The 72,089-nt window shown below is 44.1% G+C and overlaps 2 protein-coding genes and 1 pseudogene across 2 annotated transcripts; 2 read left to right on the top strand and 1 right to left on the bottom strand.

Moving 5' to 3' along the window:
* The first annotated feature begins 3,265 nt into the window (after positions 1 to 3,265).
* On the top strand, positions 3,266 to 4,882 carry LOC148136902 (putative G protein-coupled receptor 139). Its single transcript, XM_087982938.1, has 2 exons — positions 3,266 to 3,362; positions 3,987 to 4,882. Exons 1-2 carry the CDS (start codon positions 3,266 to 3,268, stop codon positions 4,880 to 4,882), a joined length of 993 nt encoding a protein of 330 aa, XP_087839064.1.
* An 11,121-nt stretch (positions 4,883 to 16,003) lies between these two features.
* Positions 16,004 to 25,460, top strand: LOC148136901 (putative G protein-coupled receptor 139). The gene is made up of 2 exons (XM_087982849.1): positions 16,004 to 16,103; positions 24,556 to 25,460. The coding sequence occupies exons 1-2, from the start codon at positions 16,004 to 16,006 to the stop codon at positions 25,458 to 25,460; spliced, it is 1,005 nt and encodes a 334-aa protein (XP_087838975.1).
* A 6,453-nt stretch (positions 25,461 to 31,913) lies between these two features.
* LOC122544430 (cytoplasmic 60S subunit biogenesis factor ZNF622-like) lies at positions 31,914 to 48,014 on the bottom strand (annotated as a pseudogene).
* Positions 48,015 to 72,089: the final 24,075 nt, after the last annotated feature.

The raw sequence follows: 72,089 nt of genomic DNA, 5'->3' as shown, positions 1-72,089 counted from the left end.
GGCAAAAGAAATTTCTGCGTTTGTATCGCCAAATGGGCTATCAGTTTAAAGTGATGCCTTTTGGAATGAAAAATGCACCCGCCACATGCATGGACAGAGTTGTGGCTGGGTTAACAAACTGTGCAGTCTATTTGGACGATGTAGTAAGTCCTGGAAAGATCACATGGTACAGTTGGCAGAGCTCTTTGAATAACTACAAGAAGCAAAACTGTTAATAAACTGAAATAAAACTGAATTCGCAAAAGCAGAGGTGATGTTCTTGGTGCATAACATCGATCATGGAAGGTTGACCCTACAGAACACAAAAACGAAGGCCTTTTAGGAATTTCCATGACAACCTCGAAGGAAGAGGTGCTTTGATTCTTAGGACTCAGCAGATTCATTCAGAAGTTTTTTCCAAACATCATGATTCCTGATGCAGGGCTTATGCCTGAAACATCGATTTTCCTGCTCCTCGGATGCTGCCTGACCTGCTGTGCTTTTCTAGCACCACACTCTAGACTCTGATCTCCAGCATCTGCAGTCCTCACTTTCTCCTCCTGATATTTGAGACAAGCCAAGTGGCAATGAGTACAAGATGTAGGGATGTCTTACTTGATTTATACAGGGCCTTTGTCAGACTGTACCTTGAGTATTGTATGCAGATTTGCACTCTGTAACTGAGAGATGATATACTTGCCACAGAGGGAGAGACACAAAGGGTCACTGGGCTAATACTAAGGATTGCAGCATGATAAGAAATTGGCCCAACTCGGCCTGTATTCACTCAAGTTTAACAAATGAGAGGTGATCTGATTAGATTAGATTCTCTACAGTGTGGAAAAAGGCCCTTTAGCCCAACAAGTCCACATCGACCCTCCAAAGAGTAACCCACCCAGACACATTCCCCGACTTCATATTTACCCCGGCTAATACACCTAACACTATGGGCAATTTAGCCAATTCACCTGACCTGCACATCTTTGGATTGTGGGAGGAAACCAGAGTACCCAGAGGAAACCCACGCAGACACGGGGAGAACGTGCAAACTCCACACAGACAGTCACCCGAGGCTGGAATCGAGCCCGGGTCCCTGGCACTGTGAGGCAGCAGTGCTAACCACTGAACCACTGTGCAGGGCCGGACAGACGAGATGCGGGGAAGATGTTTCCCCCGGTTGGAGAGTCCAGAACTAGAGGTCACTGTCTCAGGATATGGGGTAGACCATTTAGAATTGAGATGAGGAAACATATCTTCAGTCAAGAGAGTTGATAACCTGTTGAATTGTCTCCCAGCGAACACTATAGAAACCAGGCAGTGAGTGTATTGAAGAAACATGGCATGATTCAATGGCATCAAGTTGCATGAGGAGAAAGTGGGAATATTTTATGCTTCTTGATCCCAACAACAACAATGAAATAGTGTTGTCAGACCAGGGTTTACTTATAAATAGAACTGTTTCAGTCTTATTGGATTACACTTCTGTAAAAGTTTGGTTAACTCATCCATATCAATCAAATCTAGCCTTTTCCTACAATTAATTCCAGTACTGTTTGCCTGTGGCTACCTTTATTTATGATACACTTCTGTCAAAAATACATTTTCAAGAGTCAGGTCACAGGAATGAATTAGGATCTAGGTCTTTTCAGGCTCAAGGCCCACTTGAATGAGACAAACAACATGAGGCGCACCTCCTTTTATCCCATTCCCAAGCACAGATCGGAATCACGCTTGTGAACAACTTTGTTTTGATCCATTGATGGGAATGTGAGCGTTTCTGGACATTCCCAACCCGAATTACCCAGAAGGCACCTGAGAATCAACCACATTGCTGTGGGTCTGGAGTCACATCCAGGCCAGACCGGGTTAGAATGGCAGTTCCCATCCCTTAAGGACATTGGTGAAGCAGATGGACCTTTCTGATAATCGACAATGGCTTCATGGTCATCATTCAACTCCTACTTCCAATTTTTTTTTTCCATTGACTTCAAATTCCATCATCTGCTGTGGCAGGATTTGAACCCAGCTCCCCAGAATACTCCCTGGGTCTCTGGATTAACAATCCACTGATAATGCCACTAGGCCATTGCCTCCCCTTGACACAGATATGTCAAGCTTCTTGAGTGGAGTATCAAAGACAGTATAGCAGCTAATAAAAATCATAAGGGTCATCGATAGGGGTGAATAGCCAAAGTCCTTTTCCTGGGGTAGAGGAGTCCAAAACGAGAAGACATGGTTTAAAGAGAGAGGGTTAAGATTTGGAAAGGACCTGAGAGGTAAGGATTACAACAGAAGTATGTGGAATGAGCTGCAGAGGAAGTGGCGGAGGCTGGTACAATTGCAACATTAAAAAGTCATCTGGATGGGTATATGAGTAGGAAGGGTTTAAGAGGGATATGGGCCAAATGTTGGCAAATGGGACTAAGTCAGATACTTGGTCAGCGTGGACTAGTTGGACTGTAGGGCCTGTTTCCGTGCTGAATGACCATGTTTATGAAGCTGCACTCGTCCAGGTGAGTGGTGAGTATGTCATCACACTCCTGACTTGTGGCTTGTTGATGGGATACAGGTTTTGGGGAGTCAAGAGTTGAGTTACTTCCTGCAGTATTCCTAGCCTCTAACTTGCTCCTTGGGGGCTCCAGGATGAATCTACCAACAGCATGTGGACTGCAGTGGGTCAAGAAGGCAGCTCACCCCCGATTTCTCAAGGGTAACTAGGGATGGGTAATAAATGCTGCCACACTCAGCGACTCCCATGTCCCATGTGATGCTACATTAGCCATAGTAGTATTGTGGTGAGTTCAGTTCAGTTTCAGGTCCGGGGAAACCTCCAAGATATTGCTCATGGGGAATTCAGTGATAGTTGTCCTCTTTGAATTATGCCAACTCTGTCTGAGTTGATATACTGACAATTAATTGCCTTCATTATGATTACTTTGCAATGTTTGTTCTTGTCCCCCCTATCGATCTTTTTCTGAAGCTACTTTTGTTAGAATTCTTGAAAATGGGTCATTCCATTAATGTAGATTTTGGGACTGGGGAGAAGGGAAAGGGGTAACTGGTCAAGAACTGCATTGTTCATGTATCAATTCCCCCAATATACTTGTTGATTTCATTACTTCATTTGATGGGTTTAATGAGGCTCCATCAACATGGGAACTGATTTTCTGGTCTGATGCATTCTCCCTGCTATAAATAAGGGATGTTTTCTCAATCTCTTAAAGGGAGAACAGACCAAACCTTCACAACAATCCTTGAAACATTTGTTGTCTTCAAAAGGGACATCATGTCTCTTGGTTTTTTGATCAAACTGAAGATTCTGTGGGCGATTAATGACATTCAGAAGATTTACTACCCGGTCTTAGCTGCGTTTGGTGTCCCAGGTGAGTTACACCCTAGCAATGCTTAATTAAGAAGTGGAATTTAGTTATATGCAGCATCTTAAAATTTGTGCCTTTTTAAAGATAATACTTCTTACATTTACAGCAGTTTCTAGAATACAAGAATTTCTTTGTTCTATGGTCTTAAATGCAGTCAACCATCTGGAAAGCATAAAGAACCAATGCTCTATTAATATATCTGTCCATCTTTCTTTCTTTCTTTCTCTCTTTCTTTCTCTCTCTTTCTTTCTCTCTTTCTGTCTCCCTCTCTTTCTCTCTTTCTTTTTCTTTCTCTCCCTCTTTCTTTCTTTCGCTCTTTCACTCTTTTTCTCTCTCTTTCTCTTTCTTTCTCTCTCTCTTTATTTCTTTCTCTCTTTTTTCTTTCTTTCTTTCTCTCTTTCTTTCTTCCTTTCTTTCTCATAGTTTTGTGGCCACGTAGTTATCTGGCAAGTAAACATTTTCAACACTATCTCAATGGAATATTTGCTGTTACCTTGCAGTTTCTCGCAAAAACATTGGGTTCCTATTTAATAATTTAGTTTCATTGTTTTACTGGAAATACAATGAGCAATCATTTCTGCATTACATCTGGTCAATAAATGATCCTATTTATTCTCTTCTTTCAAGTTAACTTGATTGCAATTACAATCCTGGTCCGAGGCAAGTGTGGCCTTTCCAAATGTGTCACTCATTACCTGGTGGCAATGGCAGCGGCGGATCTACTGGTCATTATCTTCGATCTGATACTACGACAAATTCCTATCACATATCGGGAAGAGTTTCGCTTTGTGCTTTCTATCCCCTTGTGTAACATCCATGCTGTTCTGCTTTATGCTGCCACAGACTGCTCTGTCTGGTTCACGGTCACATTCACCTTTGATCGGTTTGTGGCCATCTGTTGCCAAAAGCTGAGAAGTAAACATTGCACTAAGAAAACAGCGGGTGTGGTTTTAGGGACAGTGACTGTGCTGAGTTGTCTGAAGAATATTTTCTGGTATTTCATGTATTATAATCTATATTGGCTTTCTAATAGTCCATGGTTTTGTAGAGTACCTCCAAACATAAGCACTTCAATTGTCTGGGCCTTCGTTGAATTAATACATTACATAATAACGCCATTTATTCCATTTATTTTGATTCTCCTATTAAACACTTTGACAGTCAGAAACATTATATTAGCCAACAGAGCTCGCAGGCGACTCCGGGCTCAGATGACTGGGGACAGTGTCAGTGACCCAGAGATGGGGAGTCGGAGGAAATCCATGATTATGTTATTTGTTATATCTGGCAATTTCATCGTGTTATGGGTGGTGTTCATCGTTTATTCCATACTGAAACGATTCGATTACTTGGGATATCCAGTTCCTCTCCCCACATTTGTAAGTGAGATCGGCTTCATGTTTCAGCTCCTGAGCTGCTGCACAAACACCTTTATTTATGCAGTTACCCAGAGGAAGTTCAGAGAAGAGTTGAAGGATGGAATGATGTATCCCTTCACAAAGTTGATCAAAGTAATTCGATAATTTTTTTTTAACCTATGTTTGGAACAGTAAATATATATTTTCTCAAGAGTAAACATCGGATTTGAGATACTAGGTTTTATGTATGCTTGATTCTTGCTGAAGACCGCTGAGTGTCTTCATTCAATGCAGTGTCAGCGTTCAGTTCAAGGATAGTGTGGGAGTAAGCTGTGGTTATGAAAACTTCCATAGCAACACAGCATGGCTTCACATTGTCTGTCCTCCCATTGGGTGTTTATTACAGAATGACTGAATTGTTACAACACAGATACAGACGCTGGCTCTGAGAAGGAACAGTCCACTCAGTGTCACTGTATGATATTCTCTCTGTAGTCCTGCACACTTTCGTAAGCTATCTTCAGTTTGACTGCATAGTAAGAGATCTCACACAGATTCGAGCACTGAAACAATTATTTAGCAATGAAAGTAAGACCCTTCCCATCAGCACGTAACGCCTCATAACCCAATTTGGCTATTACTCGATTACTTTGGAATTTAGCTCCGATTCTAACCAAAAGTATCTGTCTCTGCATCTCCGTGGTCGACACTTGTGCGGTTTTCCAGATTTCTGCCCACAAAGAATTCTGGGGTTGAATTTTTATACAATTTTCTGCTTATATTGTTATTGATGATCTGTTAAATTCTACAATATTGACTAATCCTCTGGAAGAATTAAGTCTGCAGCTTGTCTTCCTTGTTCCCTGTTCCATTTGGCATTGACTTTGTCTGTTTGCAGACATAGCTTTCCTGTGATGAACTCCTGAAATTCTTGTCCAACCATTTGTCCTTGTGGAATAAGGCATCCAATTATCAAGCGGATGTTAAACAGCTTTGTTTATGTAACTTTCCAGGTTTTGAATTGAATTGAATTTATTGTCACGTGTACCGAGGCACAGTGACAAGCTTTGCCTTGCAAGCAATACAGGCAGATCACAGAGTTAAGTAACATAGATAAGTAAGTAATAGATAAACAGCAGCAAAACCCAAAACATGGGTACAGGTGAATGCTAACAGTGTGTGAGTCCATTCAGTATTCTAACAACAGTAGGGTAGAAACTGTTGTGAAACCGGCTGGTGCGTGTGTTCAGGTTTCTGTACCTTCTCCCTGATGGTAGAGGTTGTAGAAAAGCATTGCCAGGGTGGGATGGATCTTTGAGAATGCTGGCGGCCTTTCCTTGACAGTGGGCCTGGGAGATGGATTCTATAGATGGGATTTGGCCTTTGTGATTGTCCAGGTTCCTGTATAACAGTCTGTCCTTGCCCCTTCACAGTTTATTCCACACAGAGATATTGTCGCTTCTTTCAATGTATGAACAGCTACTGAAGTCCTGAAGCTTACAACAATTAACTTTTACAGCTGATAGAAAAAAAAGTGTGGTGCTGGAAAAGCCGAGCCGGTCAGGCAGCATCTGAGGAGCAGGACAGTTGACATTTCGAGCATAAGCTCTTCATCAGGAATGGGGGTGGGGTGCCCAAGGGGGCTGAGAGATAAATGGGAGGGGGTTTGGGACTCGGGGGAAGGTAGCCAGGAATGCAATGACTGCATCGGTGCAGCTTTCTGCACCCAGGCTGAACTGGAGGAGTTCATCGACTTCGCCCACAACTTTGAATCTGCCCTCAAATTCACTTGGTCCATCGCAGACATCTCCCTCCCCTTTCTTAACCTCTCCATTTCCATTTCGGACACCTCCCTCCCATTTCTTGACCTCTCCATTTCCATCTCTGGTGATTATCTCTAGTCGACTGCAAACCCACAGACTCCCATAACTACCTGGACTACATCTCCTCCTCCCCAGTATCCCGCAAGAGCTCCATCCCATTCTCCCAATTCCTTTACCTCTGCAGCATCTGCTCAGAGGAGGAGACATTCCAATCCCAAGCATCCCAGATGTCCACCTATTTCAAGCAACATGCTTTTCCTCCTTCTGTCATGCAGACAGCCCTCTACCACCTCCATTCCCCGTTCCATTGCTTTAAACCATCCCTCCCAGTGCAATAAAGACAGAATCCCCCTTGTCCTCACCCAACACCCCAACAGTCTCTGCATCCAACACATCTTCCTTAAATACTACCGTCAACTAGGCCCCACAACCAAGGACATCTTCCCCTTCCCACCCCTCCCTGCCTTCCGCACAGAGCATTCCCTTTGACAGTCCTTGGTTTGCACACTCTGCCCACCACCCCCCGAACCCCCAGGTACCTTCTCCTGCGCCCGGAAAAGATGCAAATCTTGCCGGTACCCCATCCCCCCTCACCTCCACCTAGGGCCCCCAAACAGTCCTTCCAGGTGAGACAGAGGTTCACCTGCCTCTCCTGCAAATATAGCTTACTGCTCCTGATGTGGTCTTCTCTACATCAGGGAGACTGAGCGTAAACGTAGGGAATGGCTCACCGAGCATCTCAGCCGGGCCTGCATGGACCAACCAGACCTTCCAATCACTGCCCATTTTAATTCCCCTTCTCATTCTCTTTCCAACATGACTATCCTTGGCCTCCTCCATTGGTCCAGTGAACCAAACCGTAAATTGAGGAACAACACCTCATCTTCCACCAGGGCATCCTACAGCCCAGAGAACTCAACATTGAGTTCTCCAATTTCCAATAACCTTCCTTCCCATCCCTGACTCCTTTCCCAGCCCCTCTCCCTCCCCCTCCCTTCCACTGCTCCTGCCACCAACTGGTTTCATTCTTCCTGAAGAAGTGTTACACCTGAAATGCTGACTTCTCTACCTCCTGATGCTGCCTGGATTGTGTTTAAGAGCACCGATCCAAATCCTGTCTCCATCTTGTGGAACACTGCTCTCTGTGGAACACTGAGGGTAGCTCCAAAACCCACTGACAACAAACTTTATACTCCCTGCCAGGATTTCAATCTGTCCATCCCAAATTAAAATCCCATTTGGACAAGAGAAATTTGAGGCTCTACCAAGATTCAAACGTAATCACTGGATTGAAAACCTAGAGTGCTGACCATTACACCAGGGAATTAGCTCTGTCCAGTTAACTGAGAAATGAATTACCTCCTAGAATTTCTACTATTATTTGCTTCTGGTCATTCTTGCTAATCTATCTCCCCAGTTCACCTTGTTAAGTATCCTCGTTTCACTGTAATTCCCTTTTTTTAAGCGTAACATGGTTGTTCCTGACCCACATTTCTCACACTCAAACTGAACATTAAATTCTATCGCGTTACGATGACTACTTCCTTGGAGACTTTTTACTCTTTGGTCATTTATTAAACCTGCCTAATTACCCAGTATACCCGTTGGTTCCATGACATATTGATCTCAATAACTATCCCCGATGCACTTGTCATAGCTACCCCTTCCAACTTGGTAACCAAATCAATATGAAGATTAAAAGTTGCACATTATGGTTGCTCTATCCTTTTTATATGATTCTATCGTTTGTTGATTTACAACCTTTGGGATGTGTACACTATTCCTACCACTGCATTTTTGACTTGCTATTGTTTACCACTGCCCAAATGGACACTCTGTTACCTGAGCTTAGATCATCTCTCGCAACTGTCCTCAGTTCATCGCTTGTTAACAGTACTTCCCCCATCACCTATTCCATCCCTCCTGTCTTTCCAGAAGAATAAACAATCCTGAATGTTCTTGCCAGTCTGATCTCCCAGGACTCTGTCCGTGCAATGGTTATGATGTGGAGGTGCAAGTGTTGGAACGGAGCAGACAAAGTCAGAAGTCACATGACACCAGGTCAGAGTCCAACAGGTTGATGTGAAATCACAAGCTTTTGGAGCGCTGTTCCTTATCAGCTGACGAAGGTGCTCAAAGAGCTTGTGATTTCAAATCAACCTGTTGGACTCTAACCTGGTGCTGTGTAACTGCTGAGTTAATGACTATGAGATTATATCCATTTGCTCCATCAGTGAATCTACCTTATTCTGAATGCTTTGTACATTCAGATACAAAGTCTTTAGACTTGCCTTTTTACCATGTTTAATCATCCTGAGATTTCTTGATAGTGTGGCTCTGTCACCTTTGTTTATCCTGTTGACCACGATTACACTTTACTGTTCTTTCTTCCATTACCTTGTTTCTCTTACCCTTGTCACCCTGTTTAGGTCCCCAGGCCCCTCCCATTGTAATTTAAACTTGCCCCAGTCACATGGGGAAATACCCCACCAAGAGCATTAGTCCAGGCCCTGCACAGGTGTAACCGATCCAGCCCCACTTCCCCGAGAATCAGTCCCAGTGTCCCAGGAATCTGAAACCGGCCCCCTCACACATATCTTCAGCCACTTGTTCATCCAATGGCTCCTGCTATTTCTACTGTGATTAGCACATAGTATTGGCTGTTATCCTGAGATCATGGCGTTTGAGGTCCCACGTTTGTAACTTGCTCCCTAATGCTGCTTTCCTGACACCATCCCCCTGGTTTATACCCCATGTTGTTTGTACGATGTGCACCACGACCCACCGGCTGTTCACTCTCCCCCCCCTCCAGGATATCCTGTAGCTGCTCTGATACATCCTTAACCCAGCACCGGGGAGGAGGGTCATAAACACAGCCCAGCCCATCGCGCAAACCAGCCTTCCATCCATAGACGCCATCTATATTTCGCATTGTCATGGAAGAGCATGACATAACCAATATAACCAAAGTTAAAAATCCCACAACACCAGGTTATAGTCCAACAGGCTTATTTGGAGGCACTAGCTTTCTTCTTCATCAGGTGGTTGTTGAGCAGAAGCATAAGATACAGAATTTCTAGCAACAGGATTGCAGCGTGAGGTGAATTTGTTCTTGCAGAATTATATTGTATTTTAGCGAGTTTTGAGAAGATTTGTAGCTCAGGTTGAGGTTCTGGGTGTAGGTTTACTCGCTAATCTGGTAGGTTCATTTCCAGACATTTTGTCATCCTACCAGGTAACATCTTCAGTGGGCCTCAGGCGAAGCCCTACTCATAGTTCCTGCTTTCTATTTATATATTTCGGTTTCTTTGGGATGGTGATATCATTTCCTGTGGTGATGTCATTTCCTGTGGCGAGGTCACTTCCTGTTCTTTTTTTTCAGGGGTGGTAGATGGGGTCTAACTAGATGTGTTTGTTGATAGAGTTCTGGTTGGAATGCCATTAGATTATTTACAGTGTGGAAACAAGCCCTTAGGCCGAACAAGTCCACACCGACCCGCCGAAGCGCACCCACCCAGACCCATTCCCCTACATTTACCGCTGCACCTAACACTATGGACAATTTAGTGTGGTCAATTCACCTAACCTGCACATTTTTGGACTGTGGGAGGAAACCGGAGCACCCGGAGGAAACCCACGCAGACACGGGGAGAATGTGCAAACTCCACACAGTCAGTCGCCTGAGGCGGGAATGGAACCCGGGGTCTCCGGCGCTGTGAGGCAGCAGTGCTAACCACTGTGCCACCGTGCCGCCATGTTTCTAGGAATTCTCGTGCGTGTCTTTGTTTGGCTTGTCCTATATTGTAGTTTGCTCAGAAACTGCATAAATCCATTCTGTAAATCTCTCACTTTAGAAATAGAATCAGTCTGACCTAACGTTGGGACATAGACTTTAACTTCACACCTTCAATGCATTATCTGAGCTGAGACTGATAGCTTTTGTTAAAAGCTATCTTGAGAGTGTACCTTCAAAAAATGTTCTGGGATTTACATATGAACGAATTGAAACTAACATAATTGATCTAAAAGATGAAAGGCTTAAGCTAAATTTGTTGAATATTACATTCCATAACACTGTAATCCTGTTGCTATAAAGTCTGGGAGAAAGTGGGGACTGCAGATGCTGGAACTCAGGGTGGAGAGTGTGGTGCTGGAAAAGCACAGCAGGTCAGGCAGCATCCAAGGAGCAGAAGAATCGACTTTTTGGGCATTGGCTCTTCATTAGGAATGAGGCTTGTGGGTTGGGGCTGAAAGATAAGTGGGAGGGGGTTGGGGTTGGGGTGAGGTAGCTGGGAAAGCGATAGGTGCACGAAGGTGAGGGAGAAGGTGATAGATTGGGGGGGGGGGGGTGTGTGATGGACTGGTCCGGAGGGTGGTGCTGAGTTGGAGGCTTGGGACTGGGATAATGCTGGGGGGTGGGGGCGGGGGGGGGGGGGGGTGGAAATGAGGAAGCTGCTGAAATCCACGTTGATCCCGTGTGGTTGCAGGGTCCCACGGAGGGATATGAAGTGTTCCTCCTCCAGGCGTCTGGCGGTAACGTTTTGGCAGTGGAGGACACCCAGGACCTGCATGTCCTTGACGGAGTGGGAGGGGGAGTTGAACTCTTCAGCCATGGGGTGGTGAGGTTGGTGGGTGCGGGTGTCCCAGAGAGGTTCCCTGAAACGATTCACACGAATGTGTCCAATCTCCCCGATGTGGAGGAGACCACACTGGGTACAGCAGATGTAGTAGGTGACACAAAGTGTGTCTTATGATTCTGCTCCACAACCACCTGATGAAGGAGCAGTGCTCCGAAAGCTAGAGCTTCCAAATAAACTTGTTGGACTATAACCTTGTGTTTGTGTGATTTTTAACCTTGTCCACCCCAGTCCAACACCAGCACCTCCAAAACATAATCAAAGACTCACTCCCACCCAAGTTATACTCTCTTCCATCCTCTTCCATCAGGCAGAAGATATCAAAGTTTGACCAGGTGTACAAACAGATTCAAGAACAGCTTCGTCCCTGCTGTCATCAGATTCTTGAACGTCGATTCAAAGTGTTAGTTCTGGTCTCCATCTCTGCACCTTCTCTGCGGCTGTAACACTGTATTCTGCACTCTGTCCTGCTACCCTGATGCACTTTGATCTGTCTGTAGAGCAGGCAAAACAACGTTTTTCACTGTATCTCAGTCCATGTGACAACAATCAATCAAACTCAGACTCAAATCAAACTCAGACATACCATCCTGGGCTCTCATCGATAGCCACAGAAACACCAATCAATTCTCCTTACGATTGAATCCAGTAAAACTATTGCATTTCCACCACTTCCTCCCTCCTCTCCTGTGCACCAGAGCCAACCATGATGCCACAAATTTGGCTGTCACTGCTTTCCCCTGGGAGTCTACTCCCCCAACAGTATCTAAAGTGCAGTTTCTGTTTTACAGGGCAATAACCACATGGTGTTGTCGCGCTGCCTGCCTAGTCCTCTTACTGTGCCTGGTGGGCACTCAATCGCTTTCTGCCTATGGACTCTCAGCCTGCAGTGTGCCCACCTCCCTGTACATGCTACCCACGACTCCCTCAGCTTTGCTCCACAGTGTGCCCAGCCGCCGCTCCAGCTCTGAATCCCGGGATTCCAGGAGCTATGGCTGGAGAAGCATTCTGCACACATGTTGATCCCAGGCACCGGAACTGAGTCCGACTTCCCACAGAGAGCAGAAGGGGCACAGTACAGCTTTGAGCTCTCCTGCCATGGCTCATCCCTTTGAATTAAAGGGCTTTGAAAATCAAATTAAATCAAATTAAATTTGGGACCCTTCTTCCCTTGGCCACATTTAAACAGAATGTAATCCTTAAAATATAAATTATGAGAAAAGGACATTGCAAATTATAAATAAGAATGGTAGCCCAAATGCTTATTGCCTGTAGTCATCCAAGCAGCAGCTTCTTTTTGCCCTGTGGCTGTGTTATTCCTGACGCCACCTCAGGATCTCTCCCTCTGGATTGAGCGATGGCTACTCCATTCATAGTTTCCCACTCACTCTCTCTCGCTCTCTCTCTCTCTCTGAACTCTGGAGCCCCTTAAGGTCTCTCTTTCTCCCCATGCCCCAAATTCTCTGAGGACCTCAGTGTGACGTTAAAGAGCATAAGTGAGAGAAAATGAGGGACTGGCCACCTCCTTCCCTCTTCATCTAACTCCGAGTTTCACCAAATCCCAGCGACACTCTAATACAACAAGGCAGCAGCCCCTTGCTCACCACTGCCTCCTGCCTAGCACATGTTGTACAAGTCTCGTGAATATTCAAGCAATGGAGAGAGGAACCTTGTTTGGTGAAGTCACAGAAACGCAGCACAACACAGAAAAAAACCCTTCATCTGATCGAGTGGGCTCCAGTCAAAAACAACCACTGAACTATCCTAATCCCATTTTCCAGGACTTGAGCCTTGTAAGTCTTGGCATCACTAACACACATGAAAATATCTCTTCAATGCTATTTGAGTCCCTACATCGCCCATCCTTAAAAACAGTAAGTTCCCTTTCACCCTCTGAGTGAAAATGTTTTTTCTCACATCAACCTTCTGCGTCTTATTATAAATCTGTATGAGTTATTGATTCAAGGGGAAAGGTTCCTTCCTGTCTACACTGTCTATACCCTTCATGATGTGACACATCTGAAACATGTCCCCCTCAATCTGCTCCATTCTATGGAAACCAACCTCCATCTGTCCAATCTCTCTTCATCACTGAAACTCTCCAGCCCAGGCAATATTCTGGTAAATCACCTCTGCAAATCCCCCTCCTACAATGTGGATTCTAGAACTGCACACTACACTCCAGATGTGGTCTACCCAATGTTATACACAATTCCAGAATTATCTGCTTGCTCTTAATCTCTTTGCCTTGACTATTAAAGACAAATGTCCCATATGCCTCCTTAACCTTTCCTGATACCTTAAGATAACCAGAATACCCGCACACCATTGTCCCTGAGGTCCTTCCCAGGGTCCTATCGTTCAGCATGTATTCCCTTGCCTTGTTTGTCCAGCACAAGTGCATCACCTCCCCCTCACCCGGATTGAAATCCATTTGCCACTTATCAACCCATCTGACCAGCCCATCTCTACCTTCCTGTAATCTAAGGCTAGCGTCCTCACTGTTTACCACTCCACCACTTTTCATATCCTCCAGGAACTTACTGACCAACCCTCCTACATTTAAATCTCAATCATTCATATAAATCACAAACAGATTTTTGGGCCCCAACAATGCCCCCTGTTGGATCCCATTGGACACAGACTTCCAGTCACAGAAACACCCCTCATCCATCACCCTCTGCATCCTGCCACCCAGTAAATTATGGATCCCATTTGCCAAATTTCCTTGGAACCCCTGATCTCTTACCTTTGCTATCAACCTCCCATATAGACACTTAACAAAGACTTTGCTGAAGTCCAAATAGTTCATATCAAAAGCATTGCCTTTAACTGTACAGCTTGTTACTTCTGAAATAGTCCATCCAGTTTGCCAGCAATGAACTCCCGTTAATAAAACCATACTGACCTATCTATCCAAGTGCAGATAAATTCTGTTCCTCAGAATTGCTTCCATTAGTTTCCCCATCACTGAGGCTAGATTGACTGGCCTGTAATTTCCTGGTTTATCCCTTATTCCTTTCTTGAATAACAGTCCCACATCAATTGTCCTCCAGACACCTGGTATCTCTCCTGCACCCAGAGAGGATTTGAAAATTATTGGCCTGCCAATCAACAATCTGCAGTACATTCCATTCTAATCTATAGATGTATCTATATTTAAGACAGCAAGACCACTCACAACCTCCTGCCTGAATATGCTAATTTCTTCAAATATGTTTCAGCCCTTCTTCCTGATTTCCCCACAATTACACTCACTTGTGAACACTGACACAAAGTATTCATTTAGAATCCGACCTCCATCATCTGACTCTATGCACAAAGTACCAGCATAGTCCTTAACAGACCTTACCCTTTTCATCCTTACCCCTTTATGCTGAATATAATTGCAAAATATATTAGAATTTTCTTTTATTTTACGTAGTATCCTTTATGCTCTCCTAACTTCCTTTTTTAAGTTTCCCCTCGGACACTCTATACTCCTCTAGAGATTCTGCTGTTTTGTTCCCTCAGTATCTGCCATAAATCTCCCTTTTTCTCTTTATCCAATACTGTACCTCTCTTGATATCCAGTGTCTCCAGCTTTTGGCTCTTTTTATATCAATAGACTCTGGTTTGGTCATGGTAACAACAACGTAGAACAACAGAGGGAAATGATTGCGAGATACCACGAGTGTAATCTAATTGATTAAAGATGCTTTTTGAGGCATTTGAATGATCTTAATCCCTCCCCCAATTTTTTTTTCCCCTTGGCCAGCACTTCACTGATATCATCGAAAATATAAAAGCGAAACTTGGGAGAGTGGATAACAATAATTGTTTTAAAATGCTGTCAAATGACTTGAATCCTTTCTGGAGGCCACAGAATCCTGAGGGACATGGGTTTCCACAGATATTCTGTTCCAATGAATGTCAGAATCTCCCTGCGTGTTTTACAAGTCCCTAAATCTGCTGCTGACCCTTTGGAATCGAAAGGTGCATTTTTTCATCTTGTTGTTGTAATCTGTAGCTTTTGACGACTTCTTTATTGTACTGAAAAGGAAGTTATTCCAATTCCATCTCAATAAACACAATTTACTGCCTTTGTTTGATTAATTCATGGCACATGGGTATTGATGGCCAGGCCAGCATTTATCGTCTGTCCCTAGTTGCCCCTTGAGAAGGTGGTGGTGAGCTGTCTTACTGAAATGCTGCAGTGTGTGTGATGTAGGGGCACACAATACCAACAGGGAGGGAATTCTAGGATTTTGACCAGCAACATTGATGCAAAAGCGACACATTTCCAAGTCAGGATGGTGAGTGGATTGGAGAGGAACTTGAAGGGAGTGAAGTTCTCATGTATCTGGTGCCCTTGTCTTTCTTGATGGAAGTGGTTATGTGTTTGGAAGGTAGTGTCTAAGGTCCCTCAGTGCCTGGCAAGTCAAGTGTTATTTTCCCCCCAAAAGCCCAAATAATTTTGTAGTTCCGAATGTGTTTTGTTCCAATCCAAATGCAAGCTTGTCCTCTCACATTAAAATGCTATAAACGTTTGAATTTAATTTTGTGAAAAATGTGCCAACCATTCAATCAGTGCAGTGCCAGAAGTGAGAAATGAGTATGACAAATCATAATCCTAATCTGTTGCAACACTTCTGTCTCTGTTGGGATTGCTTCCATGAGGAAATTGTACCTAATGGAGAATGGAATGCCGGAAGGAATATTACTGCTCCACCTGTGCTGTGATCCCACAGGAGCTTTCTCTCAGTTAGAAATGAAGGCTCACTCTGCATTCATCATCACCCAGAGTTAGTTGAAGCTTCTTGTCAAGTGTCACTGACTTTGACAAAATGAGAGTGCCTTTCACAGAGTATCCTTTTGTGGAATTACCAGCCATTGTGCAGACAGTAATGATTTACTATCCGATTATTGCAGCTATTGGAGTCCCCGGTAGGTTTGTTCCAGTATTAACTATGTTGCTGCTCTTATCCAAGTTGCTGTTCAAGTATTTCCTTTCGCCCTTTAAGAATGAAAGTAAATGATTGTTGTTTTCCATGTTACTATGTCTTTGAGCATATTGCTTCATTGTAATCTCTGTCAAAGACATTTTAAAATTGCACAGGCCACTGGTTCGGCCGCATTTAGAGTAATGTGCACAGTTCTGGTCGCCACATTACCAAAACGATGTGGACACTTTGAACAGGGTGCAGAGAAGGCTTATGAGGGTGTTGCCTGGTATGGAAGGTGCTAGTTATGAAGAGAGGGTTGAGTAGGTTAGGTTTGTTTTCATTAGAAAAAAGGAGATTGAGGGGGGACTTGATTGAGGTTTACAAAACCATGAAGGATATAGACAGGGTGGATAGGGATAAGCTTTTTCCCAGGGTGAAGGATTCAAGAACGAGAGGTCACGCTTTCAAGGTGAGAGGTGAAAGGTTTAAGGGGGATACACGCGGCAAGTACTGAACACAGAGGGTGGTGGGTGTCTGGAACGCGTTGCCAGCAGGGGTGGTAGAGGCAGGCACGGGAGATTCATTTAAGGTATGTCTGGACAGATGCATGAGTAGGTGGGGAGCAGAGGGATACAGGTGCTTAGGAACTGGGCGACAGGTTTAGACAGTAGATTTGGATCAGCCTGTTTCTAGGCTGTAAATTTTCTTTATTCTTTGTTCTTTGACACAGTTACCCTCTTTAATCTTTGCAATTAAAATACAGGGAAAGTTACATCTTCGATCAAGCTTGCAATTTAACCCAAGGGCTACTATTCCTCAGGTGAGGTTGAGAAGGGAATGGCAGCATAACCTCAGCTGTTGGCATTGGTCCATGTTACAAAGCAGCTTGCCAGCCGCTGGGCTAACCAAACCCCACCACTCTAATTAGAATCTGTTTCATTCATTTGGGAGTGTGGAAGTGACTGACTAAACACAGAAACAGAGGAAATCAGAGGATGAGGAGGCCATTCAGCCCTTTGAGTCTGCTCTGCCGTTCAATATGATCATGGCTGCTCATCCAACCCAGGGTCCTGTTCCTGTTTTCTCCCTAATCTCTTTAGCCGTAAGAAATATAGGTCAGCATTTATTGTCCACAGGGCAGTTTACAGTCAGCCCGTTGTTGTGGGTCTGGAGTCATACATTGCCCAGACTGGATAAGAATGGCAGCTATCCTTCCTTGAAGGGTATTGGTGAAACAGTTGGGTTTTTACAAAATTTGTCAGAGATCTAACACTCTGGGTATCTCAGGAACTGTTGTTACATCATTTCATTCCCTTTGGAGGAAAGTATGTTTGTCTGTGGTCTAACCGAGATGTTATTAATTACAAAAAATAGACACGCAAGTCAGCATTTTTATTCTTTTTTGGTTTAAGATTGGGGCTTGCTACAATTTCCTCACAATCTTCTTGTTCGTCCATCTCTTTTTTTATAGATATTTTTATTGAAAATTTACAAGTTTACAAATAAAAAAAAAACCCAAGTATAAACATTGATATACAATTAAATCTTAAATAAATAATAGCCAAAATCTATCAAACAAAAGAAGAGATACTGAAATAAAAGACAAAACTTAACTAACTACTAATCTAACCTACAACTAACCAGAGTGTATGCTTAAACCTCTTACATTGCTCAAGAAAAGAAAAAAAACGACAGATAACACAGAAATTGAGTAGTAAAGTACATTTTCGGAATGTGTTAACATCAGATCGTAACAAAACCCGTAATCGTGCGGGATTCCTCTCCCAAGGGGCCCTGGACCAGCCAGGGTCACCATCTCAATTAAATAAAAGCCCTTGTTAGGATGGCTGAAATATCTGTATCTGTGTAATTCAAGAAGGGCTGCCATATTTTATAGAATAATTTGGTTTTTTTTTGGTGCACCATGTTTGTAAGGAAGTCAAGGAGAATATATTCCATGATTATTCTGTACCAATTCGAAAGTATAGGAGGGCCCTCAGCCACCCAGTTCACCAAAATACTTTTCCTTGCACAGAAAGAGAGAATGGAAAATAATCTCTTCCCGTGCATATCCAGGGAGGGTAAGTTCGAAAAGCCCAAAAGGAGAAATACTGGATCCACTCTAATTTCCGTTCCCAAACTTTCGGTCAGGGCATTTGCTACTTTAGTCCAATATTTACGGATCTTATGACAAGTCTATAAGCAGTGTACAAGAGTGCCCACATCTGTTTTACATTTGAGACACACTGGAGATGCTCCTGCCTTAAATGTTGCCAATCGGTCTGGTCCTATATGGGCCTGTGAAGTATCTTCAACTGAATGGCCTGGGTTCTGTTGCAGATGAAGATTTTTCTGGCATTTTCCCAAATGTCATTCCACATTCCTGTGGAGATTTCCAGCCCCAAATCCTGATCCCATGTTTTAAGCAGATTGTCCATATCTTCCGATACTTCATCATGATGAATGATGATAAATGATAAAGAGTGCTGACCGAAGGTACCCCCATTGGCCATAACACTCTACGTTCTCAGTCTGATTTATAAAGACCATCTAATTGCGTAGTCTTCTTCTGTATGTAATCTCGAATTTGGAAGTATCGAAAGAGATCACCATTAGGTAATCCAAATTTCTGATGTAGCTGTTCAAAAGACATCAGGGCCCCTTCCTTAAACAGATCCCCTAAACAGAAGATACCCCTGGATCTCCAGAGTTTGAATGTGGCATCTGCAAGCCCCGGTTGAAACCACCATGCTCCCACTATCAGAGTATAGGAGGATGTTTTATGTGAGTTGCCCTCATTTTGCCGCATTATATTCCAAGCTTTAATTGTGTTTAGTATTATAGGGTTTTTACATTGATCCGTGATGATTTTCCTCTTGCCTGAAAACAAGAGGTTAATAAGTGGGCATTTTACTTGAGAAGCCTCGATGTCCAACCAGATTGATTGGGGGTCAGACAAGACCCAATCAGCTATGTAACTTAATAGGGAACTTACCTGATATTTCCTAAAATCTGGGAAATCCAATCCTCCCCTTGCCTGTGGAAGCTGTAGCTTCCTCAGCTTAATGAGGGGCCGTCTATGATTCCAGATAAAGGAACCCAACCAGCCATATAATTTACGTAGTGCCAGCCTCGACAACATCACCGGAAGTATTCTCATAGGGTATAGGAGACGGGGCAGGACATTCATTTTAGTTAGTGCTATTCTACCCAGCCAGGAAATTGGAAGGTCTCCCCATCGCTGGAGGTCCTGCCTTATCCTTTCCAGTAAATGTACAAAGTTAGCCTTGTATAACTGGCCAAATACTGGGGTAATAAAAATGCCTAAATATAAGAAACCCTCCAGGGACCACCGAAAGGGAAAGTGGGATCCGTACGATAGGTGTGATATACTCGCAAGGCCACCCATTGGCATAGCCTCCGATTTTGAGAAATTAATTTTATAGCCTGAGAATGCACTAAATATATTAATAACTTAGATTAAGTGAGGCACGGACATCAGGGGATTACTGAGGAATAGGAGAATATCATCTGCATAAAGGGTAATTTTATGTTTACCTGGACCAATCCTCGGGGCCGTTATATTAAGATCAACCCATATAGCTTCTGCTAGTGGTTCAATTATTAGCGTAAATAACAATGGCGAGAGAGGACATCCCTGACGGCAGCCCATATCCACACTGAAGCTATCCGAGCCTAGTCCATTGGTAACCACAACTGCTTTGGGATCATTATACAATGTTGAGACCCATTTGGTAAACACCGTTCCAACGCCAAACCTTTCCGATGTGTTAAACAGATATGACCATTCAACCCTATCGAATGACTTTTCCACGTCTAATGAGACCACTACTCCTGGTATCTTTCCCTGATGGCAGGCTTGAATCACATTCAAAACCCTTCTAACATTACTGAATGATCTACGGCCCTTAATAAACCCCGTCTGATCCTCCTTTATGATATGTGGCAGTACCCTTTCTAGCCTCAATGCTAACGTTTTAGAAAGGATTTTAAAATCTACATTTAACAAGGATATTGGTCTGTATGACGCGCAATCTTCTGGGTCCTTTCCTTTTTTGAGAATAAGGGAAATATTCGCCTCTTTCAGCGAAGGCAGGAGACATATGAGTAGTTATACATGTCCATAAGTGGACCAGCCAATATTCCTGTAAATTCTTTGTAGAATCCAGCTTGAAAACCATCTGGGCCAGGTGCCTTACCGCTCTGAAGTTGCTTGATTGCATCAAGTATTTCTTGGATTGTTAGGGGGACATTCAAGGCCGATACATGTTCTGGAGTTAGGTCCGGAAAGGTCAAGTTTTAAAAAAATGATTGCATCCTCCTAGTCCTGTCTTCACAATCCTGCGATTTATATAAATCAGAATAAAATTTTCTAAAGATTGCGTTAATCCTTTTGTGATCATGAGTCAGAGTACCCGCACTTTCCTTGATAGATGTGATAGTTTGAGCGGCCTTTTTTTTCTTTGCAAGAAATGCAAAGTATCTACCCTGTTTATCGCCAAATTCACGTAACCTTTGTTTTGCAAATAATATTTCCCTCTTAGCCGTTTGGGTAAGTGTGGTATTCAGAGCTGTCCTAAGGGCCGTAATCCTTTGTAGTTTGATAATAGAAGGTCTGTCAGTGTATGCTGTTTCAGACGCTGTTGTTCTCCCTTGAGTTTTTTCTGGGTCGCCGAGTATGAAATGATCAAACCTCGCGCTGTAAGCTTTGATGGTCTCCCACATCATTGATGGGTTGCTAGCCATACCTGAATTAATTTCTAAAATATTTTTAAATTCTTGAGAGAAGTACTTACCAAATTTACTATCTTTCATCAGGAAGGAATCCATACGCCAATGTCAGGGGGATGTCTCATTGTTCCTCACCTTGATTTCCATATATACAGCAGCGTGATCAGAAATTTTTATACTACCTATTTTACAGGATGATATGGAATTTTAAAAAAATCAAGGGGGCAAAAAACATATCGATTCTGGTGTGACATTTATGTGGATTGGAGTGAAAAGAAAAATATCTGCCCTGTGGATGAAGGCATCTCCACACATCTACTAATCCTAATTCTTTGTTCAGATCCACCAATTGTCTGGATCTGGGGGAAAATCCTGCAGTACTCCTGGGAATCCTATCTATTTCCAGGTCAATAATACAATTAAAGTCTCCCCCTATTATTGTATGACAAGCACCTAGAGCCATCAATTTGGAGAAGGCTTCCGTTATAAATTTAAAAGGATGTGCTGGGAGACAATACAGATTTAAGATCCCATATTCCTCTCCATTTATAAGGGCTTTAATTAGAATATATCATCCAGATTAGTCTTTTATCTGATTTAGGATTTTGAAAGGGAGATTCTTCTGAATAAGGATGACAACTCCCCTACTTTTTGAACTGAAGGAAGAAAAGAAGGCCTGATTAAATCCACCCTGTCATAATTTCTAGTGTTCTTTATCCAATAAATGTGTCTCCTGTAGGAGAGCTATATCAACCCTTTCTTTCTTGATGTTTGATAATATTTTCTTTCTTTTGATTGGTGAATTACTCCCCTTGATATTCCAGGTGCACCATTTAATCGACTGATTAACCGGGCAAGTCCCCTCGGAAGAAGAAACCCCATCCAAAACATCCCGAGCATAGAACATATAAAGGTTCTTTAATACACTCACATCAATATAATAAAAAACTATTTCTAAATAGAAAAAAAACATATTTAAATGGAGATTTCCCCCTTGTTCCCAGGGGGCATCACTTCCTTTCTAAACACCCATCATATCCTCTCCCAACCAATGCCCCACCCTTGACCCAAACGATAGAATAAAGAAAATTCAAATATACTACAAAGCTAGAGTTAACAGTGAATATCCTCCCCCCTCCCCCCCACACCAACACCTAGATATATTTGGTAATGTTAATACCATGTATGTACATATATAACTATAAAATTACAGTCTCAACAAATAATTAAATATAGCAATACATAATAACAGGTGAAAACAGCCCCACTCTTAAAGACATTAACTCGACCCACCCGGCCTATAAACCCCTCTCCTCAGCCCCCCAAGATAATATTAAACAGTAAGGTGATAAAAGGCAAAAAAAAAGTGGGTGAACAAGGAGGAGGAGGGCAGAACAACATCATTCACCACTCTAATTAACTCTTACAATTTATCTGAGAGAGTCCAGAAATTCCTTTGCCTTCTCCGGCGATCCGAAGTTGTACACAGACCCTTCATGGCTAAGACGTAGCGTTGCTGGGTAGCGCAGGGAGTACTGGATGGTTAAGTCCCTTAAACGCTTCTTCGCTTCGTCAAATGCCTTCCTCTTTCCGACCAAAGCTGGGGAGAAGTCCTGGAATAGCATAATCTTGGATCCTTTGTAAATCATGGCTTGGGGATCTTTCCCAAGATTCCTGGAAGCTTCTAAAAGCATCTGCCTCTCCTTGCAGCTCTGCAGCTGGAACAGGACCAGGCGGAGCCACTGGTTCAAGTCGGGCCCGCGCATAGCAACCCGGTAGGCCCATTCTACCCTCATCTGGCCTGATCCAGCCTCCACATTTAACAGCTGTGGAAGCCACTGCTGGAGGAACGCTCTAAGCTGGCCTTCCTCTTCCCGTTCGGGAAGGCCCAGCAAATGAATATTTCTTCGACGACCTCGATTCTCAAGGTCGTCGATGTGATTTTCTAAGGTCCGGACCCACTGTTCGAGAGTCCGGACCCGACCCACGGCAGATTCTGTGGTAGTCTCGGAGGTTGTGGCATTTAGCTCCGCCCCTCTGATTCGGCACTTGATTTCCTTGCTGTCTCAGTCGTGCTTTTGTAGCGCGGTGAATTCTATCTGCCCCGAGGCTCTTCGATGAAGGCGTTGATCTTCGCATCAAGTTTGGAAATTACTTCCCTGAGGCTCGCCACCATAGGTAAGTCCCCCGGGGCAGCTGCGGATGTCTCTGCTGCAGCCAGGGAGGGTGGGGAAGGGGTTCCTGTGTGCTGAGAACTGCGGACACCTTTCCCTTTAGTCATTTTTGCACGAGACTAGACTGTTTAAATTTAGTACAGAGCAACTAATTATATTAAATAAAAACTATTTTAAATGATTTGGTAGATGTGGTGGAGGTGGGTGGCTCATTTTGCCCAAGTCTTGGGAGGAGCACTATAGACTCAGCCCTGCTGGGTCGCCGCCATCTTGGATCTCCCGTTCTTCCATCTTAATTCTAGTTGTGACTGATATCAATGAGCAATTTGACTTCCTCACTGCCTCTCTCACATCCACATTAACTTTCACTGATTCAGTGGTTAGCACTACTGCCGCACAGCTACCAGGGACCCGGGGTTGATTCCAGATCCATCTGTGTGGAGTTTGCACATTCTCCCCATGTCTGTGTGGGTTTCCACCCACAGTCCAAAGATGTACAGGTTAGGTGGATTTGCCACACTGAAATAGTCCATAGTTTTCAGGGATGTGTAGGCTAGGTGGAGAAGTCACAGTAAATATGGGGTTACAGGATATGGAAGGGGACTGGGTGTGGGTGGGATGCTGTTCAAAGGGTCAGTATGGACTCAATGGACTGAATGGCCTCCTTCTGCACTGTAGGGATTCTATGATTCCAAGATTTGCAAAGAAAGCTAGCTCCCTCCACACACCAATAAAATGAACCTTCTCATTCATCAATAAATATGCTATCTTTAACCTTCCTTTGGGAAGAGCTTACATTTGCAATTGAACACGTCTTTCTCTGTCTGCAATATTCTTCTCCATTGTTCAGATCTGTCTATATTCCGCAGAGCTTTCTCTTCCCCTTCCCCACTTCCATTTACAACCTTCACCTTCATATAATCAGGAAACATGGAAAAGCTATACACATTGCACACCTCAAATATTAACACAGTTTGTCAGCAGCTGCTAGAACTGCAGTGTGCCATGAAGTACAGGTCACCAAATCAAAAATGTCTAGTTAATTCTTAATTTCTGTTCATTCATCAATTCTCAGTCCACAGCAATTTTATTAATAATACACCTCAAGTCATATTTTTACAACATAAACATAGCTGAGGCTTTACCTTATTTTTGATGCTTGAATAGACAGTCATCAACTAACCATCGTATCCATTGTGCAATCTACATTCTCAGAATCTCTCAGATTTCACAATATCATGTTGCTTTCATTAACCTGTGCTCATTCTACCTAATTCTGTTGTGAGTTTCAAAGTATCCCTTTAAAAGGAGCCTAATATTAAATCTGTAATAATGGATTCCATCTTTTTGTGTACTACCAATGTTAGTTCAACTGGTTATATTTTCCTACTTGCATTCTCCCACCTTTCTTCAAAGTTAGCCATAGCTCAGACCTTCCATTTCTTTGGAACTGTTCTGGAATGTAAGTACTTGCTGTGGCTGCATTGTTAATTTGCTATTCAGCATCTCCTTATTCCTCTTTTACAGCCAACTTGGTGACAATTGCCATCCTCGGCCAGGGAAAGTGTGGTCTCTCTAAGTGTGTCACTCGGTATCTGATGGCCATGGCAGTGGCTGATCTATTGGTCATCCTCAATTACATAATCCTGACACGAATTAAGGCCTTTTATTTTCCAACTAACTTTCTGTTCATTACTCCAGTGTGCTCCATCCAATCTGCTCTAAATCATGCTTCTACAGATATTTCGGTCTGGCTAACAGTTGGTTTTACTCTTGATCGTTTTGTCGCCATTTGTTGCCAGAAGTTGAAGACTAAATATTGCAGTGAAAGAACAGCAACTGCCATCATAGGATTGATCTGTCCCTTCTTCTGTTTAAAGAACATACCTTGGTACTTTGCTTATGAATCCATAATTAGAAAGGACAATGTACCATGGGGTTGCAATAGAAAACGAGATTATTATACTGTAAATGCTTGGATAGCATATAATTGGATTCACCGATGCTCTGCACCGCTGCTGCCAATATTTCTGATACTGCTGCTTAATGCCCTGACAGTCAGTCACATTTTAGCATCCAGTAAGGCCCGTCAGAGATTACGGACCAACCGGGATCTTCAGAATCAAAATGATCCCGAGATGGAGAACCGGAGAAGGTCTGTCATCTTACTCTTTGCCATATCTGGAAACTTCATCCTGCTGTGGGTTTCCTATGTCATCTACTTCTTACTGATCCGTGTCACACACCATTATTATTCACGTGGTTTCCATGACCCCATGTACATCCTTGATCAAACCAGTCACATGCTCCTCCTTTTGAGCTGCTGCACAAACACATGTATTTATGCGGTGACCCAGAGGAAATTTAGAGAACAGCTCATCAACGGGGTGAGATATCCACTGAAAGCAATGTCTCAACTCATACAAAAATGAGATACTGAGTGCTTTCCAGCACTAGATCTTGCTTATATCCCATATCCCAACTGATATATGACCTGAACCAGAGTCAATCTTTTCCACAAAATGCCACAAAGTACAATAACTGAAACATACTAAATAAGAATGAATGAGCTGGGATTACTGTTTGCATTAGGGATCATGTTAGATTGCAATAGTGGCTCCAGTTTAACATCTCATTTCTACCATCATCATTGGTAATCACTCGCTGACAAGTGTGATTGACCATCTTGGAAAGTCCATGTCACTGGTGACAGATTCTGTGGATTTCTGAGTGGTGGATGACCCAATCCTAGAGCTACATTTCCCACCATATTTGGCAGGTGTTTCCGGGAAGGTAAAATTGGTCCCTGGTCTTGAAATTACTAGCATTTCTTTCTCCGGTTCCTCTTCTGCCCTTCCTCTACCCGCCAGGTGTGCTCATAGAGTTGCGTCCCTTAATACAGGAGCTTCCTCTAAGTCAGTTTCTCCTGAACAAGGGTCTCCCACTCCCTGAGCGCTGACTCAGTGGGATAGCACTACTGCCTCGCAGCACCAAGAATCTGGGTTCAAGTCTAACCTTGGGCAACTATGTGGGACTTGCACATTCTCCCTGTGTCTGCATGTGTTTTTCTCTGAGCGTTATGGTTTCCACCCCCAGTTCATAAATGTGCAGACGAGATGGATAAGCCATGGTATAAATTGCTGACAGCAATACGGTGGTAGGGTTGGGTTGCTCTTTGGTGGATTGCTGAAGACCTGATGGGCCAAGTGGCCTCTTTTGCACTGTAGGGATTCTATGATTGACATCAATGTCACATTCCTTGAAGGAAGCCTTCAGGGACTCTGAAATGTTTCATTTTACCTCCTCCCCTTCATTTCTGCACAGAACTGGGCACAACAGTGGGGGCTGGGTGAAATCAAACTGCTGGAGAAACTCAGCAGGTCTGGCAACAGTTGTGGAGAGAAAGCAGAGTTATTGTTTTGAGTGAGAGCAACAGGGAAGATAGGAGCAGGAGGAGGCTATTTAGCCCTTGAGCCCACTCCATCATTCAATGTAATAATGAGTAGTTATTGAGTTCAATGCTCTCATCCTGATCTCCACCATATCCCTTGATCCCTTTAGCCACAGAAGCTGTGCCTCCCTCCTCCTGGATGAAAAAAAAAAGTCCAGGCGTCTTCCTTCACCGTTTTTGTGAGGCTTGGGACTATGCATACTTAAAGCAAAATATAACAGTCAATGAAGCAACAAAATACCCAAACGTGTCCATAGCAATATACAAACAAATGAATGAACACACATTTAAAAAAGGTGAATATTAGAATACACCAATCTTCAAATATGTGAACCTTCAGATACACAAATGTACACATAGCTAACAAGAGAGGGAGTCACGAGATAAATGCCAGGGGAAAGCACATAACTAATGTGGATTAGTGGTGCTGGATTAGCACAGCAGTTCAGGCAGCATCCGAGGAGCAGTATCGGGCAAAAGCCCTTCATCAGGGCCGCCTGAACTGCTGTGCTCTTCCAGCACCACTAATCCAGAATCTGGTTTCCAGCATCTGCAGTCATTGTTTTTACCTACATAACTAATGTGATCTATACTTTCAACAAAGAGAAATTCTGGGACTTAAAACTCAATGTGTTTTAAGAGAAATAAAAGTTTTTTGAGAGAGAAATAGTAGCCTTTTATTTGTCATTTCTACCACATACAACTGACACAGTAAAAATGAGACAGTGTTCCTCCAGGACCAAGGGTGCTACATGGACAGCACAAACAACATGATTGTAAATGACATAAAGTGCATAAGAAGTGCAAAAACACGCAAGTCACAGTGTGATATAAAAATGATAAATAATTGACATTTTTCTAGCATTCGAAGTCATGCAAAGATTTGAGATGGAAAAGAGTCCAATTATACAATGTCAAGGAGCCTGATGGCTTGGGGGAAGAAATTGTTGCACAGTCTGCCCGTGAGAGACTAAGTGTTCCAGACTCTTCTACCAGATGGCAGGAGGAAAACAGTTTGAGTGAGGGGTGTGGGAGGTCTTCCACAATCCGCTTAGCCTTTTGGATGCAGTGTGTGTTTTAAATGTCTGTGATGGAGAGGAGAGACAGCCCGATGATCTTCTCAGCTGTCCTGACTATCCGTTATAGGGTCTTACAATCAGAGATGGTGCAATTCTCAAACCAGGCAGTGATGCAGCCACTCAGGGTACTCTCAATGAACCCTCTGTAGAATGTGGTGAGGATGGGTAGCAGGTGGACTTTCCTCAGCCTACACAGAAAGTAGAGATGCTGCTGGGTGTTTTGCTGTCTTTGGATCTGGTGTGGAGGGTCCAGATGAGACTCCCCGACAGGTGTGTGCCAAGAAATTGGGGTCTCTTCACTATCTCCACGGGGGAGCTGTTGAGGTCCGGTGTAGAGTGGTTGCTCAGTGTCCTCCTGAAGTCAACGACTATCTCTTTCATCTTGACCATGTTCGGAGACAGGTCGTTGGCCCTGCACCAGACCGTGAGCCACTGCACCTCTTCTCTGTATGCTGACTCATTCATGCTGATGAGACCCACTACGGTCATATCATCAATGAACTTGATGATGTGATTCAACCTGTGTATCGCTGCACAGTCATGTGTCAGGAGGGTGAGCTTATAGTGGATTGAGCACACAGCCCCAGGGGAGGGGTTGGGGGTGCATGCTCAGTGTGACACTGTTGAAGATGCTGTTCCCAATTCGGACAACTGAGGCCTCCCAGTCAGGAAGCCCAGGATCCAGTTACAAATGGAAGCATTTAAGCCGAGCTTTCCAATCAGGTGCTGAGGAATGTTAGTGTTAAATACAGAACTGAAGTCTATGAACAGTATTCTGATTTAAGTGTCCTTCTTCTCCAGGTGGGTGAGGGCCAGATGGAGGGTGGTAGAAATGACATCATCTGTTGAGCAGTTGAGTCGAAACACAAACTGCAGGGTGTCCAGCAAGGGGGAAGGGGGGGAAGCAGGGTGGCAGCAGGGTCTTAATATGCCTCATCACAAGCCTCCTGAAGCACTTCATGATGACGGGTGTAAGCGCAAAGGACAGTTGTTGTTGAGACGAAATTGTGGTAAAAAATACCGATGTCAGCAATTTAATAAAGAATCGTTAGCAGGCAAATGACATCGTTGACTACAACTGAAATTGTATAGTAAGCTAAATAATGACTCAGTTGTCAGTTTACATGAAATCAGAAATCACCCATAAGTCTTAGAAATCCAAGGGACTAGTGAGAATGACAAACTGGGAAAGAAGTGTTGTGAAAACAAACCTGTTCTGGTGAAAGTAATCATAGTTTAAGTTGACAAACCCCCAGAGCACAGTGACTGCACTGAGTACTTTGAAGACCATTTTCGTGGTATTTCCTGTATTCAAGTAGATACTGGCTTTCAAATAGCCCATGGTTTTGTAGCATGACACATGATATACTTCATTCAAAACTCCATTGCCTGGACTACTGTTGAATTAATGCATTACATAATAACATCATTCATTGTGATTCCATTGTTAAACACATTGACAGTCAGAAACATTATATTACCCAACAGAGCTCACAGGAGACTCCAAGGTCAGATGACTGGGGACAGTGGCAGTGACCCAGGAGATGGGGAAAGCAGAGGAAATCCATGATTTTGCTGTTTGTTATACCTGGGTGGTGTTCATTGTTTATTCCATATTGAAGCGATTTGATTACTTGGGATATCCGGTTCCTCTACTAACATTTGTGAGAAAGATTGGCTTCATGCTCCAGTTTCTGAGTTGCTACACAAACACCTTTATGTAGTTACCCAGAGGAAACTATGAAGAGTTGAAGAATGAGATAACGCATCCCTTCACAAAGTTGATCAAAGTAATTAGATGATGTCTTCTGCCAATGCCCAACGTCAGTAAGAATGTTCATTAGACTCAAAATGTTAACTTCATTTCTTTTGAGTTTCTCCATCGATTTCTGTTTGTGATCACTGATAACTGTCCATCCACAGTTCTTCATTTTATTTATTCTAACATTAATATGCCCAGTTTGTTTCATGCTGTGTTCGATTGTGTGTTTGGTGCAGTTTAAATTTTTTTTCATAAAATGGCCCTATTTGAGAAAGTTGTGTCACTGCTCAGATCATTAAATACATAATGTCTCAAGATTAAAATTCAGATCTGAGTTACCCACCTTTTTGTATGCTTGATACTTGATGAAGAGCGATGAGTGGCTTAGGGACAGGTAGCATTGAGGAGGCAGGGAGGCTGCAGAAGGATTTGGGCAGGTTAGGAAAGCGGGCAAAGAAGTGGCAGATAGAGTACAACATGGGAAAGTGTGAGGTCATGCACGTTGGTAAGAATAGATTATTTTCTAAATGGGGCGGAAATTCAGAAGTCTGAAGTGCAAAGAGATGTGGGAGTTCTAGTCCAGGATTCTCTCAAGGCAAACTTGCAGGTTGAGTCAGTAATTAGGAAAGCAAATGCAATGTTGGCATTTATTTTGACAGGATTTGGTTATAAAAGCAGGGAGGTACTTTTGAGGGTCTATAAGGATCTGGTCAGGCCATGTTTGGAGTAGTGTGTGCAGTTTTGGGCCTCATATCTCAGGAAGGATGCAGCGTGTTTAAAGGGGGTTCACAAGAATGGTGGGAGAAAGTGAGGACTGCAGATGCTGGAGAGCAGAGTTCAAAAGTGTGGTGCCGGGAAAAGCTCAGCAGGCCAGGCAGCATCCGAGGAGCAGGAGAATCAACAAGAATGGCCCCAGGAATGAAAAGTTTAACATATGATGAATGTTTGAGGACTATGGGTTTATACTGGATGGAGTTAAGGAGGACGATGGGGCATCTAACTGAAACATACAGCATACTGGACGGCCTGGTCAAAGTAGATGCTGGGAAGATATTTCCATTGGTAGGAAAGACTTGGAGCTGAGGGCATAGACTTAGAGTTTAGGGAAGACCCTTTAAAATGAAGATAAGGAGAGATTTCTTCAGCCAGAGAGTCATGAATCTATGAATTCACTGCCACAGAATATATTTAAGACTGAGATAGATAGGTTCTTGAGTATGGTTATGGGGAGAAAACAGGAGAACGGGGTTGAGAAACTGATCAGCCATAATGGAATAGTGGTGCAGACTCAATGGGCTGAATGGCCTCATTTCTGCTCCTATGTCTTAAGGCCTTATGTATCAAAATGAGATTGGATTACTGTATTAAGTATTTAACAATGGCTTCAATAATGAAAACTGCTTAACTTTCTAAGTTGACACAAGGGCAAACCTATGAAATGCATGAAGTTAAAAATCACACAACACCAGGTTACAGTCCAACAAATGTATTTGGAAGCACTAGGTTTGGGAGCACTGCACCTTCTTCAGGTGTTTGTCAAGCAGGACTAGAAGATACAAAACTTACAGCAAAATATTACATGCAAGTAAAATGATAAAATTAACAACAATCGAGGATTGTTCAGTCTTTCATCTTTTAGAAAGAGTTACAGGGTTTGGTTCATTAATATGTAAATCCCAGAACTTTGAAGTTACATTCTCAAGTTAAGGTTTTATATATAAAAAGGTGACATTTCGGCTCAGACAATACATTAAAAGTTTGAGGTTCAGAGTCAGTCTGTATCTTAATCTTGACTCAGACTGGTTCTATTTTCCAAAGTGGAATTGACCCAATATTATATGGATTGACTGCCTACCGGTTGTGCATGTATTGAGCAAAATTGAATATATCTGTCGTTATAATTCTGCAAATACCAATTCACCCTGTGGACTTCTGTGTGTGCGTGCGAAAGAGAGAGACAGAATGTGAGCGTGTGCGTGTGGATGTGCGCGCATATGCCCCAAAAAAATACACATCTGGTAAGTACCCAATGCAGACAGTCAATCCATATAATAATGTTGTAAATAGGACTAGTCCTGAGTCAAGATTGCAATATGGACAGACGCTGACTTCACACCTTTAATGCATTGTCTGAGCTGAAATGTTACTTTTTAATAAAACATTAACTTATCTTGAGAATGTAGTTCTGGGATTTACTTGTTAATGAACTGAAACCATAACCCATTCTAAAAGATGGAAGACTGAACAACAATCGAGGTTTGTTAAATGTATCATTTTACTTGCATGACAATAACCTTTTGGTATAAATTCTTTGTCTTACGGTCTTGCTTCACAACCACCTGATGAAGGAGCAGCGCTCTGAAAGCTAGTGCTTCCAAATAAACCTGTTGGACTCTAACCTGGTGTTGTGATTTTTGTTTAAAAAACTTTGCCCACCGCAGTCCACCATCAGCTCCTCCGCATTATGAAAACAGGGCAAATGCGTAAAAACAGAAATCTCAATCAGAAAAGACATCAACAATTCTAAAGTACAGTGCTGCAAATATCCGCCACAGTTGCCAGGTAACCTGTACATTGTGTCTGCTGGCAATTGCTAAAATAGGATTTGAGGTCTGAAATGCATCTGCTCTGTTGCATTGTTGGACAATCCTGTCTTCAACATCCCCTTGGGATTTCATTCTTTGTATATATTGCATGCCCCGCTCTTTTCTCTGAGATGCTGCTTTTGCTGTGAGGAAAGAGAGAACGTGAAAAATCATCACCAATTTACTATCAGATCATTCGTGCTCATTCGGATCTTTTTAAAGGAAGAAATGGAGTTGATTATGTATTATCAACCTTAATACTGTCAACAGGAAATACCTTACGTTTAATTCGATTGTAAAACGGAATCCACAAAATAAGTGGAATTTTCCACAAATTCAGAGGTTTCAAGCACTCAAGGTACATTCAAGCAAACACACGAGAAGCTCAGCTCACTGTTTATTTAATGCATCAGTCAGCAGAACACAATTTTTTTGAATCAGGAATCACAAATCACGCTAAAGATTCAGATGGGTATTTTTCAGCATTCCAGACTCATCACAGAGCTTAACAACCTCTGCCTCCATTGCTTATTCCTTGCTGCAACAACCCCCCCCCCCCCCACACCCCCCCACTTAGACAATAATCGTTCATTACCTTTTCATTCACAGCTACCGTAGACACCTTTTCATAAAATTACAACATTCAAAAGATATATGGATGGATACATGAATCGGAAAGATTGGAGGGATATCAGCCAAGAGCAGGCAGGTGGGACTAGTTTAGTTTGGGATTGTGGTCAGCATGGGCTTGTTGGGCCTGATTCCACGCTAAATGACTCTATAATTGTAGTATCTGTACAATATAAAAGCAGGCTATTTGGCCCATCGAATTTACACTGATCCTCTGGAAAGCATCCCACCCAAACCCAATCCCTTACCATATCCTTGGGACCATGCACTTCCCACAGCTAATCCACCTAGCCTGCACACTATGTACAAGTTAGCATGGTCAATCCTCCTAACCAGCACTCCTTTGGACTACAGGAGGAAATGTGAGCACTCGGAGGAAGCCCACGCAGACATGGGGAGAATGTGCAAATTCCACATAGACAGTTGGCTGAGGGTGGAATCGAACCCAGGTTCCTGGCACTGAGAGGCAGCAGTGCTAACCATTGCGTCACCATGCTGCTCTTATTGCATTTTAAATTCTTTCTAGTTCTGATGAAAGATCAGAGTTGAAATGTTAGCTCTGTATCTCTCTTTCTGCAAATGCTGCCAAACTCAAGTGTTTCCAGCAGGCTTTTAACTTCAGATTTCCACTATCCATAGTATTACTCTTCTGACTTACCAAGCTCACTTGACCAGCCTAATGCCTTGTATTGTTGCAGCACTCTGCCCAAGGTGCAAGTCCCAGTAGTAGCCACTGCTCTAGAAATACCAAAATGTTGTTTACAATTTCTCAGCAACGATCGATGACCAATTTTAGCACCTATGAAAATTCAGCAAAAGAAAAGCACATTAAAAATATTGCAAGCACATTTAATTTATTCAATATTTCTTTAGTTTGATGCTTGGAGCACCTGGCATTGCCTGGGTACAGTCCTGTCCACAAAAGACAAAACAAATCCAACATCAGTCTACTCTCAAATCAAAATAATGGAAGGCATTGTCAGCAGGGTTACCAAGCAGTTCTTGACAAAACACAATGATGTTCACCAAGCCCACTCAGTTCCTGACCTCATTACAGCTTTGGTCTAAACATGGACAAAAAAAAAAGGTGAATTCCAGAGTTGAGGTAAGATGACTGGCCTCGACATCAAGGTGGCATTTGACAAAGTATGGTACTGAAGCGACTGAACAAAACCAAAGTCAATAGGAATCACGGGGAAAAATAAATTACTTCTGGTTGGAGTTATTACTGATGTATTGAGGTCAATCATCTCAACCACAGGACATCACTGCAAGAGTCTAAGGTAGTATGCTAGTCCATCTTCAACAGTCCCATCAATAACTTTCCTTCCAGCATTTGGTCATAGGTTGGACATTTGCTAACAAGCGCACTGATAAATTTATTCAGAATAGTCAGCATGGCTTTATGCGGGTGAGTTCTTGTCTCACAAATTGAATCTACAGGGACTTGACCAAACCATTTGACAAGGTCCCTCATGGTAGGCTGGTTCAGTCACATGGGATACACGGTGAGTTGGCAAGTTGGAAAAGGTGGCTTGGTCATAGCAGACAGGTAGCAGCTGTGGAGGGTGCTTTTCTGACTGAAGGTCTGTGACCAGTGGTGCTCTGGAAGGATCAGTGCTGGGATCTGTTTGTAATAAGTAATAGGCTTTAGGTGAAAAAAATGTGATGGCCCAACTAGTAAACTTGCACTGAAAATTGGTAGAGTTGTGGATAGTAATTCAAAGTTTGGGTGAAGATTTGTAGCTCGGGTGCTCGTTGCTGTGGTTCTGTTCGCCGAGCTGGAAGTTTTTGTTGCAAACGTTTCGTCCCCTGTCTAGGTGACATCCTCAGTGCTTGGGAGCCTCCTGTGAAGCACTTCTGTGGTGTTTCCTCCAGCATTTATAGTGGCCTGTCCCTGCCGCTTCCGGTTGTCAGTTTCAGCTGTCCGCTGTAGTGGCCAGTATATTGGGTCCAGGTCGATGTGTTTGTTGATGGAGTTTGTGGATGAGTGCCATGCCTCTAGGAATTCCCTGGCTGTTCTTTGTTTCGCTTGCCCTATAATGGTAGTGTTGTCCCAATCAAATTCATGTTGCTTGTCGTCTGCGTGTGTGGCTACTAGGGATAGCTGGTCGTGTCGTTTCGTGGCTAGTTGATGTTCGTGGATGCGGATCGTTAGCTGTCTTCCTATTTGTCCTATAAGGATAGTGGGGATAGTAAGGAAGGTTATCAACCAATACAGCAGAATATAGGCCAGTTAGAAAGTGGTCAAAGAAATGGTAGATGGAGTTTAATCCAGCCAAATGTGTGGTCGTACATTTTGAGCAGTCAAATGCAAGAGGAAAGCATACAGCAAATGGCAGGACCTTTAGGAGCACTGACAAAGATCTTTGTATCCTCTCTAGCCACTGGAGAGGCCCCAGAGGACTGACAAGTAGCTAATGTTGTTCCTCTGTTCAAGAAGGGGAAATAGGGATCATTCAAGAAATTGTAGACCAGTGACGGGAAGCTATTGGAAGGATTCTTAGGGATGGGATTTAAACGCATTTGGAAAAGAATTGCCTAATTAGGGACACTCAGCATGGCTTTGTGCAGGACAGTTCATATCTTACTAACGTGATTGATTTGTTTGTGGTGATTGATAAGGATAGAGCAGTGCATGTTGTTTACATGGATTTTAGTAAGAGTTTTGACAAGGTACCTCGTGGTAGGCTCAGGGAGAAAATTGAGATGCGTGGGATCTGAGGTGACTCGGCCGGGTGGATTCAGAATTGGCTTGCCCACAGAAGACAGAGGGGAGTGTTGGATGGCTGTTTTTCAGGCTGGAGGTCTATGACAAGAAGCTTTACGAAGGGATCCACACTGGGACCTCTGCCATTTGTGATTTTTATAAATGACTTGCATGAAAATGTAGATGGGTGGATTAGTAAGTTTGTTGATGACAAAAATCGGAGGTGTTGTGGATACAGTAGCTTGTCAAAGAATAGAATGGGACATAGGTTAGTTGAAGAGATGGGCGGAGAAATAGCAAATGGATTTCAATCCAGGCAAGCATGAGGTGTTGAGACTCAGTGATCAAATGTTAAGGGAACATTAAATGGCAACACCCTTAACAGCAATGATGTACAGAGGGATCTTGGGGTCCTAATCCATAGCTCCCTGAAAATGGCCACAAAAGTAGACTGGACGATAAAGAAGGCACATGCCATGCTTCCTTTTATTGCTTGGGGCATCAAATACAAGAGTCAGGATGTGATGTTGCAGCTTTATAAAAGTTTGTTTAGGTCACACTGAGTATTGGTGATCATTGGTGGACACCACACTACAGGAAGGATGTGGAGGCTTTTGAGAGGGTGCAGAAGACTACTATTACCAGGCTCTACCTGGATTAGAAGGTATGAGCTGCAAGGAGAGGCTGGACAAACTGGGCTTGTTTTCTCTGGAGTGGCAGAGGCAGAGGGACACCTGATAGAAGTTCATAAACCTTTGAGAGGCATAGACATGGTTGACATGTCAATCTTTTCCCAACATTGAAACATCAAAAACTAGAAGGCATGCATTAAAGGTAAGGATAGGTGTGCGCCGGGGGGGGGGGGGGGATAAAAAAGAGTTCAAAGGAGCTATGAGGGGCAAGACTTTTGCTTTTAAAAACACAGTGGTAGGTGCCTGGAACACAGTGCCAGGGGTAGGAATGGAGGCAGATACATTAGGGGTGGTCAAGGTGCCTTTGGCTAAACACATGAATAAGGAAGGAATGGAAGGATATTGACCACAGGCAGGCAGAAGGGATTAGTTTAACTTGCCGTCATATTCTGCACAATATTGTGGGCCAAATGGCCTGTTCCTGTGTTATATTGTTCCACGTTCTATGTACAGAGACACCTTGGCGTGCAAGTCCATAGCCTCTTGAAAGTGGCAGTAAAGTCAAGACAATGACTTGGTCATGGAAATGATTACAAAATTTGGCAACTCGTGTGGCAACTATAGTTCAGCCACATTTGGAGTATTCTGTGCAGTTCTGGCCTCCACGCTATTGGAAGGATGTACAGGCTTTGGAGAGGGTGCAAGAGAGGTTTACCAGGATGATGTCTGGATTGGTGTGTAGTAGCTATAAGGAGAAGTTGGACAAACTTGAACTGTTTTTGCAAGAGATTCAGAGGCTGAAGGGTGATCTGATGGGATATAAAATTGAGAGGCTAATGGAAGGCCACTCATCGGATAATTGGGAGTCTTTTTCCAAGGGTGGAAATGTCAAATCTAAGGGGACATAGGTTTAAGGGAAGAGGAATAAAAGTTTAAAGGAGATGTGCAAGGCAAGTGTTTATTTCAAAAATAGAGGTGCCTGGAATGCATTGCCAGGGTAAGTGGCAGTAGCATGTATGATAGCAGAAATGATAGTTTAAGAGTCAGATGTGTACAGGCTGGGAATAAAGGGACATGGCTCATGTGCAGGCACATGGGATGAGTTTGGAATGGTCAGTGCTGAAATGGCATGCTAAAGGGCCTGGTCCTGTGCTGACTGTTCCAAGTTCTATTAAAAGCCCTTCCTGACACCAAACATGCCGCTTGGGCACAAAACTCCTTTTCAAATGTACAATCACAGGAAGTATTATAATTTCTATTTTTGAGATCCTATTAATCAGTAATGTTCATCATATATAGTTAAAAATCATGCAACACCAATTTATAGTTGAACAGGTTTATTTGAAAATATAAGCTTTTGGGGCGCTGCTCCTTCATTAGGTAGCTAAAAGCACCAAGGAAGTTTGAAAAAAATACTTACCTTGCACATCTCCTTTAAAGTTTTCTCCTATTACTTTAAATCTATGCCCCCGCCCCAGTATTTAACATTTCCACCCTCGGGAAAAAAACTTCCAGACTCCGAAAGCCTGTACTTCCTGTCAGACTTTAACATGATTGTTGTGGTTCTGTTCGCCGAGCTGGGAATTTGTGTTGCAGACGTTTCGTCCCCTGTCTAGGTGACATCCTCAGTGCTTGGGAGCCTCCTGTGAAGCGCTTCTGTGTTGTTTCCTCCGGCATTTATAAACGTCTGCAACACAAATTCCCAGCTCGGCGAACAGAACCACAACAACGAGCACCCGAGCTACAAATCTACTCACAAACTTTGAACTATAACTTGGTGTTGTGTGATTTTTAACTTTGTCCATCCCAGGCCAACACCGGCACCTCCGCATCATCATAAATAGGAAACTACACATACAAAATGAAGCATCAGTATCAGGTAGATGCCATGACATTTTTCTTTATGAGAAAGCCCTACTCAAAAGAGAGGTAACAATAAATTGCAACTCCATTTTCTAACCAGCACAAAAATGAATTTCATTAATGCAATGCCTGAAGTCGTCTTGTTTTTAAATAGGAAAAGTGGTTCAGAAGAGAATTGCATTTTGATATTTGACACTGATCACTGTTTCTATCCACCTGCCGTGTCCTCCCTCTACGCCCATACAATAAATCAAATGCATGTGTTAAAATGAAACCACAAGCACTATTGTAGGCCTAATATGAAAATTATTTTTTTCTTTCCAAATCTACCTAAAAGAGAATTGAGTGAATGGATTGTCTAAGCTCAAGACAGTGATGAACAAAAGGCACTTTGATGTTGTTCTGACAAAACATGGCATGAGCATGCTCTCATTAAGTTAACTGATCGTCCATGTAATCCCAAAGTAGTGGAACACTACTGTTAAAATCCTTGACAATACATTTTGATAAAGTGACTAAAATTATGTTATTTGTTCTGGAAAATGTTCTTTTTACTTATTACTTATCGTATAACATTTGAGACATTAGTAGCTAAAAATCTGATTTACTGGTAATACTCAAACAGCCTTGAGCGTTCAAGCCCATTTCCTAGTAAATATGGAAAAATGCCAGAGAACTCCAGGTCCCTTCAGGTAAATGCAGCACATCAGGGTGAAGTATAAAGTTACCCATACTTATATCTATATTTAAAGGCTGTTTTTGGATTATTGTAAAAGGACTATAGAAAAGATGTTCTGAAATTTAAAAGGGTTCAGTCTTAGGGCAAATTCTTGATTCATTTTTATTTTAAAAGAAAGAAGAATAGAACATCTAGAAATTGAAAATATAATAAGTAAGCTAGAATGATTTTCTTTTGCATAACCAACCATAATGATTTGTGAACAATGAAACACAAGTCAAAAATACATCAGATTTCCTCAAACAACTTACCAGCTGAAAATACATAGGATTGTACCCTCATTGTGCTTACTTTTTAGGCACACACAAGGGCAGCCATTAACTTTTCTGTGCTAGCTCTCTCCAAGAACAATTCCATCAATCATACTTCTCCACCTTTTCTCAATAAGCCAAACATTTTATTTTCTAATGATTACTCAATTTCCTTATGGAAGTCATTACTGAATCTATTTCCACCACACTCCTTAGACAGTACCTGCAACTTCTATTCACTAAAAGAACAAGGGTAGCATAAGAAAGGGATCAACCTGTACTCTCCCTCTAAGCCACAATCATCCTGACCAGTACATGGTATATGTTTATACAAACTGCAGTAGTTTGAGAAAATGGCACAACACCACTTTCCCAAGGGTATCCCACGAAAAGAATTGTATTTTAATATGGAGGAAAATGGTAGTGAGGCCAAAAGGGGTTCAGACAATCTGAAGATCAGGAAACAGGATTATACCAAGCTTTTGTCAATAAAAATGTCAAACCAAAATACATTACAGTGAGTGTCTGCTCAGGAGCAATAATAAATAATTACTTATAACAATCCAGTATAAAAAGCCTTAACAGTTCGGGAGAAGAGAGCCATATTGGAGTTGAAAATTACTCAGTTTCTCTCTTCACAAATGCTGCCACAGAGTTTCTCCAGCACTTCAATTTTAAATTGATTCCCAGCATCTGCATTATTTCACTTATTACCATCGATAGTGCTCTCGTTTAATTTATCAACATAGTGCATAAACATGGAACTTGCTCAACCTAGTCTGTGTAACAAAGATGCGAGATGACATATCAGGGCTGGATACAAAACAGAAGGAAACACAAGCTCCATTGTTTCCTCATTGGATTCCAAATTCTTGGTTGGCACATCTGCAGCTTTCATTTCAATATCTTCTCCATCTTTGTGAACAGGATAACTCCCTCTATGTAGGCAGAGAAGCAAAATAAAAAATGTCAGCAAACAGATTTAAAGTAGTCTCTTGTACTGGAATATGTAAGGGTGGTCCATGTTTGAAAGACACAAAATGGTTGACAAGAGTTAAATAAAATGAGACAGCCTGCTCCAGCATTAAGACACAAAATGGCTGACACGAGATAAACAGGATACACAGCCTATAAATAACAACTACTAATCTTTCTACTTTGCTTATAAAATAGAAAAGATATGGCCAGAAAGCAGATATTTACAGGGAAATTTATTCATCTTGCTATTTACCAACGCCTTTCAAGCCCATTTATCCTATTTTGATTTCTATAGTGTCTACACTCTGAGTCTGTTTGACAGGTGACAAGGTGGGAAATTGTGATTTAGGCTTTCACTGATTATGTTTTATCAGACTTCTTTGACACTATGTGGCCCAACAGTTAGAAGGAGAACACTTTTAAACAGAAATCATGAAGTGCGTGAAAACAGAGCTTGCTGTTTGGGAATAGGAAAACAAAATACATCCGAGACACAGAAATCCAAACCAAGACAAAGAAAACCCTTAGCACCGAGGTCACCATTGGCTTCTCCAAGCAAATTGCATCTTTTCTTTTCCTCATCACAAGCATTAACATGTTCAAGGGGCTCGCAGAGGGCAAAAAAAAGGGTTGGCAATGAAACGGCAGTTGCAAAGACCTAAGGGCAAAGGATGGGGTAACAAATGGAGGAAGGAGAGATAGTGTCTAAGAGCAATTAGCTGTTATAATGTTAGCAACCACAGGGAGCTGGAAAGGACATTGATGGGCATAAGGACATAAGAAACAGGAATAGGAATAGACCATACATGACCAATCAATCCTGTACTACTTTCCAAATAGATTGTGGCTGCTCGTGTTTCAATCCACTCCACTCTGCTCCCCTCTCTCTGGATTTAGAGACACAAATCAATCCATATCAAACATATGCAATGTTGCTGCATCCACAGCACTTCAGAGTAAAGAATTTCAAAGAACCACAACCATTTTAGGGAAGAAATTTCTCACTTCAATCCTATATCATCAGCCCCAATCCTAAAAGTGTCTCCCCTGGATGGAGGTTCCCCACCCATGGAAAACATCTTGGTTTCTGCTCTGTTAAGACCCATCATAATCTTAATCACTGCTAATTCTTCAAACCATAAGAACACAGACCCAATTTAATCAGCTTTTCTTCATAGCACACAGTCTTTTGATCCCAGAAACCTAGTGAACCTTCACTGTACTGCCCCCAAAGCAGTTATATTGTTCCTTAAATATGTCATAAAGCTGAGGTTCACCCACCCCCTCCCAGAAAACTGAAACCAAAATACCCAGAGGAGCACCTCACCACCTCAATCTGTTAAAAGGTGTGTGAAACGTGGCATACCCCTGCCTTTAACCACTTTTAGGAGTTAAATAAAAGAAATCCATGACACTTGCTTTAAAATTAACAAGTAACAATTTATTTATCCAACTCTAACAGTGAACAAATTAATTGAACTACTAACAAGCAGAATAAATCCCTTCTAACTATTTATGAATAAAGCAAGACTCTAATGGTATGTTGTTCCAATAAATACATGTTCCACGTACACAAAAGAAAGAATTCAGTCTCTCGAAATTACGACCAGGTTATTTATATTTATTGGATTCCCTACAGTGTGGAAACAGGCCCTTCGGCCCAACCAGTCCATGTGGCTTCCAAAATGTCCTGTGCCTTCTCCATTGATGCTTCAGTCAGAAATGCCTTCTGCATCAATTCTTTCTGTCAGGAATGTTAACTAGTTGTGCCGTTGGTACCACTGTTAGCGAGATGGTGCTTTCTCTACGACAGAGGAGGTTGAGAGAGCAGCGATTCTTGCTGGGGAGTTGAGGGCTGTTAGCTCTGCCAGATGGCAGGTAGCTCTAGGGTCTTTGTCCAACTGCCCCCTTCTTCGTACCCTTGATGACATTAATATTTCTCCACCAGAATTGTTGCTATGTTGTCGAAACCGTCAGACTTAAATTAAACAGGTTTTGTTGGTATCTAAGTACCTGGTTCAAATTGATTGGCTAAATTCAAAATCCATTTGTTTTGGTAATAAAGAAACAGCTGCTTGGCCAGCTAACTGTCCAGTGTTTCAATACTAATGTTTCAATTCGGGTGCTGCGTACTTGCAAACTTTCAAGCTGCTACTCACAGACATCCAATTTAAATCTCCAAGCCAATAGAAAGCACTTGAACTTTAAAAGGGACCATGCAATGCTATCTCTCCCTCGCATTTTCCAAACACCAAATTTGTAACTTCTTGCCTTCCAATTCACAAGTATTCTACTCAATTTTATAACAAATGCAAAAGCCCAAACTGCATACAGCATTCCAGATGTCGTTTCATCAAAGCCCTCTAAATTTGTCACAATACCTGCTTAATTATTGTACTTCAGTCCCCCTGCAAATAAAAGGCTAAACTTTTCAGGTGAACGGGGAGTCACAGCAGAAGCTGATGGGTGTATACCAAACTTCAGAAAGAAAAGATGATGAGTGACAAGATTCACAGAGCATGCATCAGTATGTTGAGAATTAAAGAGATGGAGAAACTAATTAAAAACCAATAAGAAGGCCAGGAATCTGCCAAAACAGCTGAACAAATGGCCCTGAAGAAGAGATTCTCAAGATCCCGATGGGCAAAGCGAAATCAGTTTTTACAAGGCGTGCTTGATATGAGCAAAAGGAAACCCAGAGTTATGTTTGCCATACAGCTGATTGCTGAGTCAAGGGTGGTTTTGACAGAGGTAACTGATCAAAGTAATAGATATCCTTCAAGTTAGTTCTCCCAGTTCAGAAGAGCATAGATGGTGCAATAATGGAGAGGAAACAATGGACAAAGAGTCAAGGATGAGCTGGGGATGAGATCATTAAATCAGATGAGAAAGCATGCCTGTTCAAAGACCAGTCCACAGCTTCCCAAAGTGGGGGCCATGAAAATTGAAATTCTGGGGTCCCAGGTTTTGAGGTAGCAGTGGCCATCACGGAGATTCACTCCAGTTGTGACAGCAGTAATCTCACTAACAGGCCCAAGCTTCACAGCACCTCCTGCAATGCCCAGGACAATTTCCAAGCCTTGCTATGTGGTCAAAAGTGGAAAAAGTCTGGGAAGCATTGGGCTAGGCAGTTTACATTTGAGCGTGCAGTTCCAAGCAAACTAGTTATGAACCCATAAGCAAATGCTCAAAGAGGTGGGGTTGACGGAAATATTGAAAAAACATGGATGGTGAGAGATAAAAGGCGATTAGGTTAAAGTGTCAAATATTAAACATTTTTAAAATAGTGCCCAAGTTTCTACCAAAAGCAGGATTATTTCTCATATACATGCAATATGAAAAAGGCATTTTTTGTTACCTAAAGTCATAGAAGTCTGCAAATTCAAGAGCAGCATCTCCATCTGTGAAGCGTTTACAATGGCTGCTGTCAACCATATGAGCTCGGACAGCTTCAGTCGAGTAAAAGGACCGCCCTTTCTCATTGCACCACAGGCAAACGTTTCCCAGACCAACCTTTGTAAGCATCACAAGCAGCTACTTCCATAATGCTGAATGAACCACATCCACAATCTTTTGGCATCTCATCAAATTTAAGTTTTGAACCCAAACAGTTAAAAATACACTCTACATAGAGCATTACAGCGCAGTACAGGCCCTTCAGCCCCCGATGTTGCATCAACCTGTGAAACCAATAAGAAGCCCATCAATCCTACATTACTCCATTCTCGTCCATATGCCGCTTCAGTGACCATTTAAATGCTGTAAAGTTGATCAGTCTATTACTGTTTCAGGCAGTGCGTTCCACACTCATACTACTGAGTAAAGAAACTACCTCTCACCTCTGTCCGATATCCATCACCCCTCAATTTGAGAGTATGCCTCCTCATGCTAGTCATCACCATCCAAGGAAAAAAGGCTCTCCACCCAATCTAACCCTTCGATTATCTGATATGTCTCAATTAAGTCACCTCTCAACCTCCTTCTCTCCTAACAAAAACAGCCTCAAGTTCCTCAACCTTTCCTCGTAAGATCTTCCATCTTTACCAGGCAACATTCTAGTAAATCTTCTCTGAACCCTTTCCAAAGCTTCCAAATTCTTCCTATAACGCAGTGACCAGAACTGCGCACAATACTCCAAGTGTGGCCGCACCACTGTTTTGTACAGCTGCAGCATGACCTCATGGTTCCGAAACTCCATCCCTCTCCCAATGAAAGCTAACACATCATAAGCCTTCTTAACAGCCCCTAACAGTGGCAATTTTCAGGGATCTATGTACGTGGACACAGAGATCTCTCTGCTCATTTACACTACCAAGAAACTTACCTTTAGCCCAGTACTCTGCATTCCTGTTACTCCTTCCAGAGTGAATCACCTCACACCTTTCCGCATTAAACTCCATTTGCCACCTCTCAGCCCGGCTCTGCAGCTTACCTATATCCTTCTGTAACCTACAACATCCTTTGGCAGTATCCACAACTGTACCAACTGCAAATTTAACTAACTCATCCTTCTATGCCCTCATCCAGGTCGTTTATAAAAATGACAAACAGCAGTGGACCCAAAACAGATCCTTACCATACACCACTAGTAACTGAACTTCTGGATGAACATTTCCCATCAACCACCACCCTCAACTAGCCAATTTCTGATCCAAACTGCTACATCACCCTCAATCCCATGCTTTCGTAATTTGTGCAGTAGCCTACCAAAGGGAACCTTATGAAAACGTCTTACTGAAATCCATAAAAGCCACATCAACAGCGTTAACCTCATCCATCTGTATGAGCACCTTCTCAAAGAACTCAATAAGGTTTGTGAGGCACTACCTACCCTTCACAAAACTGTGTTGACTATCCCTAATCAACTTATTCCTATTGAAATGATTATACATCCTATCTCTCATCACCTTTTCCAACAGTTTACTCACAACCAAAGTAAGGCTCCCTGGTCTGTGTCTACTCCCCAACTTAAACAAGGGAGCAACATTTGCTATCCTCCAACCTTCTGGCATTGTAGACAATGACTACAAAGATCAAAGCCAAAGGCTCGGCAATCTCCTTCCTGGCTTCCCTATTTTCACACTTTTCAGAATTTCCAACACTTCCTCCTTGTGAACCCCAATCCCATCTAGTCTAGTAGCCTGTTTCTCAGTATGCTCCTCAGCAACATTATTTTTCATCAGTATTCACACTGGAAAAAGACATTCATTTAGCGCTTTTCCTATCTTCTCTGACTGCATTCACAACTTCCCACTATTGTCCTTGATTGGCCCTAACCTAACTCTAGTCATTCTTTTATCCCTTATATAGCTATAGAAAGCTTTAGGGCTTTCCCTGATCCTATCCGTCAACAACTTCTCATGTCCCCTCCTCACTCGTCTTAGCTCTCTCTTTAGGTCTTTCCTGACTACCTTTTAACTCTCACTCGCCCTAACTGAGCCTTCGTATCTCATCCTAACATAAGCCTTCTTCTTCCTCTTGACAAGAGCTTTAACTTTCTTAGTAAACAACAGTTTACTAAGGAGTTTGTGCGTCTGTCATATGATCAATATTTTAAAATAGAGATAGAGTGTGGCGTGAACAGCAGTTTACTACAACTCCGAAATGCAAAACTAAACTAATTTAAGCATTGTCTTTTGACAGTCAATTTACTATGCATTAAAAATGATAGGTGGGTCATATTTCTCTGGCTATTATGTCCAACTGATGGTAGACTTAAATTTCTGAGTCTTCACTCATCCAAGCGATATGAAAGTGAGACCATCAGATTAAGGTATAGTCCCACTTCTCACTCAAGATCGCTCACAACCAAATTCAGCCAGATTAATTTTCACCAAATTCTCAGTTGTGTGTCAAATATTAATGCTACACTTTTAGAAAATGTCAACGCTGTGTCCAGGAGTTTGTTTAGTGTTCTTTTATGCTAGCTCTGCTTGGCAGTTCTCCATAGCAACACAGCTGGGGAAGGAATGTTAGTTACACAGTGAGAGGTAAAAGATCAAAGGATCCCTGTTTAACTAGGTCTGAATCACTGTATATGAAGATTCAACGCAGCAAGTCGACCACCCTTTCAGATGACTGGTTTTAATTGTCGCACTTATCAGACAATTTTCAGCAGCGACCCTATTTAATTTTCCTCTACAGTTTATGCCTTATTAAAAGCTAAGTGGATTAGTTTGTCATTAAGAACATTGTCAAAATGTACATTTCGTTCTTACTTACCCAGGTACTTCATCAAACCCTTTAGATCCACTAAATATTCAATGTCAGGAATAAAAAAAACTGTGCGTCTTTGTCATATGATCAATACTTTTCAATAGAGATCGAGAGTGATGTGAACAAAATAAGCAGTCTGTTATTGGAATACTGCCAGGTGGAGAGTCTTCACTCAGCTTACCTGCTCGGCTCTCGTTTTTAAACTGTTCCTCCTCATCACAGGCAGAATCCACATCCTCCCATTCACCTAGTAGAAAAAGTGCAAAGTTGAAACTAAAGGCATTTTTAAACTTATAATACATATAACAGTGTTCTATTTGATATAAATCTCTGTACAATGTTTGAGTGCGAATATATTCAGAGCTGGCAATATTTTCTCAGTCAATCAAGTGCAGATCAATTTAACTAGGTCCCCATTATGCCCAGGAGTGCAGTAAAAATCTCCTACAACCTCTTCCGTCAGTCAGAAGATACAGAGGCCTGAACACGCACCAGCAGGTTCAGGAACAGCTTCTTCCCAGCTGTTATTAGACTGATGAATGGACTCTCTAACTTCAAATATTACTGACCTTGCTAACAACGCTCTCACCTAGTGCACACCCTGTGCAATGTACCTTCCATTCCACTAAGCCTTTCTGATCTGTACATCTTTTGTTACTGTGATCTTCCTGCAATGCTCAGAAACAAAGCTTTTCAGTGTAATTCAGCACATGTGACAATAAATCAATTAAATCAAAATTAACGTACCCAGAAGTGAAATCATTTATTACTGAGAACACCTTTGTTAAAGGAAATACAAATTGCAACACTTATAAAACAAATTTTAAATAATTGAGGTTGCAGAAGTATCAGATGCTCACAAATAGTACCTTTTTGTCAGTAAGGCATTTCTATAACTTTATCAAAATGTGTTTAATGCATGTATTAATTAGGGTCTGAAGTATTAGGAGTGTACAGCCATCACATGCTGGTTGTTTAGATACACTCTCCACTCTATCGAAATAAATACTGGTGAATTGCTAAATGAGTTACCTTGTGCTTAGGAGTTAGAATATTTCTTAACAAGAGAGAAGGTGGTGGAAACTTTAGAGCAGTGGGCATATCCTATAGACAGTTGTTAAAACTGAACCAGAAACAAGATGTTGATTTGCTATTATTTACCATCATCTTCATCCTCCATCATAGTTTCCTCCTCAAAATACTTGAGCTGTTCCAATTTTGTGGCTCGCTGTTCGAACCAGAGTGACCGAGGTGGTTTGTCAGGCTTCTTCTTGTTCTGTTTGCTGCTAGCTGTGACCTGAGACTCAAAGTCTTCAGTTACTGGGACAACAGTCTTTTTCCTCTTTGAGGGAGCCAGCTGAATGGCTAGATTCGCGGTACCTTTGTCCATTCTATACTTGCTTAGCCCCATCTCCAAATCTTTCACATTCAGCCTTGATAGAGGTGTACAAGATGATTAGGGGTTTAGATAGGGTCGACAGTGAGAATCTTTTTCCACGTATGGAGTCAGCTATTACAAGGGGGCATAGCTTTAAATTAAGGAGGGGTAGGTATAGGACAGATGTTAGGGGTAGGTTCTTTACTCAGCGAGTCGTGAGTTCATGGAATGCCCTGCCAGTAGCAGTGGTGGACTCTCCCTCATTATGGGCATTTAAGCGGGCATTGGATAGGCATATGGAGGATAGTGGGCTAGTGTAGGTTAGGTGGGCTTGGATCGGCGCAACATCGAGGGCCGAAGGGCCTGTACTGCGCTGTATTCTTCTATGTTCTATGTTCTTTCCAGCTGTTCACTTGCGACGCTAGTGGACTTCTTTTCTGCGTCCTGGTGTTTCTTGGATTTTAAATGGTTATCATAGGCATTGAATGTGACAAATCTTTTACCGCAAGTCTGTAGCAGTCCCCTTTCTCTTCTCTTCGACAGCTGACCTCGGGGCCAATACACGTTCTTGGAAGTTTTCAACTGTCACCGGAGGCATGTCTGCGACTTTACGCTTCAGGTTATATCTGAGCCAATCTGTTTTGTAGTGAGACCTCTGAATCTCAGCATCGCCAAAAGCCACATGACACGTGATGCAGGTGTAGGAAGACATTGCTTAAAACAAAAATAACATTTAGAACACAGAAAACGAAATCAGGCCCACAAAGAACAAGCATTATCACCACTTTCCATTACAAATCAAATCCAGAGTGCATGCACAATTATCCTTGATATCAACAAGATCTGCTTCACCTCTTGGCTGTATTTATAGCTGCCTAGATCCCACACTCGAATTGTCTACTAAATCTCACTGGCTGTCTTCTCAGAGTCGTAGCGATGTACAGCATGGAAACAGGATCCTTCGGTCCGACTCAAGCATGCCAACCAGATATCCTAACTTAATCTAGTTCCATTTACCAGCACTACGCCCTTCCCATTCATATACCCATCCAGATGCCTTTTAAATGTTGTAATTGTACCAGCCTCAATCACCTCCTCTGGCAGCTCATTCCATACGTGCACCACCCTCTTGTGTGAAAAAGTTGCCCTCTAGCTCCCTTTTAAATTTTTCCCCTCTTGCCCTAAACCTATACCCTCTAATTCTGGACTTCCACACCCCAGGGAAAAGACCTTGACTACTTACCCTATACATGCCCCGAATGATTTTATAAACCTCGATAAAGGTCACCCATCAGCCTCTGACACTCTAGAGATAAGTCCCAGCCTATTCAGTCCCTCCCTGTAGCTCAAATCCTCCAATTCTGGCAACATCCTTGGAAATCTTTTCTGAACTCTTTCAAGTTTCACAACATTATTCTGAAGGGAGGGAGACCAGAATTGCACACAATATTCCAAAAGTGGCCTAACCAACAGCCACAACATGACCTATACTCAGTGCTCTGACCAATAAAGGAAAGCATACCAAACACCTTCTTCACTATCCTATCTATCTGCAACTCCACTTTCTAGGAGCTATGAACCACTTTTAAGATGCTCCGTCAAGTTAAATCTCTTTGGCCAAGCCTTCTAATAGAATGTGTCAGACTTGTCTGGTGACACTTCTGGGAAATGTCTTGGAACATTTTATATTAACGGTGCTACATAAATGCAAGCTTGCTGTGACATCACTGATATACAACATACATAGCTTTTAGGGGACTTACGGTGGACATGATTGCAACACCACTTTTGGACAGAGGTGGGTGTGTGGCGGGGGGGGATGCTGGAGAGATGGAGACAGGAATTTCAACAGCTTTGCCCCTTCCCTACCCTACAATTTGTGGACTACTTTTTAAAAACTTTTATTGCTCTTAACTCAAGTATTTAGGACTCAAGTGAGCCTCATGGCAAGTTCCTTTTAAAACAAACACTTTTCAAAAATCTCTTGTTTGGTTTCAAATGTTTTTTTTGTTAACCATTTGCAAAATCATCCACATTTTCAGATTAATTTTCCAAAGTCTCAGTTGAAAGGAAAACTCTGCAGGGGAGCGAAAGAGAACAATTACGGTTTTTAGTTGCCAACATAAAAATGATTATGAAGATCTTTAAAAATAATGAACATTTTAAATCCAAAGGAGGAATGCATTGCATTGGCATGCCAACCAGTATGCACGGTGCCTACAACAACTGCACTGTGTTGCAGGTTAAAGGAAACGTTGGTTATTGGGAAGGGGGAACATCTCCGGGACGCCTGCACCAATCAACCACACCGCCCCTGTGGCCCAACAGTTCAACTCCCCCTCCCACTCTGCCGAGAACATGGAGGTCCTGGGCCTCCTTCACCGCCGCTCCCTCACCACCAGACGCCTGGAGGAAGAACGCCTCATCTTCCGCCTTGGAACACTTCAACCCCAGGGCATCAATGTGGACTTCACCAGTTTCCTCATTTCCCCTCCCCCCACCTTACCCCAGTTCCAACCTTCCAGCTCAGCACCGCCCCCATGACCTGTCCTACTTGCCTATCTCCCTTCCCACCTATCCACTCCACCCTCCTCTCTGACCTATCACCTCCATCCCCACCCCATTCACCTATTGTACTCTATGCTACTTTCTCCCCCCCACCCCGCCCCAATCATTTATCTCTCAACCCTGCAGACTTCCTGCCTCTATTCCTGATGAAGGGCTTTTGCCCGAAACGTCGATTTTTCTGCTCCTTGGATGCTGCCTGACCTGCTGTGCTTTACCGGCACCACTCTAACTCAGACTCATAGGGAAAAGGCAGGCAAGTAGTGTTGCGGATTATCAAACCAGCAACAATTTCATTGAATAGGAGTGTAGACATGATGGGCAGAATAGCGTTCGCTGTTCCTATGTCATATGATCTGGAGAGGCCCTCATTTTTAGAATTTTTTTTCTGGATTTGTAACTGAGTTGAAGTTACGAATTGAACATTGAACAGCAGCTCGCGCTGAAAGCAGAGAACTAAGGCAGCTGCTTGCTGCTGAGAATTGGCCTGGACAATACTGCAACTTAAATAATATTCCAAGGATACTGTAGATGAACTATCACCAAACTGTTGTTTATACTCAGGGCTGGCAGCTGGGTTTGGTAGGGAGAATAAAGGTATGGATTATTTTCTAAACGGGGAGAAAATTCAGAAGTCTGAACTGCAAAGAAACTTGGGGGCTTCTAGTCCAGGATTCTCTCAAGATAAACTTGCAGATTGAGTCAGTGGTTAGGAAGGCAACTGCAAGTGGCATTTATTTTGAGAGCACTTGAATATAAAAGCAGGATTGAACTTCTGAGGTTCTATAAGGCTCTTGTCAGGCCACATTTATTTTTTCTTTATTCGTTCATGGGATGCTGGCGCTGCTGGCTCGGCAGGATTTATTGCCCATCCCTAATTGCCCACAATAATTAAGAGTCAATCACATTGCTGTGGGTCAGGAGTCACATGTAGGCCAGACTAGGTGAGGACAGTAGTTTCCTTCCCTAAAGGACATTAGTGAACCAGATGGGTTTTTCCAACAATCAATAAAGGATTCATGGTCACCATTAGATTCTTAATTCCAGATTCCTTTTTGAATTCATATGCCACCACCTGTCATGGTGGCATTTGAGCCTAGGTCCCCATTGTTTGGGTCTCTGGATAACAGTCCAGCAATCATACCGCCAGGCTATCATCTCCCTATTTGGAATATTGCGTGCAGTTTTGGGCCCCACATCTCAGGAAGAATGTACTGGCCCTGGAGCGTGCTCAGAAGAGGTTCACGAGAATGGTCTCAGGAATGAACAGCTTAATACATGAGGAACGTTTGAGAACTCTGGGTCTATATTTGATGGAGTTTAGAAGGATAATGGGAGATCTAATAGAAACTTACACAGTACTGAACAGACTGGGAAGTGTGGACGTTGGAAAGATGTTTCCATTGGTAGGAGAGACCAGGACCCGAAGGCATAGCTTAAGAGTAAAGGGGAGACCTTTTAGAACAGAGATAAGGAGAATCTTCTTCAGTCAGAGGGTGGTGAATCTATGGAACTCACTGCCACAGAAGGCTGTGGAGGTCAGGTCACTGAGTACATTTAAGACAGAGATGGATCGGTTCTTGAGTATCAAGGGGATCACGGGTTACGGGGAGAAAGCTGGAGAATGGGGTTGAGAAACCTGTCAGCCATGATTGAATGGCAGAGCAAACTCGATGGGCTGAATGGCCTAATTTCTGCTCCTGTATCTTATGGATTCATGAATCAAGGGATGGACTGGTGTTAACCAGCCAATCAGACAGAACCCTAATTACAAAAGATAAAAAGAACAATTCTGAATGGATTTTGGGAAACTTTCAGTGACTTAGTGTTTTTGCTTTCTCTAGTTTTCTATCAAGTTATCAAATTGAAAATTCTGAGAAAAGAATCCCAGTCTTGGAAGAAATAAATCATTATTTCCAAACTTCTGATGAAACTGTTTGTATTAATTGGTAACTTCAAAATTCAAGATAAATACTTCTATGAGCACGTGAACAACCCAGTGTCCAACAATTTCATAAAAGTCAGGCACTCATCATTTGAGTCGTAATTTTTAGTGTTCAATGAGCAGTTGCTTTACTTTCTTTTTAATTTCTCCCTTAACTGTGTCTATCTACTTCGGTATGTGAATGAGAGTCAGACCATAGATATTAGATTTCCTCATTATTTTTGTTCTGCGAAAGTTACATTATTTCACAAAAATTAAACAATTTTGAGTTAAACTTGGCAAAAATCTATTATTCTTAGTCTGGTTAGGAACGATTAGGCAATATTAAGATATTTCAGTATATTGCAAACTCAGTGATAGGCTGATTTGGTTAAGCTGCCAATCCCTGTATCCACCAGAGTCCAACACTGGCACCTCCACAACATATCCCTATATCACAACATGTCCGAGTAACAGAGGGGTAAGGTGGGTGTGGTACGGGAAGTGAGGAAATCCTTTATCCCAGTTCCAACCTACCACTCAGCACCGCCCTCGTGACCTGTCCTACCTGTCCATCTTCCTTCCCACCTATCCACTCCACCCTCCCCTTCGACCTATCACCTTTACCCCCGCCTCCATCCACTATTGCACTCTCAACTACCTTTCCCCACCCCTCCCCCATTTATCTCTCCACCCCCGAGGCTCCCAGCCTCATTCCTGATGAAGAGCTTTTCCCCGAAACGTCGATTTTTCTGCTCCCCGGATGCTGTCTGGCCTGCTGTGCTTTTCCAGCACCACACTCTCGGCTCTAATCTCCAGCATTTGCAGTCCTCACTTTTGCCTATGTCCTCATAACAACCAAACGGGAGCTATGGTAGGGCAGGTTCCCTACACCACAATAACGATGATAGCGCTAATGCTGTAAATATTGTTTCACTACTATACTTTTGACGTTCAGTGAGGCTACAAACCCTCAAGATGACTGGGGTAAAGGAGTATCTGTGGCAATCGCATTGGCTTGGACCTTCTGAAAGAAAGGTTGCTGTTGCATTTGTTCATTTGGACCTTGTAGATGGCATTTTGCAGCAGACTGTGATGGAATTGCCAAGAAAATTGGAGCTCCCACGACAACCCAAAACTCTCTGAAAACTTCCATGATTCTGAGCTCGAGGTGCAGAATTCCAACTCACCTACCTGAACAACTTGCTCCAGTTAGAGGGATTCAAATATACGCTCTCCTGTCTAAATTACAAAGCTGGTGCTCGCCACCACTCAGTGATGTCCTGATGCTGTGAATGAACACAGGAAATTAAGATACAACCCACACTTACTGCTGAAAGGAAAATGGGTGATATTTCAGTACTGAATGACCCTGTGTGCATTCCAACAAGCTCCTTATCCCTGGAAGAATCCAGGAGTCAAAATCATGGAATTCCGAATGGGGGGTGGGGGGGTCATTCAACTGTTTGAGTCTTTACTGAGCCTGAGAAGAGCATTCCCCTCCACCATGCTATTCTTTCTCCAACCCCTCCCTGACCGCAGCCAGTCCCCTACCCTCCCCGAACCCGCACTGACCGCGGACAGACCTCTCCCCCCCCCCCCCCCAACCCCACACTGACCGCAGCCAGAACCCCCCCCCCCCAACCCCACACTGACCACGGCCAGTCACCCCCCTCCCCAACCCCACACTGACCGCGGCCAGACCCCCCCCAACCTCACACTGACCGCGGCCAGATCACCCCCTCAACCCCACACTGACCACGGCCAGTCACCCCACCTCCCCAACCCCACACTGACCGCGGACTGTCCCCTCCACCCCCAACCCCACACTGACCGCGGCCAGACCCCCCAAACCCCACACTGACCACAGCCAGACCCCCCCAACCCCACACTGACCGCAGCCAGATCACCCCCCCAACCCCACACTGACCGCAGCCAGTTCCCCCACCTCCCCAACCCCACACTGACCGCAGCCAGATCACCCCCTCAACCCCACATTGACCACGGCCAGTCACCCCACCTCCCCAACCCCACACTGACCGCGGACTGTCCCCTCCACCCCCAACCCCACACTGACCGCGGCCAGACCCCCCAAACCCCACACTGACCACAGCCAGACCCCCCCAACCCCACACTGACCACAGCCAGACACCCCAACCCCACACTGACCACAGCCAGACCCCCCCAACCCCACACTGACCACAGCCAGACACCCCAACACCACACTGACCACAGCCAGACCCCCCCAACCCCACACTGACCACAGCCAGACCCCCCCAACCCCACACTGACCACAGCCAGACACCCCAACCCCACACTGACCACAGCCAGACCCCCCCAACCCCACACTGACCACAGCCAGACACCCCAACCCCACACTGACCACAGCCAGACACCCCCAACCCCACACTGACCACAGCCAGACACCCCCAACCCCACACTGACCACAGCCAGACCCCCCCAACCCCACACTGACCACAGCCAGACCCCCCCGCACCGACCCCATATTGACCATGGCTAACCCACCTCCACCTCCCCCTGACTGTGTGGAGCAAACCCACACAGACCCAAGGGTGAAGGTACAAACTGCCTAAAGACTGGAATCAATCCCCCCTCTCCCCGGGGTGACAGCAGCACTGACCTACCCTGTGGGGAAAGTTCAAAACTATTCACTCCTTCACCCCACTCCACCCCTCCCCCTCAAACCAATTGAAACCCTCCATGAACGCTCCCTGCTACGTCACTTCTGCCCCCTTAGTTGCCGCTGAACGTGTCACTTCTGCCCCTCACTGACGTCAGTCACACTCTGCAGTTGATTCCTGCCAATGTTTAGTGTATTCAATGCTGCAACAGACAGATTTTGTTTTCACACTACCGCCATCTGCAGTAGTGCTTATATAAATTTGTTTCCCCAGCACCCGTGGTGTGTGTGTGCAGGTGTGAGACACAGTGAGAGACACAAGGTGCACAAATCTTTATTCAATTTCCACCACCGGGAAGATAGGAAACACCCGGGTGGCCAGTGACAAGCACTGCCCTTCACAAAAGGCAATGCTGTGTGATCAAACAGTGAAGGGGAGGGCAGGGACTAAATCAAAGTAGAGTTGGAGGGGGAAATAATGCACTCCACTCCCTGCGGCGCCCACCTCTCCCTGAACAACTCCAGGGTGTTGGTGGACACCGCGTGCTCCTTCTCCAAGGACACCCGGGCCCTAACGTAACCGTGGAAGAGGGGCAGGCAGTCGGACCTAACGACCCCCTCCACGGCCCGCTGCCTGGACCTGTTGATGGCCAGTTTGGCCAGGCCCAGAAGCAGACCCACGAGGAGGTCTTCAGACCTGCCCTCCCTCCTCCGTACCGGGTGCCCGAAGATCAGGAGCGTGGGACTGAAGTGCAACCAAAAGCAGAGGAGGAGGTTTTTCAGAAAATCAAAAAGGGAGTGCAAACGCCCACACCCAATATACACGTGGTCCACGGACTCCACGGCGCCACAGAACAAGCAGTTGGGCTGGGACAGACAGATTTTTAATCACTATGTGAATCAAGCAATATAGGGATACGTCAGGATAGTGGAATTCCTGTTTATCCTATTGCATCCTTCTGGAATATTTAAATAGCAGGTGAAGAAACAGCACAACCTGCTCCAGGTGGTGATGCTAACAAGCCCCCTGGAGATCACAGGCAATATCTCCACTCCCCCACACACAAACTAATTCCCCAACAATATCTCAAACTTACACATTCTTATCGTCACCAACCCAGTCACTGAAATCAAAAAGGCCAGATCTGTAATGGTGATAAAATCCACCAGCTCTGGTGGAAATATCAGTGTTTATATGATTTTAAAGACACCATAGATGCAGAGAATTATAGGACTGCTGTCTCATTAGTGAGGGAGATGATCAGTGGTGGATAAACCTAAGGGCCCCCAGGCCTCAGGTGACGGGAGAGTTCAAGAAGGTAGAACAACGCTATTTGAAATGATATGGAATTCCAGTGCATTTTAAACTCATGAACTGTGAATGGAGAGAAGAGACAGAAGGCAAAATCTGTTGCTCTGAGACACGTTGTCTCACAATCCCAATAGTCAAATCTAATATGTATTTTCACCCACAATTTGTGTCTCTGAGTGTGTTCTTTGAAGGGAACACATCCATGGTTCAGGTGAGAGCACAAACACCCAAAGGCAACAAGCTTAATACTCCAGCTCAGGATCTGAATCATTCAGCGCTTCCCATTCTGGCAGAAATGTGATGAGATCTAACTTGAAGGTGCAAAAAAGGACCTCTTTTACACTGAGTCACAGAGATGTACAGCACAGAAATAGACCCTTCAGTCCAACAAGTCTATGCCGACCAGATATTCTATCCTAATCTAGTCCCATTTTCCAGCACGGTCATTTCCCTGTAAACCCTTCTATTCATATACCCATCCAGAAGTGTTTTAAATGTACCAGCCTCAATCACTTCCTCTGGCAGCTCATTCCATACATGCACCAACCTCTGTGTGAAAAAGTTGCCCCTTAGAACACTTTCATATCTTTCCCCTCTCACCCTAAACCTATGCCCTCTAGTTCTGGACTTCCCCACCCCAGGGAAAAGACATTGTCTATTTATCCTATCCATGTCCCTCATAAGTTTATAAACCTCTATAAGGTCACCCCCTCAGCCTCCGACGCTCCAGGGAAAACAGCCCCAGTCTATTCAGCCTTTCCCCATAGTTCAAATCCTCCAACCCTCACAACATCCTTGGAAACTTTTTCCGAACACTTTCAAGTTTCACAACATCTTTCCGAAAGGAAGGAGACTAGAATTGCATGCAATATTCCAAATGTGATCTAACCAATGTCCTGTCCAACCGCAACATGACCTCCCAACATCTATACTCAATACTCTAACGAATAAAGGAAAGTTTTGCACCTTCATTAGTATGTACATCCACATACTGAATCAAAGAGTTTTCTTGTCCATACTTAACAAATTTCTGTCCATCTAAACCCTTAACAGTATGGCGGTCCCTGTCTATATTTGGAAAGCATGGTGACTCCGTGGTTAGCTCTGCTGCCTCACAGCACCAGAATCCCAGGTTTGATTCCAGCCTCGGGTGACTGTCTATGTGGAGTTTGCACACTCTCCCTGTGTCTGTGTGGGTTCCCTCCGGGTGCTCCAGTTTCCTCCCACAGTCCAAAGATGTGCAGGTCTGGTGAATTGGCCATGCTAAATTGCCTTTAGTGCTAGATGCATTAATCAGCGGGTCTGGGTGGGTTGCTCTTCGGAGGGTCGGTGTGAACTGGTTGGGCTGAAGGGCCTGTTTCCACCCTGTACGGAATTGAATTGAATAAAAAACCCCACCCTATTATTCTTACAGATAACTGAAATCTTCTTGCAAATTTGTTTCTCAATTTCCCACTGACTTTTAGGAGATCTATAATTCAATCCCAATAAGATGATCATCCCTTTCCTATTTCTCAGTTCCACCCAAATAACGTCCCTGGATGTATTCCCAGGAATATCCTCCCTAAGTACAGCGGTAATGCTATCCCTTTTCAAAAACACCACTCCCCCTCCTCTCTTGCCTCCTTTTCTGTCCTCCCTGTAGCATTTGTATCCTGGGATATTAAGCTGCCAGTCCTGTCCATTCCTGAGCAACGTGTCTGTAATTGCTACATTATCCCAGTCCCATGTTCCTAACCATGCCCAAAGTTCAAAGCAAGAGGCCTAACAGGGAAGGCAGATGAAGCAAATGCAGTTTAATTTATCTTATTCTTTGCTTTGTCCCTGCCTGCCCTGACTGACTTGCTCCTTTTCTCAGCTGTACCAGTCTCAGGTTGATCTCTTTCCTCAGTATCTCCCTTGGTCCCATCCCCCCAACTTACTAGTTTAAATCCTCCCGAACAGCTATAGCAAATCTCCCTGCCAGTATATTAGTCCCCTTCCAATTCAGGTGCAATCCATCCTTCTTGTACAGGTCACTTCTACCCCAGAAGAAACTCCAATGATCCAAAAAGGTAAACCATTCTCCCATGCACCAGTTCCTCAGCCAAGCATTCATCTGCTTTATCTCCTATTCCTGCTCTCACTAGCTCGTAGCACTGGGAGTAATCCAGATATTACTACCTGCGAGGACCTCCTTTTTAAATTTCTGCCTAACTCTCTGTATTGTCTCTTCAGAATCTCATCCTTTCCCCTTCCTATGTCATTGGTTCCAATGTGTACAATGATCTCCTGCTGGTCCCTTTTCCTTTGAGAACATTCTGCATACTCTCTGAGACATCCTTGATCCTGGCACCAGGGAGGCAACACACCATTCTGTTTTTTCGCTGCTGGCCACAGAAACATTGGTTGGTGCTTCCATCTAGAGAGTCACCTATTACAATCGGTTGCTTGGAGCCCGATGCACGCCTCATTACATTAGACCCAGTCTCGATACCAGAAACTTGGCTGTTTGTGCCACATCCCCTGAGAATCCATCACTCCCTACATTTTCCAAGGCATGCTTGTTTGAAATGGGGAGAGCCACAGAAGACTGCTGCACTACCTGCCTCCCTCTCTAACCTTTCCTGGAGTTAACCCATCTATCTGACTGTATCTGTGGCTTTTGTCCCTTCCTATAACTGCGATCCATCACACCCCCTTGCTCTTGTAAATTCCTCAGTGCCTCTAAGTGCTGCTCCAACTGATCCATTCGATCTGATAGGATTTGCAACCAAAGACATTTCCTGCAGACATAATCCTCGGGAAGATGTAAACTCTCCCTAAACTCCCACATCCAATAAGAAGACTGCATGACTCTATTAAAGGCCATCTTTGCACCTTAACAGTTTACAGACCCAGAAAATAGCTCTGTAAAAAAGAAACACTGCTCCAGGCTAACTTTATACTCATGGCTTTTCCCTTTTTGCCATGCTTTGAGTCACCTTGTGAAACCAGGCATGAAATATTCATCGTGCAAAGACTCCCACGAAGTGCAATGGGAAAAATTAATGCAACTTGTGACAGAAAATTTCCTTAAAGCATGAAATCCCAGTGAGAAATACCAGGAGCTGCAGGAAGTTGAGGGGGGAGGCTGCAACTCTTATTGCAGCCACAAGGTGGAGCTAGAGCCTGGTGATCAACAAGAAGCTGATGGCTCCCAGGATGAGCTACAGGCGCCCTCTGCTGCTCATCAGAAAACCTGCAATACCCTCTACTGCAACAATTGAATTCGCCCCTCACCGCACTCCCAGGCACTGTCTTCCAGGACACAACTACTCAATGCACGACAAAGTACTTTTATCCCTCCACTTTGTGGCTGCAATAAGAGTTGCAGCCTCCCCCCTCAACTTCCTGCAGCTCCTGGTATTTCTCACTGGGATTTCACACTTTAAGAAAATTTTCTGTCACAAGTTGCATTTTCCTCTTTTGCAGGTTTTGTTAAATCTGTAGGAGAAAGTGAGGACTGCAGATGCTGGTGATCAGAGTCAAGAGTGCAGTGCTGGGAAAGCACGGCAGGTCAGGCAGCATCCGAGGGGCAGGAGACTTGATGTTTCAGGTAGGAGCCCTTCATCAGGAACGTCTATTCTCCTGCACCTCGGATGCTGCCTGACCTGCTGTGCTTTTCCAGCAATACACTCTCGACTTTGTTAAATCTGCACCTGTCCTCAATACCAGTGGAGACAGCCTACTCTTCCATGATATCATCTATCTCAATTCCACTTTCCCATGTTACTTTCGTACTCTGTGATGTTACTCGTCTCCAGAAACAACCAATTATCCATTTACGTCAAGGGCATGCTTACTGTGTGCAGAAGAGAATTCCAAAGACGCACCACTTTCGGAAGTGAAGGAATTCCCATTCCAGCCATACCTAGCCTGGCCCTTATTCCAAGTCTACATTCCTGGTTCCAGGCTCCAGCCGTGGAGATATAATGGTCCAATCTTACAGACAGACAATAAAGGACAGGATAAAGGTAACATCGCTAGAGCTTCAGCAGGTCAAAGGACTGCCCCCTCATTCGAGAGATCTCCTGGTGGTTTATCCTGAGAGTCCTACAGCCAGCCAGTAATGACAGCTCACGTGTGGACATTGCCTGCTCCTCTCCAAGGATATTCAGAGTCATCTCCTCCTTTAGAAACTCTATTACGGCAAATCAAATAAGGAAATAAATTAAATAACAATGTCTTCATGGGAATACTGAGTCAAGATTAAAGTAGTGCTGGAAAAGCATAGCTGGTCAGGCAGCATCCAAGGAACAGGAGAATCGACGTTTCAGGCAAAAGCCCTTCACTGTCATTTGCATACTTTTGCAATGGAACAAATTAAATAATTAAGAACAAATTTAGACCATAAGATCATAAGACATAGGAGCGGAAGTAAGGCCATTCGGCCCATCGAGTCCACGCTGCCATTCAATCATGGCTGATGGCCATTTCAACTCCACTTACCCGCATTCTCCCTGTAGCCCTTAATTCCTTGTGACATCAAGAATTTATCAATCTCTGCCTTGAAGACATTTAGCGTCCCGGCCTCCACTGCACTCTGTGGCAATGAATTCCACAGGCCCACCACTCTCTGGCTGAAGAAATGTCTCCGCATTTCTGTTCTGAATTTACCCCCTCTAATTCTAAGGCTGTGTCCACGGGTCCTAGTATCCTCGCCTAACGGAAACAATTTCCTAGCATCCACCCTTTCCAAGCCATGTATTATCTTGTAAGTTTCTATTAGATCTCCCCTTAATCTTCTAAACTCCAATGAATACAATCCCAGGATCTTCAGCCGTTCCTCGTATGTTAGACCTACCATTCCAGGGATCACCCGTGTGAATCTCCGCTGGACACGCTCCAGTGCCAGTATGTCCTTCCTGAGGTGTGGGGACCAAAACTGGACACAGTACTCCAAATAGGGCCTAACCAGAGCTTTATAAAGTCTCAGTAGCACAACGGTGCTTTTATATTCCAACCCTCTTGAGATAAATGACAACATTGCATTCGCTTTCTTAATCACGGACTCAACCTGCATGTTTACCTTTAGAGAATTCTCAACAAGCACTCCCAGATCCCTTTGTACTTTGGCTTTATGAATTTTCTCACCATTTAGAAAGTAGTCCATGCTTGTATTCTTTTTTCCAAAGTGCAAGACCTCGCATTTGCTCACATTGAACTCCATCAGCCATTTCCTGGACCACTCTCCCAAAAATGTCTCGATCCTTCTGCAGCCTCCCCACTTCCTCAGTACTACCTGCCTGTCCACTTAACTTTGTATCATCGGCAAATTTCGCTAGAATGCCCCAGTCCCTTCATCCAGATCATTAATATATAATGTGAACAGCTGCGGCCCCAACACTGAACCCTGCGGGACACCGCTTGTCACCGGCTGCCATTCCGAAAAAGAACCTTCTATCCCAACTCTCTGCCTTCTGTCTGACAGCCAATCCTCAATCCATACCAGTAGCTCACCTCGAACACCATGGGCCCTCACCTTGCTCAGCAGCCTCCCGTGTGGCACCTTACATGGAACATAGAACAGTCCAGCACAGAACAGGCCCTTCGGCCCTGATTGTTGCACCGACCTGTGGAACCAATCTGAAGCCCATCTAACCTACACTATTCCATTCTCGTCCATATGTCTATCCAGTGACCATGTAAATGCCCTTAAAGTTGGCGAGTCTACTACTGTTGCAGGCAGGTGTTCTGCTCCCTCCTATTCTGAGTAAAGAAACTACCTCTGACATCTGACCTATATCTATCACTCCTCAATTTAAAGCTATGTTCCCTCATGCTAGCCATCACTACCCGAGGAAAAAAGCTCTCACTGTCCAACCTATTTAACCCTCTGATTATCTCATATGTCTCAACTAAGTCACCTCTCAACCTTTTTCTCCCTCACGAAAACAGCCTCAAGTCCCTCAGCCTTTCCTCATAAGACCTTCCCTCCATATCAAGCAACATCCTAGTAAATCTTCGCTGAACCCTTTCCAAAACTTCCACATCCTTCCTATAATGCGGTGACCAGAACTGTATGAGATACTCCTAGTGCGGCCGCACCAGAGTTTTGTACAGCTGCAGCATGACCTCATGGCTCCGAAATTCGATCCCTCTCCTGATAAAAGCTAACACACCGTATACCTTCTTCAGAACCCTACCAACCTGGGTCGCAACTTTCAAGGATGTATGTACCTGGACACAGAGATCTCTCTGCTTATCTACACTAGCAAGAATCTGACCATTAGCCCAGTACTCTGCATTCCTGTTATTTTTTCCAAAGTAAATTACTTCACACTTTTCCACATTTAACTCCATTTGCCACCTCTCAGCCCAGCTCTGCAGTTTATCTATGTCCCTCTGTAACCTGCAACATCCTTTGTCATTATCCACAACTCCACCGACCTTAGTATCTTTGCAAATTTACTAACCCATCCTTCTACACCTTCATTCAGATCATTTATACATATGACAAACAGCAGTGGACCCAAAATAAATCCTTGCGGTATCCCACTAGTAACTGAAACCAGGCCAGCATGGAAGAGATGGACTGAAGGATCTAGTATGCTATGCCTTGCCTTTGCAAGAGCCCTCCAATTGACAATGGATGCATTTACTGAAACTAAAAACCAATATCTCATGATTGATGTTTATTTATGGTCAGTATGGACGTGTTGGGCCGAAAGATCCATTTCTGTGCTGTCTGACTCTGTGATTCCTTGATGGCTGATTGTGACAGGAGCATGTTTCTTCAGTGTCACTGTTACGTTGCAATGCCGTTTGATATCAGATGAAACTCGATGGCACCTCCTTCTGGTCATTCCTGATAAGCCAGCGAGAAAGCTCATCTACTTATCAAAGTTTGGAGCCTGGATTGCGTCTCGTCACTCAGTGGGTTCAGATGGCCCTGGCAGATCCAACCAATGCCACACACACAGACAATCATGCAAGAAGTGCAAAACCTGCACCCACACACCCCTCCCCATCTCTGTCCAAGGCCCCAAAGGATCCTTCCCCACGTGCCATCTACTGTGTCTGTTGCTCTCAGTGTGGTCTCCTCTACATTGGGGAGACAGGATGCCAACTCGCGGAGCGTTTCAGAGAACATGTCTGGGACATACGCGCCAAACAACACCATCGCCCTGTGGCCAAACACTTCAACTCCCCCTCTGACTCCGCCAAGGACATGCAAATCCTGGGCCTCTTCCACCTCCAAACACAAACCACTGGAGGAAGGATACCTCATCTTCCACCTTGGGACCCTCCAACCACATAGGATCAATGTGGATTTCACCAACTTCCTCAGATCACAAGAAACTGTGTGAAGGAGCTATTTAAGCACCACCTCCACACAAGAGAAACAGGGCAGCACTTGTTGTGGAAGGATTGCATGGGTTTCCTCCGGGTGCTCCAGTTTCCTCCCACAGTCCAAAGATGTGCAGGTTAGTGTGGATTGGCCATGCTAAATTGTCCCATAGTGTTCAGGGATGTGCAGGTTAGGGTGGATTGGCTGTGCTGTATTATCGAGGTAAAAACAATGACTGCAGATGCTGGAAACCAGATTCTGGATCAGTGGTGCTGGAAGAGCACAGCAATTCAGGCAGCATCCGACGAGCAGCAAAATCGACGTTTCGGGCCTGATGAAGGGCTTTTGCCCGAAACGTCGATTTTGCTGCTCGTCGGATGCTGCCTGAATTGCTGTGCTCTTCCAGCACCACTGATCCAGAATGTGCTGTATTATCCCATAGTGTTCAGGGGTGTGCAGGTTAGGGTGGATTGGCCATGCTAAATTGCCCATACTGTTAGGTGCACTAATCAGAGATAAATGGAGAGGAATGGGTCTGGGTGGGTTACTGTTCGGAAGGTCGGTGTGGACTTGTTGGGCCGAAGGGCCTGTTTCCACACCGTAGGGAATCTAATCTATAAAAATGTAACCTAGTCTAAAATTACTCAATGTTTTATAAAAAAAAATTACCAGGAGACACAGAAAATCCTTCATGAGATTAAACTTTAATCTTGTAAAATCAAAGCTGTGCGAGCCAGCAAAGTGTCTTCCCTTCCTCCCCACGACTTATTCTGCAACTTATACAGTTGTTCTGCCTGTGCTTATTGGGTAACATTAGCATAGCCAAACATGGTGGCTTACTTTGTATTTCTAAACTAATCATCATCTGGCACACTAGTTCCCTACATCACACTTAACATCCCACATTACAGCACCATCATCGTCAGCATTAGCTCATCTCCCAGTGATTTGACTACCCTATCACAATGCACTACCATTATCTGTCACTGGAGCCCTGTAACATGATCCCCGGGCGTACATTGCATTACTAAGTTAACTACGTTACTGTCATAGTAACTTCCATTCACTCCTGTTAAATGCACAATCCCCTCACATGTCCTACAGCAGCACATTCTGGATCCCAGAATGGTTGCTCCCGGAAGGTTTCATTGTTCTGCCCCCGAGTGTTGGTGACAGAATATTAGATAGGTTTTTAAACTGGATTCATATTGTGCGGGGAGTTTCAGGGATAGATGTGGAAGTGCAATTTCTAATACAGACAGATCAGCCCAGATCTCAATAAATGACAGAGCCAACTCGAGAGATGTTACATTTTCACGTTAACATAGATTTTGCAAGGACTTCACCAATCCATAATCGTTGAATTAACAAATGCAGCAATTGCTGAACAATTGAGGAATCCCAAATAATTATCTGCCCATAAAAACAATTACCTCACACCTTCCTGTTCTGCAGAAGCAGCTCACTTTTCTGAAGGTACTGACTTTCAGATTTGATACCCAGTTCCTCAATGAGAATAACAGAAAGAGTCAGTGAATTGGTCAGAGTATTGAGTACAGGAGTTGGGAGGTCTTGTTGCGGCTGTACAGGACGTTGGTTAGGCCACTGTTGGAATATTGTGTGCAATTCTGGTCTCCTTCCTATCGGAAGGATGTTGTGAAACTTGAAAGGGTTCAGAAAAGATTTACAAGGATGTTGCCAGGGTTGGAGGATTTGAGCTACAGGGAGAGGCTGAACAGGCTGGGGCTGTTTTCCCTGGAGCGTCGGAGGCTGAGGAGTGACCTTATAGAGGTTTATAAAAACCATGAGGAGCATGTATAAGGTAAAGAGACAAAGTCTTTTCCCTGGGGTGAGAGAGTCCAGAAATAGAGGGCATAGGTTTGGGGTGAGAGGGATAAGATATAAAAGGGACCTAAGCGGCAATTTTTTTAACTCAAAGGGTGGTGCATGTGTGGAATGTGGTGGAGGCTGGTACAATTGCAACATTTAAGAAGCATTTGGATGGGTATATGAATAGGAAGGGTTTGGAGGGATATGGGCCGGGTGCTGGCAGGTGGGACTAGATTGGGTTGGGATACCTGGTCGGCATGGATGGGTTGGACTGAAGGGTCTGTTTCCGTGCTGTACATCTCTATGACTCGATGACTCTAAGAATAACAAGAAGGTAAAAGAGGAGCAATTTATCGCAGGTGCTGGAATCTGTAATTAAAACCCCCAAAAATGCTGGAAATCACAGCATCCATGGAGGTTGAGCGAAATAACATTTCGAGTCTGGACGAGTCTTTGTCAGAGCTGGTGAAATGCGGAAGGGGCAGTATTTTTGCAGTAATGGGAAGCTGGTGGTTGGAGCGCCAGGGGAGAATGGTTGTTGATCGTTCAGCGATCGGACTTTGTGAGTGTAGGAATGCTGCACGCTTCACATCAGCTCTGATGAAGAGTTATCCAAACGTGAAACCTTAGCTTGCTCTCCCTCCGTGGATGCTGCCTGACCCGCTGTGATCTCCAGCGCTTTTCGTTTTCAATAAGATCATAGATTATGGGAATAGCCAAACACATCTCCCTGCTCCATTGCTCTGCGAACTGGAAACTGGCCCTTCAGCCTGTTGGGTCGATAGGGGAGGCAAAAAAACCACTTGGCCACTCTAATCCCATTTTTCAGCACTTGGCCCATGAATGTGTTTGTACTCTTGAGCCATCCTTTTCAAGAGAATAGTGTACCTGAAACAGATCGTCCCTCCATCAAAACAGACCACCACTCTTCAGGGCCCAAAATGTAATGACCACAAGGAACTAGAACCCCTACAGTGTGGAAACAGGCCCTTCGGCCCAACAAGTTCACACCGACCCTCCGAAGAGTAACCCACCCAGACCCATTCCCTGAACCTATTGCCCAACATTTACCCCTAACAAATGCAACTAACCTACATATCCCTGGGCACTATGGGTAATTTAACATGGCCAATCCACTCTAACCTGCACATCCCTGGGCACTATGGGCAATTTAGCATGGCCAATCCACCCTAACCTGCACATCCCTGGGCACTATGGGTAATTTAACATGGCCAATCCACTCTAACCTGTACATCCCTGAACACTATGGGTAATTTAGCATGGCCAATCCACCCTAACCTGCATATCCCTGGGCACTATGGGTTAATTTAGCACAACCAATCCACCCTAGCCTGCACATCCCTGGGCGCTTTGGGGCAATTTAGTATGGCCAATCCACCCTAACCTGCACATCCCTGGGCACTATGGGTTAATTTAGCACGACCAATCCACCCTAACCTGCACATCTTTGGACTGTGGGAGGAAACCGGAGCACCTGGAGGAAACCCACACAGACACTGGGAGAATGTGCAAACTCAGTCAGTCGCCTGAGGCTGGAATCGAACCTGCGTCCCTGGTGCTGTGAGGCAGCAGTGCTAACCACTGAGCCACCGTGCCACCCAGCTGAATCATTCTGATCTGCTAATCCATTATCACCGCATCCACATTTCTGGTGGCACATTTGGAAATCTTACCCATAGAACATAGAAGAATACAGCGCAGTACAGGCCCTTCGGCCCTCGATGTTGCGCCGATCCAAGCCCACCTAACCTACACTAGCCCACTATCCTCCATATGCCTATCCAATGCCCACTTAAATGCCCATAATGAGGGAGAGTCCACCACTGCTACTGGCAGGGCATTCCGTGAACTCACGACTCGCTGAGTAAAGAACCTACCCCTAACATCTGTCCTATACCTACCCCCCCTTAATTTAAAGCTATGCCCCCTTGTAATAGCTGACTCCATACGTGGAAAAAGATTCTCACTGTCGACCCTATCTAAATCCCTAATCATCTTATACACCTCTATCAAGTCACCCCTAAACCTTCTTTTCTCCAATGAAAACAACCCCAAGGGCCTCAGCCTTTCCTCATACGATCTTTCTACCATACCAGGCAACATTCTGGTAAACCTCCTCTGCACCCGTTCCAGTGCCTCCACATCCTTCCTATAGTATGGCGACCAAAACTGCACACAATACTCCAGATGCGGCCGCACCAGAGTCTTTTCCAACTGCAACATGACCTCAGTACTCCGGAACTCAATTCCTCTACCAATAAAAGCCAGTACGCCATATGCCTTCTTCACCGCACTATTTACCTGGGTGGCAACTTTCAAAGATCTGTGTACATGGACACAAGATCCCTCTGCTCATCCACACTACCAAGTATCTGACCGTTAGCCCAGTACCCCATCTTTTTATTACTCTTACCAAAGTGAATCACCTCACACTTAGCTACATTGAACTCCATTTGCCACCTTTCTGCCCAGTTTTGCAGCTTATCTATATCCCCCTGTAACCTGCCACATCCTTCCTCACTGTCTACAACTCCTCCGACTTTCGTATCATCCGCAAACTTGCTCACTCAACCTTCTAACCCCTCTTCCAGGTCATTTATAAAAATGACAAACAGCAATGGTCCCAAAACAGATCCTTGCGGAACACCGCTAGTGACGGCACTCCAAGATGAACCTTTGCCATCAACTACTACCCTCTGTCTTCTTCCAGCCAGCCAACTCCTAATCCAAACCTCCAACTCACCCTCAATGCCATACCTCCGTATTTTTTGCAGTAGTCTACCATGGGGAACCTTATCAAACGCCTTACTAAAATCCATATACACCACATCTACTGCTTTCCCCTTGTCCACCTCCTTAGTCACCTTCTCAAAGAATTCAATAAGGTTTGTGAGGCACGACCTGCCCTTCACAAAACCATGCTGACTATCCTTGATCACATTATTCCTATCCAGATGTTCATAAATCCTATCCCTTACAATTCTCTCTAAGATTTTGCCCACAACAGAAGTGAGACTCACCGGCCTATAGTTACTAGGGTTATCCCTACTCCCTTTCTTGAACAAGGGAACCACATTTGCTAGCCTCCAATCTTCTGGCACTACTCCTGTAGACAACGAGGACATAAAAATCAAGGCCAATGGCTCTGCAATCTCCTCCCTTGCTTCCCAGAGAATCCTAGGATAAATGCCATCAGGCCCAGGGGACTTATCTATTTTCACCCTTTCCAGAATTTCCAACACCTCTTCTCTACATACCTCAAAGCCATCCATTCTACTTAATTGTGACTCAGTACTCACATTGACAACAATGTCCTGTTTCTGATTGAATACTGACGAAAAGTATTCATTCAGTGTCTCCCCAATCTCTTCAGCCTCCACACGCAACTTCCCACTACTATCCTTGACTGGACCTATTCCTACCCTAGTCATTCTTTTATTCCTGACATACCTATAGAAAGGCTTAGGGTTTTCCCTAATCCTACCAACTAAGGACCTTTCATGTCTCCTCCTTGCTGCTCTTAGCTCTCTCTTCAGGTCCTTCCTGGCTACCTTATAACTCTCAATCGCCCCAATTGAACCTTCACACCTCATCTTTACATAGGCCGCCCTCTTCCATTTAACAAGGGATTCCAATTCCTTATTAAACCACGGCTCCCTCACACGACCCTTTCCTCCCTGCCTGACGGGCACATACTTATCAAGGACACTCAATAGTTGCTCCTTGAACAAGCTCCACACCTTCTCCTCAATATCCTTTTTCCAACATGCAGTCTCATCCCGAGCTGAGCCCAACCAAGAGTTGGCACAGATTGGGGTCGGTTTTCCGACTTGCCAATTCTATCCCTCTGGAACCAAACTCTGGGTGTCTGAAGATTGACAATGGCTTTGCTCAGAGCCTTCAGTGACTGGTGACTTTCCGATCTTCAACTTGCCCTTGATGGAAACGACACTGAGCTGCTGTCGAACGTTTAGTCAGCAACACGTAGGGGAGAAAGCCGATCGGAAATTTCCGGATAGCACCCACACGTGTGAAGTGACAAGCGTCGTCCCACAGTTCAGTGAATTTGACTCTTTCTGATGCTGAATTCTTTCAGACGGTAACTGTCCGATAGGAATAGACTGAACTACTCGCAGGTAATACATGTTATGGACTGAAAAGGGAGGTGTCTAGATCGTGATTCTCTTTTTCTGGGGATACCCCTTTTGAATCAAATGTTGATATTCCTGTTCCGAAAGGCAGATAAGAAAGTTTGTTACTGTACCAACCAGCATGCTTCTGTGATGAATGGAACTTGAAACGTCACCTTCAGGCTCACAGGGAGAAAGTGAGTATTGCAGATGCTGGAGATCAGAGTATAAGAGTGTGGCGCTGGAAAAGCACAGCAGGTCAGGCAGCGTCTGAGGAGCAGGAGACTCGACGTTTCCGACGTAAGCCCTTCATCGATTCTCCCGCTCCTCGGATGCTGCCTGACCTGCTGCGCTTTTCCAGCGCCACACTCTGGATTTAAGGCTCACAGACAGCACCTTTGAACCATCAATTTCCACCCCAAGCCTCCCAAATGTTTTCAGATCGATACTCAACCAGCACTGGGCCCTGTTCTGTGATTGGAGTATGGGCTCTCACCACCAGCTCAGTATTCATCACTCTTCACTAGTTGCTCGGGGTGGGGGGGGGGGGCGCAGCTAGGGATTAGCCACGTTGGCTGTGGGACCTAGAGTCACAGGTAGGCCAGACTGGGTAAGGCCAGCAGATTTCACTCTCCCATTAGTGAATCAGATGGCTTTTTTAAAAAATAAACATTTTATCCCGATTTACTGATGTTAAATTTCACATCTAATGAGAGAAGGAAACATGTCTTTAGATCATGAGCCTGAGGTTCTGTATTTATCATTGCTTCATGGATTGACCATGCTGAATAGCCCATAGTGTCCAGGGACGTGCAGGTGGGGATGAATTAGCCGTGGAAATGCAGGGCTACTGGGATAGGGTGGTGGGTTTGGGTGGGATGCTGCTCGGAGGAACGGTGTGGACTCAATGAGTTGAATGGCCTGCTTCCCCACTGTAGGATTCTTTTTTTTTTAGATTTAGATTACTTACAGTGTGGAAACAGGCCCTTCGGCCCAACAAGTCCACACCGACCCGCCGAAGCGCAACCCACCCATACCCCTACATTTACCCCTTATTACCTATCACTAAGGGGAATTTAGCATGGCCAATTCACCTAACCTGCACATCTTTGGACTGTGGGAGGAAACCGGAGCACCCGGAGGAAACCCACACAGACACGGGGAGAATGTGCAAACTCCACACAGTCAGTCGCCTGAGTCGGGAATTGAACCCGGGTCTCTGGCGCTGTGAGGCAGCAGTGCTAACCCCTGTGCCACCGTGCCGCCCACTATGATTCTATGATTATTAAAGCTGCCTTTTGTAGCCATCAAGCCCAGAGGTAGATTTTGTGAGCAGTTCCAAACGGACCTCTGCCAATCATGCAGGAAATGGAGGATAGCATCAAGGCAGAGAAAGCATACCCTCTGGTCAGGGTGGGCTTTTGGGGTAAATCCAGATTTAGGGGAAGGGGTGCGATCTTCTGCCAGGACTGTAGCAAGCTACAGAGAGTTGTGAGCACAGCCCAGTCCAACACACAAATCAATTGACTCCAGCTACGCTTCCCGCTGCATCAGGTAGGCAGCCAACATCATCAAAGACCCCTCCCACCTCGATTATAATCCCCATCCAATCTCTTCCGTCAGGCAGAAGATGCAAAACACGCACCAACAGATTCAGGTACAGCTTCTTCCCCACCGTAATTAGACTTCTGAATGGACTTCTCAAATTTTGCATTTAATGTTGATCTCGCTCTCTATGCACCTTCTCTACGGCCATTAACATTGTATACCTCATTCTGTTTTATTCCCCTTATGCCTTTTGCCTGTACTGCACGCAAAACTGAACTTTTCACTGTACCTAGGTACATGGGACAATAATCAATCGAATCAAATCAACTGCTCAGGGTGATCTCAGGGAGGACCTCACCCAAAAGAGATAGTGAATCCGAGGAGCAGGGCTATCACAGAGACGACTGGGGACAAATGAAGCTCAAAGTCGAACAAGAACCCACTTCCTTTCTTGGCTTTTGGGGATTACTTTCAGGATGAGATGATCACTTCACTGTCACTCCTGCTTATAACCTGCTTCACTTGCCACGAAGAGCGGCTGAGGGAGAGACATTGCTTCATCACTGGGTCAGCAGGAACAAGCACACCCGCTGACCCCCTCCACACCTCCAACTGGTAAGCATTGGAACCCACCGTTGTGTGGTTAGGCCACTGTTGGAATATTGTGTGCAATTCTGGTCTCCTTCCTATTGGAAAGATGTTATGAAACGTGAAAGGGTTGGAGGATTTGAGCCATAGGGAGAGGTTGAATAGGCTGGGGATGTTTTCCCTGGAGCGTCAGAGGCTGAGGGGTGACCTTATAGAGGTTTACGAAATCATGAGGGGTCTGGATAGGATAAATAGACAAAGTCTTTTCCCTGGGGTCAGGGAGTCCAGAACTAGAGGGGCATAGGTTTAGGGTGAGAGAGGGGAAAGATATAAAAGAGACCTAAGGGGCAACTTTTTCACTCAGAGGGTGGTACATGTATGGAATGAGCTGCCAGAGGAAGTGGTGGAGGCTGGTACAATTGCAATATTCAAGAGGCATCTGGATAGGTATATGAATAGGAAGGGTTTGGAGGGATATGGGCCGGGTGCTGGCAGATGGGACTAGATTGTGTTGGGATTTCTGGTCGGCATGGACGGGTTGGACCAAAGGGTCTGTTTCCGTGTGGTATATCTCGATGACTCTATGACCGACCCTGTTTGTTGGTGAATGTTCACAAGCACTGCAAAGAACGCTATCACTCAGGAGAAAGGTCCTCGTTCTTAGTCTGGGGAGGGGCAGAGAATGACTGTTACCTGTTCAGTAACATCCTTTTATAAGGACTTGCCCTCAAGCATTAGTTAAAATGTGTTGAGATAAAGACTCAGTTGAGTTTTCTAGTAGTAATGAGCTGAGATATAATTAGAGTGGGGCTCCGTCTCAAACAGTTGAGTGTTTTTAGTAGTCTTGGATTGGGCTCCATTAATTCAAAAAGCTCTCGGAATCAGTTGTGAAAGAGCAATGGTCTTTGTGACCCCT

This window comes from Chiloscyllium plagiosum, unplaced genomic scaffold (genome assembly GCF_037043375.1).
Source record: "Chiloscyllium plagiosum isolate Xiang-an unplaced genomic scaffold, Cpla_swu_hap1 HiC_scaffold_44, whole genome shotgun sequence".
In the NCBI taxonomy this organism is placed as follows: Eukaryota; Metazoa; Chordata; class Chondrichthyes; order Orectolobiformes; family Hemiscylliidae; genus Chiloscyllium; species Chiloscyllium plagiosum.
This window is presented reverse-complemented; position numbering and strand designations above follow the sequence as displayed.

Coding starts and splice junctions, on each gene's coding strand:
- LOC148136901 (XM_087982849.1), top strand. CDS start 16,004: ATGAGAGTGCCTTTCACAGAGTATCCTTTTGTGGAATTACCAGCCATT. Junction 16,104..24,555: donor TGCAGCTATTGGAGTCCCCG/GTAGGTTTGTTC, acceptor CCTCTTTTACAG/CCAACTTGGTGACAATTGCC.
- LOC148136902 (XM_087982938.1), top strand. CDS start 3,266: ATGTCTCTTGGTTTTTTGATCAAACTGAAGATTCTGTGGGCGATTAAT. Junction 3,363..3,986: donor AGCTGCGTTTGGTGTCCCAG/GTGAGTTACACC, acceptor TCTTCTTTCAAG/TTAACTTGATTGCAATTACA.